The sequence below is a fragment of the Nilaparvata lugens genome, chromosome 9, assembly GCF_014356525.2.
Source record: "Nilaparvata lugens isolate BPH chromosome 9, ASM1435652v1, whole genome shotgun sequence".
In the NCBI taxonomy this organism is placed as follows: domain Eukaryota; kingdom Metazoa; phylum Arthropoda; class Insecta; order Hemiptera; family Delphacidae; genus Nilaparvata; species Nilaparvata lugens.
In genome coordinates, this window is record NC_052512.1 from 27,048,485 (window position 1) to 27,109,432 (window position 60,948).

At 36.0% G+C, this 60,948-nt stretch overlaps 2 protein-coding genes across 4 annotated transcripts; both read left to right on the forward strand.

The window, feature by feature from the left end:
- The first annotated feature begins 23,738 nt into the window (after positions 1-23,738).
- LOC111053547 lies at positions 23,739-52,652 on the forward strand. 3 transcript variants are annotated; one of them, XM_039435718.1, is made up of 5 exons: positions 23,739-23,875; positions 38,750-38,794; positions 46,244-46,336; positions 49,477-49,617; positions 52,467-52,652. In XM_039435718.1, exons 1-5 carry the CDS (start codon positions 23,843-23,845, stop codon positions 52,539-52,541), a joined length of 387 nt encoding a protein of 128 aa, XP_039291652.1. In that variant the 5' UTR covers positions 23,739-23,842; the 3' UTR covers positions 52,542-52,652. The 3 variants fall into 3 exon arrangements, with proteins under 3 accessions (XP_039291652.1, XP_022196145.2, XP_022196146.2); XM_022340453.2 differs by lacking the exon at positions 38,750-38,794 and adding an exon at positions 43,268-43,312 and having other exon boundaries at positions 23,750-23,875; XM_022340454.2 differs by lacking the exon at positions 38,750-38,794 and having other exon boundaries at positions 23,772-23,875.
- Positions 52,653-54,429: 1,777 nt separating this feature from the next.
- Positions 54,430-58,026, forward strand: LOC120353091. The gene is made up of 2 exons (XM_039435719.1): positions 54,430-55,463; positions 56,706-58,026. Exons 1-2 carry the CDS (start codon positions 55,194-55,196, stop codon positions 57,015-57,017), a joined length of 582 nt encoding a protein of 193 aa, XP_039291653.1. The 5' UTR covers positions 54,430-55,193; the 3' UTR covers positions 57,018-58,026.
- Positions 58,027-60,948: the final 2,922 nt, after the last annotated feature.

The window sequence follows — 60,948 nt, forward strand, 5'->3', positions numbered from 1 at the left end:
GACTATCATGCTCAAAAGATTATGGGCCGATTTCCGAGCTCGGGATTTCTATACTTGAAACACCTGGAGTCAGAAAATTGGCTTTCCAAAACGGAGCGTGGTCGCAGTAAAATAGTTGCAGTGAAATAAATCTTTACTTTTCCTTTTTTTAATTGGAAACATTTTTTCTTGACGAAATGAAACATTCCTAAATAATTCAAAATTGCTAAAGCTTAACACTATTTAATCTACATTTTTACTTTCCTTGCCCTATTACCATAGGTAAGTAAAGTATTGCTTCCCAAAAAAAATCTGGTGTGGTACACTCACACAAATTTCCTTGCTCATTGAACTGTAAGCCTCATTCTTAGACGAGAATAATTTAGGGCAATAACATAATGACGACTGGCGGAAAAATATTTGCAACTACAATCAGACTACTGTGTATGTGTATAATTATATATATAATTGTTTTCAGAGTACTTTTTCCTTTGTGTAAATTTTATTGTGAAATTCGATTATTTTTTTCAAAAGTCGTCGAAACAGCTGCTCTACAGATGAAATATCTCGACTATGAGTGTGTTCTTTTTATAAACTGCTCTACCTACCTACCTCATGCACCAGAAGGAGGTTACAAAGTCCATTTCTCAAGGATGGGGTGGACCCCCCATTAGTTTCCCAGGAAAAAGACTCATGCCAGTTGATAGAGCTGATGAATAATTTAGAGGGTATGAATGTGAAAAAAATCGGTCAAGTAATTTTTGAGAAAATCGTGAAAAACATGGTTCTTTGGTAATTATCTGCCATTTTTCACAAGAATATTACGGAGCTCCTGCAATTTTCCCAGAGATGAGACTCATGTCAGTTGATAGGGCTCATGAATAGCTATCTATGGTATAAATTTGAAGAAAATCGTTGAAGCTGTTTTCGAGAAAACCGTGAAAAACATGGTTTTTCAGTCATCATCCGCCATTTTTCTCAAGAATATTACGGAGCTCCTGGAATTTTCCCAGAAATGAGACTCATGTCAGTTGATAGGGCTTATGAATAGCTATCCATGGTATAAATTTAAAGAAAATCGTTAGAGCCGTTTTTGAGAAAAACGTGAAAAACATGGTTTTTTAGTAATTATCCGCCATTTTTCCGCCATCTTGAATTGAATTTTATTGAATTTCTTATTGTCGGATCCTTATGGTATAAGGACCCTAAGTTTAGAATTTCAAGTCAATCGGTTAATTAGGAATGGAGTTATCGTGTTCACAGACATACACACATACACACACACATACACACACACACACACACACACACACACACACATACACACACACAGACCAACACCCAAAAATCATGTTTTTGGACTCAGGGGACCTTGAAGCGTATAGAAAACTTGAAATTAGGGTACCTTAATTTTTTTTGGAAAGCAATACTTTCCTTACCTATGGTAATAGGGCAAGGAAAGTAAAAATTAAGGTACCCTAATTTCAAGTTTTCTATACGTTTCAAGGTCCCCTGAGTCCAAAAACATGATTTTTGGGTGTTGGTCTGTGTGTGTGTGTGTGTGTGTGTGTGTGTGTATGTGTCTATGTCTGTGAACACGATAACTCCTTTCTTATTAACCGATTGACTTGAAATTTTAAACTTAAGGTCCTTATACCATAAGGATCCGACAATAAGAAATTCAATAAAATTCGTTATTATGTTATTTCCCTAAATTATTCTCGTCTAAGAATGAGGCTTACAGGCTTGCAAGGAAAGTTGTGTGAGTGAGTACCACACCAGATTTTTTTGTTCAGTTTTCTAGTTTTTCGGAATTTAATTCAACGTGACAAGTCTGAGAAGTTCCCTCATCAGTACGAAAATCTTGTGGGAATATCAATCTCTGAGATTACCTCAGACTTTGATATTAATCTTTATAACGTCTCAGCGCAGCGGAATGTCTTAGCAGAGGATAAGAAGGCTGCCACTAGAAAAGGATAAGGGATAGGACGAAGAGGAGGAGGATGATGATGAGGAGGAGAAGGAGAAGGATGAGAAGGAGGCAATAAATTTCCACTTTTTGTTTTTAATCTGCAATTGAGGGTTGGCAAAAGAAGACAAATTCGCCGCGTAATTGCTTAGGAGTTGTATAATTAAAGTGCATCCCCTGTGTGTTCCAAGATCCTCCCTGCTCTAAATTCCACCCATTACTTGGCCTTAGACATATAATACCGGACAGATGTTAGATCTTAAGACTGACGGGATTTCTTCGCAACAGAGCCCCTCAAAGAATTCAACATCAGGTACATTGAGAATCAGCTTAAGCTGTCAGCATTGGCTTGATGGAATGCATTGATGTTATCCAAATACGATGCTGATAGTTGGAATTCAATCCCAGTATAACTACTATCATAGAGAATAAATAGTTCAAGCATAAGGCTAGTTTCACACACATTCGGTTCGGTTCGGTTCGTTTAGTTTTCGGCAAATTCCGATAAGTGTGAAACGGTAATTCGGTTTGAATTCGGTACCGAATAGAAGCCGCATAGAACCGAGAGCCCACTTGACTCTAATAAATTCCATCATATTCAAATTCGTTTCTAGCGAAGGGCTATTTTCACACACATTCGGTTCGATCGTTTCGTTTTCGGCCGATTCCGATAAGTGAGAAACGCTGATTCGGTTTGAATTCGGATCCGAATAGCAATCGCATAGCACCGAACAGCACCTCGACACGAATAGGTTTCATCATATTCGAATTCGTTGCTAGGAAACCGGAAATAAGAAGAAAGTCTTTTACACACGATCGCTTTTTTGCTTTCATTTTAACCTGATATCGTGATTATTTGTTTGAAAATCTTCAATGTCAAAATCATATGGTCAATTCATCCCTGTTAGTTCACTGGTATTCCAGGCAATGAATGCTCAGAAAAGGGTATAGAGAGAAAAGTTGAGAAGACAATTTTTGACCCCGCGGTTCTGTTAAGGGTAGTAGGGAGATAAACATATCAAAAGTCCCCACCCCTACCCACTGTGCTGAGTGGGTGGGTGTGGTTTAAAAGTACCATTTTTTGGATTCTCGCATAAAACTCAGAATTCCACTTGACAAAAAATCCAGAGAATTTATCAAGCTTCATTTTCGAGGAGTTAGTTATGTCGATTGAACGCATTGTTCTCAAGATATGAGCGTGGAAGCAAAACGCTGAAAAATGCAACTTTTCAACCACCCTCATCCCCTTAGCACATGAGTAAGGAATGGGGACTTTTGATATGTACTTCTCCTAACTAGTCTCAACAAAACTGCAAAGTCAAAAATTCTGTTTAAAACATCCCCTCCAAATTGCTTTATCAATAATTGGTCTATTGTTGCAAAAATGGAGATTTCACACTCAACACTGAAGCTGCTGCAAAAGGTGTAGGGAAGTTCGTAAAAGTATAAAATTATACATCAGATTGGAGAAAATTTGATGCTCTATAAGCTGATGAACAATATGGATTTTTCCCATCGATTTTTAAAAAGTTATAAGAGCAAAAATAGAAAAGAATAGGTGGCAAACGTGTTTTTTCAAAAATGTCTCGCCTTCAAGATCGGATATCTCGGAAACTAGAGGAGATAATAGAAAAGTTGTATAATAAATATTGTAGGAAATTATTTAAGCTTCAATTTGTTGAATGACAGTCAAGTCCTTAGGATACATTGTTTTTGAGTTTTATGCGAGAATCCAAAAATGGTACTTTTAAACCACACCCACCCCCTTAGCACAGCGGGTAGGGGTGGGGACTTTTGATATGTTTACCTCCATACTACCCCCAACAGAACTGCGGGGTCAAAAATTGCTCGATGCCCCGATATTAATTATAATATAATTAATTATTCTCAGTTGTTAGCCAATTTAATCGAAGATGATTGTTCCTTGATTCATAGCGATGGAATAGTTATTTGTGCAACTAGTGCGCAAAGTGACAGTTTGCTGCACCGAAAGAAACGTTTACGCCCGAGCCGTAGGTGAGGGCGGAATGGTTTCTTGAGTGCAGCAGAGGAACTTTGCGCACGTATTTCACATTAAGTTTTTCCTACAGTTACCATTGAATATGAAAAGTGGGTAATTATGGGTAAAATTGCCTGAAATGCATCAAATGTTTTTCTGTGTAATTTTATTATTGATAAAAACCTTAATCCTAAAATCCTAAAGTCCTCGTTGTCCTTGGTTATAATATATAATGAATAATAATTAGCACGTTGTGCTTGGTTGCACCTCTGCTCACTATAGCAGCCACAGCAGTCACTGTTACCAACTTCATTTTGATTTTGCTGCACTGTTGCTCCATATAACCTACTAAGTATTTTGCGTTGCCATGTTGCAAATCTGGAGTGCAGAAAAAATTTTCCCGCACTAGAGCGGAAAAGTGATTCTTTGCGTTCTGTAATCAGTGCAGCAATGGCCACTTTTCAACGTAACTGTAGGAAAACACTATTTTGATGTTTTATCAACGACATGCGGTTATTTATTTTTTGTGAACGTACAATTTTTTTCACTGGAGTACTTTGAGGCGCAAGCGTCCATTTTTAACAGTTTCAATGGATCAAAAAACCATCATCTTAAATTCTGTTAAACATTTGAAAATGCATGTTAGACAGACTGTTGAAAATGGACACATCCCGCCGAAGAGAACAAAATTTTTCATACATGTAAAACGCCTATCTAGCGAACATGACTGCATGTCGTTGTTTTACATCAAAATAATGTGTCAATCATTCAGTTACAACATGTCAGACAATATCGGGTGTAGGCCTACCGAGCATCGCTCCAAACCAAAGGCTTAGCAACAAAAATTTGGAAGTAACTCAATTTAATTGGATGCTAGGAGTTGAATCAAACTGCTATTGATCCAGTTGAATTCGAGATTGATTATTGTCGCCTTATATTTGATTAAGTTGACTCACTTGTTAGCTTCATGTGCTTGATTTGCTTTCGATGATTCATCATTGATCACTACCAAACAACTTGAAAAAAAACATCATGGATTATGTATGTTGGAAAAGAACTTCTATCAAATTGTCTGTTATTTAAAAATTCTATTCCAGTGAGCAATATTATTGACACTTGTACAGCCTAACGTAGTCTTTTTTGGAGGGAAGTGAGTGTGTTCATAGCAGAAATAATTTGCAATTGAAATCAATTGAATGTAATTAAAATCAATGAATGCATTTATTGTTTCTAGAAATATATTATTTATCATCAACATTTTTGTCTGCTGTGAAATTATAACAAGCGGCTGCTTTTGTTATACCAAATATCGGGGAACCGCGGTTCGCTCTGGTGTACGAAATCATAGAAAATTTATCACGATAGAGGAGATTATAATATATTTATAGAAATAGACTTGAAAATGGCATCAATGTCCGAAACATGTTGTGATTGCATAATTCATAAAGGGTACTGAGATTTTATTTTTCTTTCTATTTCTATAAAGAGTAGCCCTATACAAAAAAGAGATGAATATAATTTTAGTTTATACAGAAAGGTTCTATCTAATCACAGTGGATTGAGATTGAGACTCCCACTGGAATGCAAAAATCTTTTTCATAAAGGCCCGGTTGCAAAAAAGTTGAATTTTGATCCTGATTAATTCCAGGAGAACCAATCAGAGAAGCCGTCTTTTTGAAATATTCTTATCTGATTTGGTTCACGTGAAATTAATCAGGATAAAAATTCAACCGGCTTTTGTGCAACCGGGCATTTGTGAGAGAGATTTTTGCATTCCACTGGGAATCTCAATCTCAATTCACTGTGGTTAGATAGAACCTTTCTGTATAAACTATAAATATATTATAATCTTCTCTTTCTTGATGAATTTCCTAGTTCCAAAATTAACAAGAGAGGCAACTGTTGATTCTATTGAATCATTCACAGGGAGAGATAGCAGAATAATTGATCTCGCCAGCTGATCAATTTGACATTATATTCCCGAAAACTCGACTATTACGCTGGAGACACACGAGGCGTTTTTTGCAGAAATTTTCATAAATGCAAGGAAATTTTTGTGAGTGGGCCACACCACTACCTCCGTAAACAAAGCCAGAGTGCATTCTGGTGACGTCAGCACAGGTAGAGCTCCTACATCAATAAAAACACTAGCTGATATCAATAGCTGATAGATCAGCTGAATTCAACAAATTTTTATTTGAGCCCTACCTGTGCTGACGTTACCATCAACCACCTGTCACGCACTATGGCTTTGTTAAGGTAGTGGCCACACAAGATTTTTAGTAATTCGGCTCAGGTGGTCTGAGCCCGCACCAACATATTATCTCAAAAAGTTAATGATTTGAAAAGTTCAAATGGAATTCTAAGTAAGGCGAATTCAATAGAAATGTATCATTATAAATTGATCTATAATTAATAAATTATTATTAAGCGAAATCATCTTCTGGTAAATTATACAACACTGAATAAAAAACAAGCCTGATATATCATATGTAAGGAGAAACATATGTAGGTATCTCAAAAGAAACAGTTCAAAATCAAGCACCAAGACAGTCAAGAGTTCACGACTATATTTGAAAATGTGAATAATATTCCTACTACAAGTAATCTATATAGTCTCTATACATCTGTAACCTATGGAGGTATTTTTAAACCCTACACCCCACCTGAAATCATTTTTGTAACCCGTGATATTTTTGTCTCTCTACTTGGTTAATCTTCCGAAATATAAAATATATAAGAATACATGTGGTTTGATAGACATTCTTGCAGTCTATACCACCGCTGCGCACCAATGTAAACGGAAGGGGGTGTTTCTTCTCTTCTTGAATATTTGCTAAAGTTTACTGCTATCAAATCATCTACCGGTATTTGAATCCTTGATTGGTTGGGAGCTTTTAGTGGATTCGTTCATTCAAATGCACAGATTATCATCATTATCTAATTGTCACCTATTTTAGCAACTATAGTAACTACGAGCCAGGAACTTCAATGAAAAATACTTATAAAATTCAACTCCAGGTTTATTGAACTCATTAACGAATCAATAGAAATCATGTCAAATTTTCCAACAGAGCTACTCCGTAACTGATTCAGAAAAAGAAGGTATATTCAATTAATTCAATCTATACATTTTTGGAACCTGCTAACTTGCTGCATTTAAATTTGGGCCTCGGTCATTCTATGAAACTAAATTTTGAGCTTAATAAGAAAAACAACAAAAGTTCGGCACTCACCATTTTAACAATATTCAAACTTAGACTCTTCAGAAACACTCACATACGCTTTAATAAAACTCACTATACTTGAACTCACACGCACAACTCATTTCCTGATTCTACAATCAGCTTTAAAATTTGGTTTTCTATTCATCTAGATAAAAATAACTGATAACTGAAACATAACAATTTGTCCCTCTGAATGGGAAGTGGGCCCAATCAGAGGACCGAGGCTCGCAACCGTTACATGTTTTCCCAGTTACGTCTCAATTCCGACTCAGGCCTTTTCACTGAAAATTATTTCCCCTCCACGAGCTTTGAGCATAACTTCCAGTGGAAAAGCCAAAGCTGCAAAAAGGTCAATGGTCGTACAATTCCCAAATACAGTAGCTTTTTCGACAAGAAATTGAAACTGCATTTGAAAAATGCACGAAAATTGCTTTAATTTCGACAACTAAGCAACAGTTAGCAAATTCAAACAAGACAGAGTCAATTCTCACACTAAAAACGCAGGGTTCAACATACAGTTAGAATCAAAGTTCATTTCAGTTCAAAAACCTGAAAAACAATATAAGATACACAAAAACAACTACAATACTACCCTCTCAATATCACACTATTACACATCTTTTTTCAACTAGGTAATTGTGTTTATCCGGTTTATAGTGCTCAACTTACAAATTAAATTCAGTTTTGAACAATTTTGAACCACATTATACTATTGTTTAAACTGGGGAAAGAAATAAACAAAAACTTGTTTTAGACATTTTTCCGACGCTTCTCAAAGTTTTGTAACAACATTAATATTTCTAATGTTTTCATTTTCTAAACGAATGAGATTACCATTTTACAACACGAAATGAGTTATTATTCAACATTCTCTAAATGACAGCCATTGGTGGAAATTATAGCAAAGTTAGAAAGCTTTATAGGTGATTTTTTTATTTTTTTTAAATACCGGGTGTATTAATGTTTGAATCTTGTTAAATTCAACTTGCACCATCTCATATATGCTTGAGTAAATTTCAGAAAAACAATAATTCCAGAAGCCTCACCGTATCCATCTCTCTTCTTCATTTTAACCTCCCTTCTCATTTTAATTTTTGTCCAGTTCTTCTTTTTCTCCTGTGACTTTCTTCTTCAGTCTATATCATAGATTAAATTTTCATCTGATTTGTCTATCTTGTTATTAAACAAAACCTTCTATTAAAATAATTATTCCTCATCATGATACGTACTTTGTATTTCTGATTTAGTCACTAAGATAGACTTAGGCTTATGATATTTTATAGTAGGCCCACTAAAAGACTTCTACTAAATCAGCAATCTATTAAAAATCTGATGTGGCGCACTCACACAACTTTCCTTGCCGTTATGAAAATTGATCACCTGACGCTAGTGTTCTCGCGCATCTCAAGTCCACTATATGAGACAGCTGGTGATAAGACAATAACGCTGGAGACACACGAGATCTGCTATCTCATCGTAGTGAATGATTTAACAGAACCAACACTTGCCAACAGTTTGCAATTTAATAATCACATTTTCTTGAATTTCAAGATTATTTTCAATTTTAGGTGAAAATGTTACTGGACATTAATTGCAGAGATTTTCATGCTCTATCTTTTCCACTTGGAATTTGTTGTTTAAATTGTATATGGAGGCTGATAATTGAGAATCCAAAATCAAACTTTGCATAGATGGGGTAGAGCTCCTGAAATTTTTACAGATATAGGACTTGTTGCAGTTGATAGAGCTTATCAATGACTATTCCAGGTATAGCCCAGTCAATAGGGTTTTTTCGATCCGAAAATTAAATAAAAGCTGTATCTTTCACCATCGATAGGACCCTCCCAGAGGGTCATTCTCTCAAAAGTCCCAAAAAATTCCCTTGGAGCTTTCCCCCCTAGCCCCCCTCAAAGTTGAAAAATGCAGGTAATCACGGAAAATCAATTATCTCTGTACCCATTGATCGGAAACAGTTCTATTATATGCCATTCGATTCCTTACATTATGGACTACAATATTAATCATATTCATTCTTTCAATAAAATTAACAGTTTTCTTGATAAAATAATATATATATGTAAAAATTTAGGGGGTTTGCGATTTGATTTTTTGTTTTCTTCGATTAACTTCAAAGCAAGTAGTTTTAAAGAGAAATGAGCCGAATAATTGATGTAGCCACTCTCATTGCAAATCCATTGATGTATATTGTTATGTATTTGCGATTCGATTTGACGCCGTGGAAGGGGAAACAGTCGACGCGGAACGGCGCAGCTGACTCTCTTAGCCATAGTAAACAGCAAACTGGAAATCAATTATCTCTGTAATCATTAATTGGAGAAAAATCCATCATATGTCATTCGATTCGTTCAATTAAGGACTACAATATTAGTCGGATTAATTTCCTCAATAAATCGAACAGTTTCCTTGATAAAATAATATAATGTGAAAATTTAGGGGGTTTTCGATTTGATTTTTGTTTTCTCTGATTAACTTCGGATAGCAAGTAATTTTGAAGAACAATGTGACGAATAATTATTGTAGCCACATTCATTGCGAATTCATTGATGTATATTGTTATGTATTTGCGATTCAAGTTGACGCTGTGGAAGGGGAAACAGATGACACGGCTGTGTCCCTTCACCATAGTAAACAGAATAATACTGCTGTCTACATTGCATCTCATTCACACTATGGCCAGTTTCACACGGCAGAGACCTCGCTCCTGGAAGATCATATTACTGAAGATCATATTTCATATTTTGCAGCTCTCCTGTACTTTCATATGGGGATCTTACAAATAAGCCTACAGATCTAACAACTATGCTGACGTTTGCTCAAAGTATGACTCATCACATTTTCTCAAAGTCTAACTTCCTTAAAAATATAGATAGAAGATTTCTGATTTCGGATTTGGATTTAGCGACCCCAAATTTTTTTACGTGAGTCCCATTTTCAAAAATACCCAAAAACAAGGGAGTTATAGCTGTTTTTAATATAGCTTTCCATTATCATATGATTATATAGTAAACGTACTAAGATAATAATACTCCTGCCTCACAAAGGGACAGGCAAAGGTTTCAAGAAGTTTTTGAACACCTGAGAAGTTTAAACAAAAACATTTTCAATTTTTAAAAGTTCTAGTTTTCCAAAAAAATATTGAACTATGAAAAGATGAATCCAAATATGAAATCATAAATCATCTCCACTCATCACCCAATAAAATAGGAGGAAAAGGAATGTTGTACAGTAAAATTCACTAAATTTCAGTTGTCATTCAACAATCCAATTTATCAGGTTCAAATCGTTGAATATCACTTAAAATTACCAGCAATTATTGACTATTTCTTTTTAACTTCCATCCAACTTTTGGTGACTTCATTCCGGTCCTTGTAGATGTCAAGACTTTTATCCGAAAGAGCAGGTCGGTTGCAAACTGCAGTAATCAACAGCTCCACATCAAACTCAGACATCACGTAATGACAGGTGTCAAAGTCAAGTCAAGTAAACAGCTGACAAGTCAACAAGTGTCAACTGGAGAAGTGAGTGAGCAAGCACAGTGCTGTCATAATGCGAAAAGCATAACCATTGTACCAACTATTCTAAACTATCGTACTGTATTTTGTGAAGCCATGCTTTGTTACTCAGAAAGCATTTTTTTGTTGTTCAATGTTTTGTCGTCCTCATGAATTCTGTTGAAGCAAACATAATGTTATTTAAGAAGTTGTGCTGAACCTGTATGAATAATTCATAGAATTCTTAGAATTCATAGAATTCTTAAAATTCATTGGAACGTTAGAAAATCAATTTTACAGAAATCAATGTACATGTAACTGGATTTAGAAGATCAATACGATAATGTGCTCTATCACAATTTAATCACAGAAATGTTTAAGTGAAAACGTTGGGCACAAACCTCCTGCCATGAGGAGACAAATAAATTTATGAAAAGCTTGATAGCTTGAATAGTGATCTGATATTTGTTACACGTTTTTAGTCTAAGACATAATATGTCTTAGACTAATTTTTAATGTTTCTTCAATCGGCAGGAAAACATTGGTTTTTCAAAGTTATCTTACTCCCTTATTTTGGGGTATTTTCAGAAATCAAGATAAATATCCCACCGAATTCCCTACACGAATACAGTGTAAGTTGTATTATAATAGCTACAGTACTTACGTACTGTATAGTACAGTACCTGTTCGTTTTTACCGTATAATTATATGATAATAGAAAGCTTTATTAAAAACAGCCATAACTTCCTTGTTCTCGGATATTTTCGAAAACGGGACTAAAGCTCTAAAGAATTTGGGGTCACTGAATCCAAATCCGAAATCAGAAATCTTCTATCTATACTTTCAAGGAAGTTAGACTTTGAGAAAAAGTGATGAGTCATACTTTGAGCAAACGGCGGCGTAGTTGTTAGATCTTGCCTCTGCTTGCCTCGAGGGGAAAAGACGTGACAAAACGAGGTTCCTGGATAGGAGTCACCATGTGAAAGACACGATTTGACTCAATGTACTTCGACAAAAAAACGTGAACACTGTTCAGTGTTCAAGTTGCACATCTCCTATCGTGTGAAAGTAGCCATAGGCTATCATGAAACTTTGTTGAAAAACATCAATATCTGAAACTAGAGTTATCAAATTGTTTTACCTCTGACTCGTATGGAGAAGGCACACTTCAAATTAATATAATAATTTCTGTGAGCAAACAACAAAATCCTGATTTTTATCATGAGCATGGTTGAATCAAGAAAATTGTAATATTTTTTAGAGTATTGAAAAGTGAAAATCTATATACAGCGCATGTCAAAACAATAGACAAAATTGATTGTTTCGAGCGCCATAGTGTGAATAAGATGCAACTTAGAAAGCAGTAGGCCTACTACTGTATTTTACTGTTTACTATGGTGAAGAGAGTCAGCCACGCAGTACCGCGTCAACTTTTTCCCCTTCCACAGCGTCAAATCGAATCGCAAATAAATAACAATATACATCAATGGATTCGCAATGAATGTGGCTACATTTATTATTTGTCTAATTTTCTTTAGATTATTTGCTACGAAGTTAATCGGAGAAAACAAAAATCAAATCGAAAACCCCATAAATTTTTACATATATATTATTTTATCAAGGAAACTGTTCGATTTATTGAGGAAATTAATCTGACTATTATTTTAGTCCATAATGTAATGAATCGAATGACATATGATAGATTTTTTTCGATTAATGGTCACGGAGATAATCGATTTCCAGTTTGCAGTTTTCTATGGCTAAGAGAGTCAGCCGCGCCATTCCATGTCGACTGTTTCCCCTTCCACAGCATCAAATCCAATCGCAAATACATAACAATATACATCAATGGATTTACAATGACAGTGGCTACATCAATTAATTGGCTCATATCCCTTTAAACTACTTGTTTCGAAGTTAATCGAAGAAAACAAAAATATCAAATCACAAACCCCCTAAATTTTTACATATATATTATTTTATCAAGAAAACTGTTGATTTTATTGGAAAAATGAATATAACTAATATTGTAGTCCACAATGTAGCAAATCGAGTGGCATACTATTGAACTATTTCTGATCAATGGGTACAGAGATAATTGATTTCCCGTGATTACCTGTATTTTCCATGTTTTAGGGGGCTGGGGTGGAAAGCTCCTAGGGGATTTCTTGGGACTTTTGGGAGAATGACCCTCTGGGAGGGTTCCATCGATGGTGGAGAATACAGCTCTTATTTAATTTTTGGATCGAAACTGCTTTTTTGGACCTTTATTGACTGGGCTAGTATGAATTCGATCGAAATTGTTGGAGCCCTTTTTGAGAAAATTGCAAAAACCCCTGTTTTTGACATCATTTTCGCCATTTTACCCGCCATCTTAGATTGCATCTGATCGAAATTGTTCATATCGGATCCTTATAGTGTAAGGACCTTACCTTCCAAATTTCAAGTCATTCCGTTAACTGAGAGATGAGATATCGTGTACACAGACGCACATACACTCATAAACACACACACACACACACACACACACACACACACACACACACCACACACACACACACACACATACTGGAACAAGGTAACAAACGGGGAGGTGAGAAATGAACATACATTGCGGGGAGGCTGATTTACACACATTTACACACATGTTGGAGACTTAATTCTTGTTTTAGAAAGTATATTAATATGTGTTCAATACAGTTGTAACTTTTTTTTTCTGTTAACTTGAAAAAAAAATTATGCATTAAACCTACAAAAAGGGGAGAAATGTGTGTACACTTTCACTGAACAAACCGAGGAGAAATGTGTGTACACTTCCACTGCACAAAGCGGGGAGAAATGGTGTGTACACTTCAAACCCACATTCCGAGGAGGAATTGTGTGTTTAGTTTAACTTACAAAGCGGGGACAAAACCGGTTCTTAACACAAGTTCTGGCTGCAACACTTATTTCGATATTTACTATTCTATTTGATCATAGAATACAATATCGTATGGGTCTTCGAAAGCCAGTTACATGCACGTTGATTTTTGTACGATTGTTTTTTGCCATCCTTATGAATTCGAATAAGTGCAACTTGTCAAACATCATCTGTTTGATCTAATAGAATTTTATAAGGACGGTAAAAAATCGATGTGTATGTAACTGGCTTTTACTAAACAGGCTTCACGAATTACAATACAATAATAGGATAGTTGATATAATACATGGTTTTAATTCAGATTCATTCATTGATAGAAATAAAAGGAGATTCCGGTGTCGATAGCATCGAAGTCGCCAGGCTGGTCTGGATCATTTATGAATTTCTCAGTATGCAGTATCCACTCAGCAGCTCTTATACAAACACAAACATTAGTTTCGTTTTACTTGGAATAGTAAGACATTATTTCATTATGTCCATTATTACAATAGATCAATTCAGATCCAGTTAGCTGTTAGAGTAATATAATGTAATTACATTCTATACTCACTGTTCAGATCAGCACAATGTTTATAGCCTACTGTATGCAGTGAGTATAGAATGTTACATTCTATACTCACTGACTGCATATTTATACTGTGTAATAGATTTTATTGATTGTTGAAAAGATTTTAAGTCAATGATTCAACAGGAAATCCATGGTAATATTCAACGATTTCAACCTAATGAATTAGATTGTTGTATGACAAAATTGAAATCCCGACAACATTAATAATTCAGTGAAGTTAACTGTACAAGGTTACTTTTTCTCGTATTTTATTGAGTGATAATGGGAGATGATTTCTGATTCCATATTTGGATTCAACCTTTTGAAGTTTGAAACTTTCAAAGCTGGAATTTTTTTTTTAAACTAGAACTTTTAGGGCCGGTTTCCGAGCTCAGGATTTAGCTAAGTCCCAGACTCTAAACAGCAATAGTCAGAAAATTGGCTTTCCAAAAGGTCAGCTTTTATAATAGAAGTCTTAGTTTTTATTTTCTCATTTCTATAATTGGAAACGTTTTTCCTTGACGGAATTAGACATTCCTGAATAATTCAAAATAGCTGAAACTTTACACTATTTTCTCTTTATTTTATTTTGTGTTCAATTTTCTAGTTTTTCGAGATTTAATTCAAACGTGACTATGACAATGACTGCGACTACGCCCCGTCTTGGAAAACCAAATTTCTGACTCCAGCTGTTTAAAGTCTTGGACTCAGCTGAATCCCGAGCTCGGAAACCGGCCCCTAATGTTTTAAAATGTTCATGTTTGAACTTTTCAAGAGTGTTTAAAAGCTTCTAAAACCTTTACCTGTGAGGCAGAAGTATTATTATCTTAGTAGGTACATTTTTACTAAACATAACTTTATGATAATGTAAAAGCTATATTAAACTATATTAACTGCTGTAACTCCCTTGTTTTTGGGTATTTTCGAAAATGGGACTTACGCTTTAAAAAATTTGGGGTCGCTGAATCCAAATCCGAATACTTTGAGAAAAGTAATGAGTCATACTCTGAGCAAACGCGTCTGAAATTTGAGATCCCCTTGTGAAAGCCTTCGAGCTGCGAAATATGAAATGATCTGAAATATGATCTTCAGGAGACGGGATTCTGCCGTGTGAAACTAGCCTAAGAAAAACACGACGGCCTTGTTCACTCCCCCCACCATGACTTCTCAGTAGCTTGACCCTAACATTTACATGATCCTAGAAAGTAGTCTACACCATGTTCACAGAATAATTCAGAATAATGTATCCTATTTGAAAGAGTGGATGCATGCAAAAAAATCAACTTTCAAAGATCCATGTTCATCAAGCCTTCTGTTAACTGCAAGAGATATTCTGTATCTTTGTGAGTATCTTTGGGAGGCTCCTTTTCCTTTTATATTATGCAACATTTTGAAAAACTTCGTATATATGTCGACGCGCAATTTAAAAAGGAACATACCTGTTAAATTTCATGGAAATATATTGCCGTATATCGCTGTGAATGCGCAACATATAAACATAAAGAGAAATGCACAGCCGTCGACATGAATCTTAGACCTCACTTCGCTCGGTCAATTATATACAGTGATGTCGGAGTAATGAGGGATTCCTTCTCTTTTCATATTATCCTTAAAATGCAAAATTTGAAAAAAACCTTGTGTATTAATACATCGACGCGCAGTTGAAAAAGGAATATCTCTGCCAAATCTCATAGAATTCTATCAACGCGTTACATACATACATACAGACAGACAGACAGACAAAAGAAAATCCGAGTTAAAACATAGACCTCACTACAATAACTAAATTATTATGATGTAAAACTTTTGTGGGCTATTATTAATTATGCTAGGCTATTTTTGAGACTTGAATGCCAAGCTGAAGATTTTATTACTTTAGATTACATCAAACACTCAATGGAATTATCGAATGTGCATCCATTCACTAAGAGATTGGAAGTGAGCGAAAAATCTAACAAAATAAAAAATAGCAAAGGATAACATAATATTAAACGAACATGACTAATTACAATAAAATATTGTGATGCGAAACTGTTGTAAATATTATTCACATAAAAATTAAAAATAATGTAGCCTATTTATAAGAATGGATGACTGCAAAAAATACATGAAAATATATATTATAGATAGTTACTGATTAATATCATGTTGATAAAGTATGAATATAAAGTGAAACATCATTCATTTTAATTTTGACTTCGTATTTCTATATAGACTCCTCAACATCGCAATAAATTTAGTCGACACTCCCAATTCACTCAGTTTAAAAAATAAAGCCTCTCTGTTCACACTATCGTAGCCCAAAAGAAACAGTACAACTTCTTTGTAGGTCTATTCAACGTTTTCATTACTATATTGAATAGAACAAAAATATTATCAATAGCCGAATAACCTCTCCGAAAGCCACACTGATTCTCTTTAATAATCTTTTCTCTTTCCTCCCACAACTGCAACCTTCTCAGTAAAATAAATGAAAATACTTTAGCGACAGCATTTATAAAAGATATGGCTCTATAATTATTCACTTCATTAGTATCACCTTTTTTATGCAATGGAAATATAATTGAACGTGGAAACCCTGTTGGTATCTGTCCACCTCTGACGATGGCATTGGAAAAAGTCAAAATAATCTCTTTGTAATTTTTTGACGCATTCTTGTAAAACTCAGCAGGAACTCTATTATCACCTGGAGCCTTATTGTTGCGCATTGTCTTGAAGGCACTTTCCAATTCATTCAAATCTATGTCTTTGTCAAGAGTTTGATCTCCAACATTCCTCGCCGCATAATATGTGACTACCCCGCAAACTGATCCAAACACTCGTCTGAAGTGTTCAACCCAATCCTCAGCACTCACAGTTCCCGAAATCTTGAACTCTCTACACTTGAATTTCTTTATCAGAGCCCACAAATCACTGGAATCCTTGACTCTTCTGAATTGTTCTTTTATATCGCTGTAATACGCTTGCCTTTTACTCTTTCATATAATTTTCTCTCACCTGCTCCGAATTTGATTTTCTAAACACATTCAATAGGCTGAACACTCGCTTTCTCATAACCGCACACTCTTTGTCGAACCACTTTTCTCTCCATCCTTCTCTCTTTCTATCAGGTTGGGGCACATAATTTGCAGCTCTATATACAAGATTATTTAATACTTCATAAGTCTCTTCACTACTCTCGGGAAGACCATTTATTTCTTTACAAGCATTGGTGAGTTTAGATATATATTCATTCTTCCTCGCTTCCTTCCATTTCAACTTCGGTAAGAGTGGTAAAATTGTGCTCTCTCTTTCTAGAGTATCAACCGTGATTAGCGTAGCTTCAATTGGGAAATGGTCAGATAAAAATTCTGGCACAATAGAAAATTTTCCAACTATTTGCGCTAATTCGACAGCCATGCAACATAGATCTATTACGGAAGCCCCTCTGCCTATAAAAGTAAAGTCTCCCCACCTATCTCCACTTATCCTTCTATTCATAATGATGAAATTAAAAACCTCACAGAACTCCAATATTTTCTTACCTTTCATATTAATCACCTCATCCTTTGACTCTTGCTTATTACTCAGTGCATTTCCCAATTCTATTACATCTGTTAATTCCGACATGTCCTGTCCATTTCCTATTCTACCGTTAAAATCTCCAATTAAAATCATATTATTTCTATTATGCTCTTGCACTATCATAAACTTCCATAATGTATTGAATTCTCTCTCCCATTCCATGTCTCCTCCACCACTCAGGTAAATTGGAACTATATAATATTCATCCCGTTGTCCTGCATTCATGTGAATAACTTTCCTCTCAAGCGCATCGGTTACCTTACAAAAACTCTCTATTCTTTTACTAATTTCTCTTAACTTTCCTCCCTTTGCTCTACCTCAGTTTGATTCTCCAACTGCGAATTCCCAGTATAAATTGTAATCTGGAAAACAGTTTTCAAAATACAATTGCTTTCCTCTTTCAACAAACGTCTCCAATAGTACAAAAACATCATAATTACAAATAAAATTATATACTTGAACAATCTTACCACTTAATCCAGCCACATTGTACGCTACTATACTCAACTGTCCCTTCTCACACGGACTGACGGCGTTATCTCAGCGGTTGCGGTCTTCGTCCTCGCCGCCTCACTCCTCCTCATCACACATGCTCCCGCTCACGGCTCGCATCACACTCTCATCGAACATGCTCCCGATCTTCTGCAGCCCATCCTCTCCCTCCGAGACCAGTCCATTCTCCTCATCCAGCGTGAAAACCCGACTATTCACGATTAAACGATCCACTTCAACCGATACTCTCCTCTCACTCCCGGAACTTGTTTCTTCAACTCGCCAAGCACCCGGAAAAGCTTTGATCGTCGTTTTCTTGTGTCGAAAGCAAAGTCTCTATGAATCACAAACTGTGTACCCTTCAGCTTCCTACTGTTTCTCGTGATGAAATGGATGTCCTGATCGTCCGGAAAATGCGCAATGATTGGCCCGTTATCTATTTTCTTGCCCAATGCATGTGCTCGATTAACCCAGGTACCTGCTCGTGCCCCCAAATGACTCACACAAAAGTCTTTGACAGTTCTCACGTAATCCACTGTTGCACATTCATATTTCAGCCCGCGAAAAATTATATTGTTCCTTCTCGATCTATTTTCAAAATTTTCCATCTTCCTGATTATGAGATTATTCTGAATTTTTTGAGCAACAATTTGATTTCTTAACTGTTAATTCTCGACAGAGAGTTTATTCACTTTTTCAATTAGACCATTTAAATCCACCTTTGTAGCTAGCAGCGCGAGTTTTTCATCCATAGCCTTACTAAACCGCTTTTCAAAACGGTCAAATAGTGATTCAATAAAGTCTGAGTTCACATTACCGGAAGCTTTAACACTTGGGTCTGGAGCACGCTTTTTCTGTTCCATCTCTTCGAGCTCAGGCGAACTTTTAGCACGAGGACTCTTCTTAGCACTATCGTCCGGTGAAAAGTATTGTTAGATACTGTTCTTATTCATTCAGCTTCGAATATTTCGATTCACTTGAGAACAATTTCACAAATAAAAAACAAATTGATAATTCAATTTATTACGAAAGAACTTTTAGCTCTAGGTCTCTTTTTAGCACTACCGTCTGGTGGATACTGTTTTTATTAATTTAAACTTTGAATATTTCGATTCACTTGAAAACAATTTCACAAATAAATAACAAATGATAATTCAATTTATTACGAAAGAACGTTTTAGGTTAAACATGCACTAAATGAACCGATTAAGCACGACCCGTCCGGAAACTTGAGATAAGAGAGCAAAACAATTCTGCGACCGCTCCGTTCAACAGCTCACTATCAACTCCTAATTTGAGAACATACGATTTGAAATCGAAAAGTTGTCAGTTGTAATTGGGGAATGATTTTAAAAAACCAATACTTTTATTTTCCATAACTGTACTCATAAAAAATAATATGATAATATATTTTATATTCAAATGAAACGTTTAGTTTTTAAATAAAAAATATTTTTGAGCCCCAAAATCCATTGGAGAGTTACCGAATTGCTTGATCAAGAGATTCAATTGATTGATGATAAAGTTCAATTGCGCCGTGAACATAGAGAATTTGATCTTCATCAAGTTCAAATGTTTGGAGACAAAAGTCGTGTTGCCAATACATACATAGAAATGATTCTCATTAATCATTCGTGAACAGTACAGGGGAAATAATATTTCACAATTGAAAATAATAATTTCACACATACAAAGCCTATGGAATACTGTGTACGTAGTACAGTATCCTTTCCTGCTCAAATCAAACCTGTACTGTAGGCTACAGAAGAGTCAGGACATGTCAATTGGAAAATTTTCTCATTTTCAAATGTCTGCTCATGATATGATATCTTCTCATTTACATTTGACGATTTCTCAAATACAATTCACTACTCTCAATTACATGTGTGATGACTTCCTAAATACAATTGACTATTCTCATTCAGGCTACATCTGACATTCTCTCAATATTACAAGTGACTATTCTCAAATACAATTGATACTTTCTCAAATTAACTTTTTACTTTCTCAAATAAAATTGGAAAAGGTGTTGTGACTACTATTTTTTTTTTTTTTGAGCAGGGTATGATTACTAAATCTTTTCTCCGGAACAACGTCTTTTCACAAAAAGTGAGCATGCCGTACACAAGTAAAATATTCAATCCAAGGTTTACAAGAGAGTTTTTGCAAGGATTGACAGACACAGAAGAAAATGTCAATATGGAGAGAAACTAAGAGACAAATTTCATTTTATCATAGGCTATCCTGATCTTGAGATACAATGTTAGGTTAGCAAAGTTTGAGGCATCCGCTTCTCTAAAACAGTAAGTGAATTCTCAGTGAAGCCTGTTCAAGAATATAAACTTACTGACGTGCTATTCTTGAATCTTGACAAGCCTCCCATTCGCATCATTCTAGCAATAACCCAAATTCAATGCGGAAAATTCTCGGGAAATTGTGTTACCAAGTCACCATTGATTGTGATGAACCTAATTTGGCGTTGAATTGTAGAGGATTTTATTCTCTTGGAAACAGTTCTGGATTTTTTCACTATGAAAGGTTTTTGAGTTATATGGAGAAAAAAACAGGTATTTTTAACACTGTAAGGTTAGCAGAGGGTATTTTTTTGTGAAGAATCATTTTCAGACTATTTGTACCAAATAACTAAAAAATCAGTACCACAATACATTCTGGCAGCATGTTTCCTCGCTCCCTTCTCATGTCTCAAGTGAATGAACAGAAAAATAAACTATGAATTCGCTAAGCTGTGACTCAATGAGTCTGAACGAAAAAGAGATGAGTTGCTGATTCATAAATTCACGGCAAGCCCCATAGCAAACCAGTTACTTCGAACAGTGAAGGAGACAATGGAGATATGCAGGGATATGCAAGTACCCCGCATTGTATGCTCAATCCGTAAATGAGTTTTGTGTAAGTGTGTATTAGCGATCGTAGCACAACGTGGTGGCAATTTTGGAAACTGGAGTGTATCCCAATTAGGTGGAGTACTAACAAAATGGGGAGATTTTTTTTTATTACGTTTTTACATGATTTTAAGCATGTTGAAGTGATTTTTACTAAAATTGAGCAGTGACACTACGGGGTCTCCCCTTAGTGTACACACCTCCCCTTAATGTGCTGTGTATACTTGATTGTCTCCCCGTATTATACCTTGTTCCAACACACACACACACCACACACACACACACACAACACACACACACACACACACACACACACACACAACACACACACACACACACACACACACACACCACACACACACACACACACACACACACAACACACACACACAACACACACACACCACACACACACACACACAACACACCACACACACACACACATTCATTATTTTATTCTTTTCAGAGAGATAAGCCTTTTTGGTATTCTGTTTCTTATTCCTTCTTACATCTGTTTCTTACTCGTATCATTTTCTGCTAAACCCGGATATAATATATTGACTTTTCCTTCATCCCCGTCATTGAGTTTTGATTCTATTTGTCGTCTCATGATACATAGAATATCTGTTTATTTTGTTCTCTCTCGTATTATTCTTATTGACTGTCTCTTCACTGCCGTTTCTCACTCATACATTACTTTTCGCAAAATCACTCAATTCTGACCCTTTCTTTTTCATCTTCCTGATTTTTTTTCCATTTCATCTATACTCCTAAAGATTAACATTTTTGTTCCTTGCGAACTTTTTTTTCTGCAGTAAGTTCCACCCATCCATTATTCTTCCTAGAGTGAATACAACTTCCAAGAATGAACAGTATTGTGTGTTCAAACACCGCCGATTTATGTCGTTGGATCACAATACTGTTATCGGTGTTCTTTATTGTAATTCAAAATGCATTCCACATTGATTCTTCACTAAATTCAATTTACTACCAAGTACCAAGTTATGTTTCATTATCTGTTAAGTGCTATATAATATATATATATATATATATATATATATATATATATATATATATAAGGCCGTCAATGGGCCTTACGACTGCCGGGACCGACAGTTCAACGTGCCCAACCGATAACAAGAGAGTGACCTGGTCGAAAACGTTTGGGTGTGAGCGTTTGAACCCGCAATCTTTAGGCTGCTACGCAAGCACTAGACTAGGAATCACTCTAAAGGTGCGTACAGATATACGCGCCGCGAACATGAGCAATTCGTTCTTGATCAGCTGATGCCAAACTTTTTATATCTGTATCTTACCGTTTCTGTAAAATTACAGATATAGTCAGCTGATTAAAAGGGAATTGCTCATGTTCGCGGCGCGTATATCTATACGCATCTTTGGGGCCGGTTTTCGAGCTCGGGATTCAGCTAAGTTCTAGACTTTAAACAGCTGGAGTCAGAAAACTGGCTTTTCTGAAACGGGGTGTAGTCTCGTTAATCTGATTAGATATTAGAGTAAATTTCGAAAAACTAGCTAATTAAACACTAAATAAAGAGAAAATAGTATAAAGTACCAGCTATTTCGAATTATTTAGGAATGTTTAATTTCGTCAAGAAAAACGTTTCCAATTATAGAAATTAGAAAAGAAAGATAATCATAGAAGCTACGACTACACCCCGTTTCGAAAACAAATTTTCTGACTCCAGTTGTATCTCAGTAGGTATCAAACCTTCATCGTTGTAGAAATCAATCTGAAAGTCTGTGGTTGAGGCGATAAGCGATCGGAAGGTGGGGGTAGAACGATGTGACTTTGTCGATTCCAATACCCTGCAAAAATAGTTATTTGTGCAACTAGTGCGCAAAGTGACAGTTTGCTGCACCGAAAGAAACGTTTACGCCCGAGCCGTAGGCGAGGGCGGAATGGTTTCTTGAGTGCAGCAGAGGAACTTTGCGCACGTATTTCACATTAAGTTTTTCCTACAGTTACCATTGAATATGAAAAGTGGGTAATTATGGGTAAAATTGCCTGAAATCCATCAAATGTTTTTCTGTGTAATTTTATTATTGATAAAAACCTTAATCCTAAAATCCTAAAGTCCTCGTTGTCCTCCATTATAATATATAATGAATAGCGCGTTAAAATAATATATAATGATTAGCGCGTTAATGATATATAATGCGCGTTATAATATATAATGATTAGCGCGTTGTGCTTGGTTGCACCTCTGCTCACTATAGCAGCCACAGCAGTCACTGTTACCAACTTCATTTTGATTTTGCTGCACTGTTGCTCCATATAACCTACTAAGTATTTTGCGTTGCCATGTTGCAAATCTGGAGTGCAGAAAAATTTTTCCCGCACTAGAGCGGAAAAGTGATTCTTTGCATTCTGTAATCAGTGCAGCAATGGCCACTTTTCAACGTAACTGTAGGAAAAAAAGATTTCCCTGAGTTTGTTTCTCAAACCCAAGTTTATTGTTGTCGTCATAGACTGTGCTCATGTATTCCTGTTCGAGCAATCAATCACAGTATCTAGGACTAAATTGTTGTGATTGTTAGACTTGAATCGAAGCTTGTTAACTATAACGATTATTTGGTTTTCTGTGGAACCAATCAAGTTCCATTGTAGAGATTTGCAATAAAACGGTTTCTTTTATCTGCTACTACCATTGATTGTCTGTATCTGTTCTGTTGAGTGTCTCACAACGTCTTACATCCGTCGCTGCTGCAATGCATCTCTTCACCCTGTGCCTCCTAGCAATTGTGAGTATCGATCATTTGCAATATTCATTTCGGTCTGGATCATATAAGCTCATCAGATACTTTTTCCCAATAACATTGAAATCTTCTATAACTTTATGATAATTGAATAGGATGATGTGTATGAAAATAAGTAATAGTCCAGTCACTATATATTGGTGCTTGCAATAGGGTAGATTGTAGTTCTGATTTTTCAAAATCTTGTTTAGATTCATCAGAGAAATCCGTAACCAATTTTCTCATGCAGAATTTCCTTGTGCTAAATACACAATGCCCCAAAAGCCTCGTATTTTCGGTTCATTTTCCAGTTCTCAACTATTTCAACTTTAGAAGTTCAATATAAAAATCCGCCAAGTCAGAAATTTCGAAAATAATTAAATTATTCTGAGCTTTCTATCTTTGATGAGTAATGAGTTACAATTTCACAAAAATGAAAAATCAATTATGATGAATTTCTCGACTCAATCAGAAATATCTTCTGTTTGTCATCATTTGAATGTATACTCCAAAATCTCTCTGGGCGTGATTCTGTGCTCTACAATCAGAAACCAGGTAGAGCGCTCCATCTTCTTCTTCTATACTTATAAAACTCTTATCTCACTGACTCACTGACTCACTGATCACGATTTCTGAGAAACTACTGGATGGATTGCAACAAAACTTGGAATATAGCTTCCTTAAACGTCCTAGGTGCTCACTAAGAAATCTTTTGGCGATATTTCAACTCTAAGGCTTTAAAGTTCATCTTTTAGCATGTATATTCTTCTTTTCCCAATCTCTCAATTATAATAGAAATGTCCATATCATAATATGTTATTATAGATCTATAATCTAGAGAGAGTACCTGTTTGAAACAGTTGTTAACTGGCAATTAAATTAATAATTTTGACAGGTTGACATTAAGTTGAGATGACTTCATTAGGTTGGCACCAAGTTGAAGAACTAATCGAAATGCATTTATCGAGAACAAATTTATTGGCCATTGCTGCTTTAATCAGAGCTATTCTTGGGAGTATAGATAGCTTTTATTTTTCATAAAACAAACTTTTATGACGGGGGTTGCTTCTATCAAAATTGATCCTATTCTATCGAGAATAATTTAATTTTGTTTGTAGGCCTATATCCGATCGCGATAGCTGATTAAACAATTTCGATGAAATATTAATAATTCAGTATGATATATGGAGGGTATTTTCAAAACTTCAGAAGTGTCCGTTGTGGAATCTGTTTGCAAAAAAATGAGGAAATTCGGCCAAAATTCAACTTTAGCGAAAGAAAGGGGTTATTTATTGAAACGGCCAAATAGCTGTTGTTCCTTTTCCTAATGTAGAAATTAATATCTTCCATAGAAGTGAGGCGCTTTTCCCATGCATCAATATTATTCTCAAACATTGATTGTTTTACCAAAGAAGGTAGCTTTCGTTATAAATATTGGAGAATATGCATAACAGTTCGTTGACTGTCAGTATTCCTCATTAATAGCATCAATGCTCCCCATTCAGACAATGCTGACACATTGATGTGAATCTTACAATAATTTAGTTACTTTATATCAAATGAAGATAATAATGTTGATGATTGCTACTGTTTCAATTTCAATCATGTTTAATATTTTTGCTTCTGATTCCAGCTGTTATTATTATGTGAAATAAGCTCTCATTGAATTAAATCATAATCATTGAAGTCAATTATACTTAGTAAGCAATTTCTGTTTGAATATGTGTATTTGTGGATATGTATGTATGTCGGACGGATCTCGAAAACGGCTCTAACAATTTTGATTGAATCAGGAATATAGTGGGTTTGCGAAAAAAAGCATTATTTCGAAGCAGGTCTCAACTCTGGGAAAATTCGCTGAATCTCCTTGAGAAAGGATTATTGGTCCCTCAAGTAGCAGCTGATCAGAAAAAAGTTTTCCATAGTCTGTTGAAAACGTAAGAGAGTGTGATCAAATGAAAAAGATTATAAAAGCTGTAGTTAAGTTACCAAATTTGGCGACCTTATTTTAAAGGTGAAGGGTAAAGGTTTATAACATCTGGTATAATAGGTTCAGAAAGTGACAGGATGATAGCAAAAGAAATTTGTAATCGATCTCTCCAAACATATGGTAGTTCATTGTGAGGTGATAGAAATGCGACTAATTTCTTCAGCTTCTGTTGTATTGGCTGCTCTGTTGCTCTATGTTTGTACGCAGCCGTGGCCTTGAGAGAGCCAGTTGCACTGTTAATTCCTATTCTGGACTAAATACCACAAGAACCAATGAGAGAAGCCATCTATCAAAAAAAGCCCTGCTCTGATCAATTCTCATGAAATTTAATCCTGATTGAAATTGAACATGGTTTTGTGCTACTGGACCTGATATTTTCATGTTTCAAATTTAGCTGAAAACTAGGTCGAAAAAACATGATATTCCATCAGCTGCTCCCATTTCTCTTCATGATGTCATTACATGACACAAGACAAACCTATTGATATTGATAGGTCACAAGTAAATACTAAAGTTGTCAATTTGGATAGGCATTAAGTTAAATGTTAGTTTACATCCAAATTTTTATCCCTAAGCTTTTGGTTTCAAGCTAAGATCAGAAAGAAATCTAGTCCAGTCACTATAAAAATACATTAGTGCAAGCAATTTATATTGTAGTTCTGATTTCTTGATATTATATTATTTGGGTACATAAGAGAAGTCCAGGACCAATTTCTTCATGCAAAATTTCCTTGTGCTAGATACAGGGTGGCCTAGAAACCTCGTATTTTCGGCTCATTTTCCAGTTTTCAGCTATTTCTGTCAAATCTCAATTTGTTTGTCCGATTATGAGATTTGACAGAAATAGCTGAAAACTGGAAAATGAGCCGAAAATACGAGGTTTCTAGCCACCCTGTATCTAGCACAAGGAAATTTTGCATGAAGAAATTGGTCCTGGACTTCTCTTATGTACCCAAATAATATAATATCAAGAAATCAGAACTACAATATAAATTGCTTGCACTAATGTATTTTTATAGTGACTGGACTAGATTTCTTTCTGATCTTAGCTTGAAACCAAAAGCTTAGGGATAAAATTTGGATGTAAACCAACATTTAACTTAATGCCTATCCAAATTGACAACTTTAGTATTTACTTGTGACCTATCAATATCAATAGGTTTGTCTTGTGTCATGTAATGACATCATGAAGAGAAATGGAGCAGCTGATGGAATATCATGTTTTTTCGACCTAGTTTTCAGCTAAATTTGAAACATGAAAATATCAGGTCCAGTAGCACAAAACCATGTTCAATTTCAATCAGGATTAAATTTCATGAGAATTGATCAGAGCAGGGCTTTTTTTGATAGATGGGTTCTCTCATTGGTTCTTGTGGTATTTAGTCCAGAATAGGAATTAACAGTGCAACTGGCTCTCTCAAGGCCACGGCTGCGTACAAACATAGAGCAACAGAGCAGCCAATACAACAGAAGCTGAAGAAATTAGTCGCATTTCTATCACCTCACAATGAACTACCATATGTTTGGAGAGATCGATTACAAATTTCTTTTGCTATCATCCTGTCACTTTCTGAACCTATTATACCAGATGTTATAAACCTTTACCCTTCACCTTTAAAATAAGGTCGCCAAATTTGGTAACTTAACTACAGCTTTTATAATCTTTTTCATTTGATCACACTCTCTTACGTTTTCAACAGACTATGGAAAACTTTTTTCTGATCAGCTGCTACTTGAGGGACCAATAATCCTTTCTCAAGGAGATTCAGCGAATTTTCCCAGAGTTGAGACCTGCTTCGAAATAATGCTTTTTTCGCAAACCCACTATATTCCTGATTCAATCAAAATTGTTAGAGCCGTTTTCGAGATCCGTCCGACATACATACATATCCACAAATACACATATTCAAACAGAAATTGCTTACCAAGTATAATTGACTGATTCATTATACTTGGTAAGCAATTTCTGTTTGAATATGTGTATTTGTGGATATGTATGTATGTCGGACGGATCTCGAAAACGGCTCTAACAATTTTGATTGAATCAGGAATATAGTGGGTTTGCGAAAAAAAGCATTATTTCGAAGCAGGTCTCAACTCTGGGAAATTTGCTGAATCTCCTTGAGAAAGGATTATTAGTCCCTCAAGTAGCAGCTGATCAGAAAAAGTTTTCCATAGTCTGTTGAAAACGTAAGAGAGTGTGATAAAATGAAAAAGATTATAATAGCTGTAGTTAAGTTACCAAATTTGGCGACCTTATTTTAAAGGTGAAGGGTAAAGGTTTATAACATCTGGTATAATAGGTTCAGAAAGTGACAGGATGATAGCAAAAGAAATTTGTAATCGATCTCTCCAAACATATGGTAGTTCATTGTGAGGTGATAGAAATGCGACTAATTTCTTCAGCTTCTGTTGTATTGGCTGCTCTGTTGCTCTATGTTTGTACGCAGCCGTGGCCTTGAGAGAGCCAGTTGCACTGTTAATTCCTATTCTGGACTAAATACCACAAGAACCAATGAGAGAAGCCATCTATCAAAAAAGCCCTGCTCTGATCAATTCTCATGAAATTTAATCCTGATTGAAATTGAACATGGTTTTGTGCTACTGGACCTGATATTTTCATGTTTCAAATTTAGCTGAAAACTAGGTCGAAAAAACATGATATTCCATCAGCTGCTCCCATTTCTCTTCATGATGTCATTACATGACACAAGACAACCTATTGATATTGATAGGTCACAAGTAAATACTAAAGTTGTCAATTTGGATAGGCATTAAGTTAAATGTTGGTTTACATCCAAATTTTTATCCCTAAGCTTTTGGTTTCAAGCTAAGATCAGAAAGAAATCTAGTCCAGTCACTATAAAAATACATTAGTGCAAGCAATTTATATTGTAGTTCTGATTTCTTGATATTATATTATTTGGGTACATAAGAGAAGTCCAGGACCATCTAAACCAAATCACCCGATATCTTCATGGTGGAGAATAATCCATGAGCAACAGGACCTGCTGCAGCAGTAGCCCGAGTGGAAGCTGGAGTACCACCAGCTAGCAAACAGAATTGTTTTGCCTGTGGGAAACCTGGACACTATGCAAGGGAATGTAGGTCCAACAATCCAAATTGTGATGGATGAAGAAGCACACAACCCAAGGACCAGTGGAGCATGGTGGAGGTGGAAATAATGGGGCTGACCAAAAGCTTGCTGGTAGACACAGGAGCCGAGATTTGTATTTTGAGAGAAGCAATTCCAGAGGTTCCCATCAAGGCCACAGGTATTTGAGCCAGAGGAGTTACAGGCACAGCTCTGGGCATCCTGGGCACTCAAGAAGTCACTTGCAAGGTGGCAAATTTGCAAGTAACCCATCAATTTGTAATAGCTACAGTGACATAGCAGAGATGGATTAATTGGCTGGGATGTCCTGAAGAAATTGGGGGCAGTGATTGATGCCAAGAGCCAGATCATTACCTTCACGGGGGTTGCCAACTCAGTTATTGGCACAAATAATATCAAGGGAGCTGCCACTCAAGCTCTGGTTCAGAGACCTAACCCAGTGAGGACAAATATGCAGTCTCCTCAAGTGTCAACAATACAGAGACTAAGGGAGGATACCCAAGACAACATGAATTGGATCTCTGCAAGCAAAAACCACACCATTCCAGCTTATTCAGAAATGGCAGCCCAGGCACAGACAAACTTGGCAGATGGTCAATTATTTGTAACAGAGCCCCTGAATCAACCACAACTTGGAATCCGCATTGTTGCAGCCTCAATGTATCAAGGGCTGGCACACTGTTGTGAGAGTGATGAACTTGACAGCTGCTCCCATTCAGATAGATAAACAGCAACATTTGGGGAGAGTAGATTTCCTAGAAATGGAGGATGATCAATGGAACCATTCCAAGTACATGCCATCAGCTCCCTAGAACATAGTGGCAAACTGCAAGAGACCCTTGTTGAAAAAACCAAACACCTACCAAGAGGAGAAGCAGAACAGATTCGGGTAGTGCTGAAAAAGTATCAGCACCTACCAAATATCAACACCTATTTGGAGAGCCAGGTAGAGATGGTTGTCAGGTGAATGTTCAACACCGCATCCCTACAGCTGACTCAGCACCTATAGCCAAACGACCATATTGAGTGCCCTACCATCTCCGTCCTGTCATAGAAGAGCATCTGCCAGACATGCTTGACAAAGGGATCATCTCTCCATCAACCAGCCCGTGGTCGGGACCAGTGGTGCTTGTGGAGAAGAAAACAACAGATGGCAGTACAAAGTGGCGATTTTGCACTGACTTCCAAGCGCTGAATGAGATAACAAAGCAGATGCTTACCCTCTTCCATTAATCGATGAGACCTTGGAGAATTTGGGGAGGTGCAAGTACTTCTCCAATATTGACTTACACAGCGGCTATCATCAAATTCCGATTTCACCAGGAGATCATGAGAAGACTAGGTTCACCACCCTTGGTGGACATTTCCAATATGAGAGGATGGCCTTTGGCCTAACTGGAGCGCCTGCAACATTTCAAAGAATGATGGACCAGTTGCTAGCAAAGATCAAGGGATCAGAATGTCTAGTCTACTTGGATGATGTGGTGATCTTCAGTGACACAATCACCCACATGCTGAAAGACTGGAGAATGTCTTTGCAATTCTACAAAAAGCCAACCTGAAGGTGAACATTGAAAAGTGTCATTTTGCTCAACCAGAAGTAAACTACTTGGACATGTGGTGACCTCTGATGGCGTCAAACCTGACCCAGGGAAAATTGAGGCGGTGAAGAATTTCCAACCCCAAAGAACGTCTGAGAGGTGCAGGGATTCCTGGGCCTTGCAGGCTACTACCACCGGTTTGTCACCATCTTTGCCAAGTTAGCTAAACCACTTACTTCTCTCACCAAGTCAGATGTGAAATATCATTGGGATACCGAGCAGAAAAGGCGTTTCAGCAGCTCAAGGATATAATGTGCTCAGACATGGTATTGGTATACCCAGATTTCAGCCAACCATTCTTACTAGCCACGATGCATCTGGCGCTTAGCTATTGGATCTGTTCTTTCCCAAGTGACAGATAAGGGAGAACAACCGGTAGCCTATGCTAGCCGGCAACTGAATGCAGCTGAAAGGAATTATTCAGTGACAGAACGTGAACTACTGGCAGTGGTGTGGGCTACTCAGCGTTCCGCTGCTATTTGTTGGGTCGGACATTCACCTTGATAACCAATCACGCAGCACTCTGCTGGATGCTTAGCTTGAAGGATCCATCATCAAGACTCACCCGATGGACCTTACGACTGGCTGAATATGATTATACTGTGCTACACAAACCTGGAAAGCACCACTCAATGCAGATGCTTAAGAAGGAGGATCATGACTACTGTTGTGATACAAGGACTGGATGATGAGTTAGTACAAACCCAGCAGCAGAACAATGACTGGTGCACAGAGTTGGTAGAGACTCAAAAGGGGACTACTGAGGATGGTATTATTTGGTGGACAAATGGTGATCCTGATAAATCTTCCTGGAGATTGACCATACCAAGATCCCTCAGGAAGCAAGAGTTGGAGATCAACCATGATGCCCCATGGGCAGGTCATCCTGGGGTGGAATGCACATTGGTGCGAGTCAGGCAGCAATGCTATTGGCAAGGAATGGCCAATGAGGTAAAGGCTTACGTGAATAGTTGCCACTCTTGTGCCTTGCGAAAAATCCCAAACTCACTGGCAGCACCATTGGTCAAAGCCTACGAGCCAACCAGACCTATGGAAATGGTCAGCCTAGACATTGTTGGCTCATTACCCACTAGTAGTTCCGGGAATAGATACTTTCTCAGCTTCATCAACCATTTCACCAGATATGCTGAGGGTACTCCTTTGCCAAAGCAGACTGCAGAAACTGTGGCTAGGGCATTCGTGAGAGTCATTATCACCCGACATTGAGTACCAGATCGATTGTTGACTGACCAGAGCAGAATCTTCTTATCCGAACTATTGACATCCACATGTAAGCTTCTAGGAATCGATAACTGTGCACCACTGCATATCATCCCAAGCAATGGGCACCTAGAAAGACTTCATCGAACGTTGAATGATAGTATTGCACACTTTGTGCAGGAAGATGGGACCGACTGGGACCAGTGGATCCCATATGCCCTCATAGCTTATCGAAGTGTGGCTCATGCATCAACAGGTTATTCACCACATTACATGCAACATGGTAGAGAAATGATCTTACCAGGGGAATTCCTCATCCCAAATGATCTAAAGGGGCTCCCTGTGGAAGAGCATGTAAAACAGTTGAAGCACCAGTTACAAGAAGCATTTAGTGAAGCCTTCAGAAACTCCAGCAAATCTGCTGAGCGGAGACTACAGACAACTAACAAAGACAGAAAACTTAGAAATTTTCGGGAGGGAGAAATGGTCTACTCACATGACCCAGCACCAAGACCAGAGATGCAAAGAAATGGCATCATCCTTGGGGAGGTCTCTACCAAATGAAGAAGAAAATCTCAGATGTGAACTACATGTTGAACTTGCCAGATGGTCAGCAAGTGATAGTTCACATCAATTGGATGAAGCCCTGCCTGGAGGGGAAAGCTACAGGAAGAGAGGTGGAGCAAGAAGACCAAATTCAACCAGAGGAAGAATTGACAACTTCCCCAGTACATCAACCAGAAGACTCTAATGAGGAAGATTATCCACTGCTAGTAGATTCGGATGGAGAGACAGACAATGAGGAAGATGGAGACAGACATTGAGGGAGAAAATAATGTTGACCCAGAAGGAGAAGAAATCTTTGATCTACCCAGCCCAGATGTACCAGTAGATGACCCAAATGATGTCACCTATGAACCAGAAGAAGTAGAAGAAGGAAGGGTGACCCAACAATCACCCTACCCATTGAGGAACAGAGTGCCCTCCCTAACTTAACTGCCTAAGGAACCAGCAAGCCACTTCTGAACTGAGTAGGGGGTGCTTGTTGGGGATGTGGGCAAGGAAGTGTTGGGAATATTGTAGAAGAAACCCAGACTGTAATAGCTTCATTGGACAAGAAACTGAAGATAGAAAGTAAAAAGTGAGTAAGTAACAGAAGAATAACTGAGAACCTAGGAGTAATGACAGTTTTATTTTTACTGGACAACCAACCCTATCTGATCATGAGTCCAAGGACTTAGGGGTGTGGTTTGTGCAACAGGGGAGTGTTGGAAACTGGAAACTGGAAACTGTTGGCAAATAATAGTATCAATTAATGCAACCGAGATTTGTCAAGGAATAGAGGGGCTGAGAGCCCAGGTGGAGGCTGCTCAGGCTACATGGATGAAGGCAAGTGTCAGAGTACCAGAGTTAGAAGTGTATAAGGAGTTTTTGAATCGCCTGATTAATTCAGGGTTTCAACTGGAGGAGGCTGGGCAAGCCTTGAAGGACTCATTACCATCAGGACAACCTTGTCAAGGCCTGATGAACCTGGGAGGAAAAGTAATGAGAATGCTGTTTGGAACAGCTGAGCAGGAGGATGTGGAGCACCTCGAGAGAACCATAGAGCATCTGAAGGGACAAACTGCAGAGATTGTCCACCTTCAGCATGAACACGTAACCGTGACCGGACAGCTGAGCCAACAAACACAGGCGAATACCGAACTGATCCAACAACTTGCGGCAAGATTCAGTGAAGAAGCAGAAGCAATTGGTGCATGGGCAAACCAGGTGAATTAGAAAATCTCAACAGATGACACACTTTTATGGATTCAGTAAACATCATGACTAAGTTAAAGGACTTAGAGCTGGCGGTCATGACTGGGTTATTAGAATTAAGAAATTTGTTGTTAGCCATAGAAAATGTATCTAGAAATAAGTTTAGTGTAGGCTTAATCACTATATGAGTTAGGGAAACTTCTTGTCAAAGTCCAAACTAGTCTGCCAAGAGGGTTAGGGCTGTTAGAGGGGCCGGACCAGTCTTATCACTACTACCGGCTAGCTCAGACTTGGGCAATCTCAGTGGATGGCATCATCAAGATCCTGGTAGACATACCATGATGGAAGCAGGAAGGCGATTTGAGTTGTTTCAGGCCCATTCCATCCCAGTTGCAGATCAGACCAACCGCCTGGCAACCCATGTGCATCTTCACCAGCATCACCTCCTCATCAGTGAGGATCGGCAACGATATGCAGAACCAACCCAAGAGCTGCTTGCCCAATGTTTACCTGGCGAAGTAATCTTCTGCCCAGCTCAGTTGCCTGTGTTCAAGAGTCACCAGTTATCCTGTCTGAGCACGCTGTTTCTGGAGGATTCAGCCACAGCCCTACAACTTTGCCCTAGAACTGCATTGCTGGGCCAACCCCCTGATACCTGGATCTGGATGGACCCAGAAATGTGTGGATCTACACGTGGCCACCTCTGAGTGATTGGTGTCCCACTGCAGGCAAGGAGACAAGACCACCGTCACTCAATTGACATCACTGGCCTTGGTGAGGTCAAAGCAACAGCTGGCTGTACCCTCTCCACCAACCCCTATGACCTGCTACCAACTACCAGAGCTGGAGGGGATTTGGAGCTGCCCAAGCGAGTATTGACCATGGCAGCACCCCTGCCCATGGTGCTCCAACTTCCAAGGAACACCCAGGAGCCACCAGAGCTGCAGAAGCTGACGAGCAACATAAAGCAGGAGGGACCCTATTGGAGGGGAACCTCAGGCCTACCCGAGACCACCCTGGACAGCATACACCAGAGATTGGCAGATTTCGACCTTGAGGCAGAGGCTGAGTACACCACCATCATCTTGCTGGCATCTGGTGGAGGCCTCTTGGAGGTACTGCTGTACTGGAGGGGATCTCTACAGCTGCCATGGAGAAGCCACAAGGTCGTGACTACTCCAACCCAGGACCATCATCAGCAGCAGAAGACCACCAGCAGCAGAGTGCATTGAGATGAATCCTGTGCCAGTGACGGAGCAAGGCTCCAGTGCTTGTGAAAGTGATGAAGCAAAGCTCCCCAAGTGAAACCCACCCTCTTGTTTGAAGGGGAGGGTAATGTAATAGAGTGGAAATCATATTGAATAAAAAGTGACGGTGTTCTTAACAATGGCTGATGCCTCAGCATTTTAGCGCCTGGCCTCAGCACCGGCGCAAGAGAGTGTCTCTGTCTAACTCAAGTAGAATTAGTACTCTCTTCCTCTCTCTTGACAGTGGCATGATTTTATTCTCTCAGGAAAACTTTCCCCAGGCAAGAGAAATAATAGCTCATTGCTAATAGAAAATTAAAAAATGGTGCAGTAGCCGGGTGACAGTGTTAGCGAGCGTATCCAGCCCAAAAACTCGAACCTTTACCTGTTACCGAATTCAGTTCAAAATTGTTTTTTTTCAACTACAGGCAGACTAGGGTGGGTTCCCTTTTGTTTTGTTTATCGAGTAACAAGAATTGAATAATTATTCTGATAGCTTCTAATGGAAAGAGAAAGAGAGTAATGACCTGTGGATATTGTTATTAGATATAGATTAAGTTATAGAATTTTGATATTCAATGAAGTCAGTAGGGTAATTTTTTTGATTCTGGGACAATCATTGACAACTTATAGCTCTGTTCTTTAATTCAATTAACCAATTCTTATTGAATGACAATACTGTGTTAGCTATAGATTTTTGATATTCATTGAGGTTAGTAGAATAGTCTTGTAGATTCTGAGACAAGTATTGACAACTAATAGAATTGTTCTTTTATTCTAAAACCAAATCTTATGAATGGAAATATTTTGCTCATTATAGATTTCTGATATTCATCAAGATTAGTGGTATAATTTTGGAGTTTCAGAACCCGTAGTAATTATATTCTGTTGAGATAGTTTTATTCTTGCAGTTAGTTAATAAGAGAGTTAATTGGCAAGGCACCTTTGTGCCCCGAAGGAGAAGGGTGTAGAATATAAGCATTTGTCGGACATCTTTGTTTTTCTGCCGCACCACCCCAACCCCCTAGTTCGGTTACACTTCCGATTCCAGTTCGATTCAAAAGTTACAGAAGATTTAAAAAATGACGATTTCAGTTTTTACATTATCTTTGTGATTTTACTGTTGATCGAGAGTTTCTAAACAAGTCTGATACATCATACAAACTCACAATCGATCCCAAATTGTAAAAAAATTCATCCTCTACGAGCTCAGTTGCCTAAAATCTATCTTGAATCACTTCTCCCTATCGTAGAACTGCCAAAATCGTTAATATGAGGAATATATCCACAATTTCCGGATTTTTTTCAACAGTCAAATCTCACTTCACGAACATATTTTTCCATGAATCGTTTACAGCAGATGAAAGAGAAAATTCTATTGTACATTTCAAGATCAAGTTATGATTTTTATAATGAGGGGTTACCGACATACATAGCTTTAAGTATAGAAATTGACCATTTTTTGTGTATTGGAATATGGGCTTAAGTACACTCAACAATAAATTTTCAATTTTTTGACCGAATTTAACTCATGATGCATGATTTTGGACCGCCTTGACGAGCCGAGAAGAATGAAGTGTGGTACGATGAAATCTGAGAATTTTGTCAAAAGTTATAAATGTTTGAAATTTTGATCCTTGAGGTGTTCTTAAGTGCGCCTCTCCACTAGGAAACACTAGAATGAAGTACATCTAAGAGGTGATTCTCATAGAACATAGACTCATGGACTCATGTCATTTTGCGTAATATCAATGTGGGGACAATGTAGTTGATTATGATGGTTCAAGCTAAAGATAAGGTGTTTTTCACAATTCAAGGAGCAATGTTCTCAGGTTTACCTGGAAATCCATATGAGATCGAGCACTCTACCTGATTTCAGATTGTAGAGCACAAAAATACGCCCAGAGAGATTTTGAATTATACATCTATATGGTAACAATCGGAAGATATTGTTGATCAAAATTGATTTTTTTCTTCAAATTTCACTCATTTTTGAAAAATCATGACTCAGTACTCATTTGAGATAGAGAGCTCCAAATGATCTCATTCTATCCAGAAATCAATAATCTAAAAAAAATGAGAGAGCAAATGTTTCTTTGCGATCACGAAATTTGACAGAAATAGCTGAAAACTGGAAAATGAGCCGAAAATACGATGTTTTTTAGCCACTCTGTATCTAGCACAAGGAAATTTTGCATGAAGAAATTGGTTCTGGACTTCTCTTTTGTACCCAAATAATATATTGAGAAATCAGAACTACAATATAAATTGCAATCACACCTCCTTTTTATGTCTATATTGACTGGACCAATCATATGATGGTAGTCAATAATCAAAGTGAATGAACTCTATTCAGATTCATGCGAATTCACTTTAAAATGATCCCACTTCAATATTTATGATAGTAAAGTTCAGGACATGAGAAATCATCCACAATAAATGTTATATCAACTTTTATGAATGAACTCTTATGAATGAATGGACTTCCATGGAAGAAAGAATCAGTGGATTGGCAGCTTTTACACTTTTGGATGAGTGAAATCAAAAGTAAGTGACAGGCTATGCCAAAAATTACAGAATAAGCAAGAGATTCATGAATACCAGAGTCATCAAATTCCGAATCAACTTAATTTGGAATTTAATCTTCAATTGCATCAAGCAAAAACAAAAATAACATGATCACTGCTAATTTGATAACTGTCAACGGGAAATAGTAACTGCCATTGAATAAAGTCGAGGTTGACTCGTGAACCCAGCCCATATTCTTCAAAATTCGCTGAATTGGACTACTATTCTACAGTGCACTTCCTACACATGAGTGATTGATCGAATAGTTTTCATGCCAAGATGTGACCTAATCTCAAAAATCTAGTTTGGCGCACTCACACAACTTTCCTTGCCGTTATGTAAATTTATCACCTGACACTTGTGTTCACGCGCATCTCAAGATCCTATTTACTATTGAAAGATCCAAGCCAGCTGGTGACTGGACAATAACGCTGGAGACACACGAAGTCTACCATCCCTTCATATCATTCAATAGAATCAATAGATGCCAACAGTTTGCAATTGAAATAATAACATTTTCTCGAATTTCGAGCTCATTACTTTCCTTGCCCTATTACCATAGGTAAGGAAAGTATTGCTTTCCGAAAAAAATGAAGGTACCCCAGTTTCTTAATTTCTATATGTTTCAAGGTCCCCAAAATGTCCGAGAGTCCGAAAAAGTGGTTTTGGGTATTGGTCTGTGTGTGTGTGTGTGTGTGTGTGTGTGTGTGTCACAATATCAGAGTATGTCCAGCCTTAAGCAAGAGTTGTCTATCAAACTTTCCATAAATGTACGTTTCTCTAGTCATCAGACTAAAGAAGATTCTTGACTTTATGTAAGTACTGTAAATTTTCAAAATAATTGAATCAAAGTGCCACTTTGCTGCATCGAAAGAAACATTTACGCACAGGCCATAGATGAGTGCGGAATGGTTTCTTGAGTGCATCAAAGGAACTTAGCGCAAGTATTAAAATTCAAATTTCACACAAGTTTCAACGAGTCTTGTCACCACCTCAGCTCCCCACAGAGAGGTTCATTCTCTCTAAAAGCGATGTAGAATTGATGAACAAATCAATAGTCACCATTCAATTGATTGAATTACTAAAGAATGAACTTTATTGATAACCAATGAGAATTATTCATTTTTTTATATTGTGGAATGATTATCTCTGAATTGCCCCAACAGGCTTATGCCCAAAAACTGTTCCTTTCTAAATTAGTGTACTATAATCTGTCATATTAAAAAAGATTTTCAAAGGCAGCCAAAACAAAACAATTACTGAAAAAAATACTTCAGTAGTGATTGGATGAATAGTTGAATAAAACACAAAATCAACACTAAATTGATTGTGGTAGTTTTACAGAGTCTAGTACTGGATTGTAATCACAATTTTTTACAGTTTTTTCCACAGATGCTGGTCGGAATGGAAGAAGCTAAAACATGGGTGAGTGAATAGAGAGATAGAGAGACTAAATTTTGTCATCAGACCTTCCGTCATCAGCAATGTCAAGAAACATGAGAAAATAATAATTTATAGTTGCAAGTAAACCTGTTCAAATTTTCAAGTTAGAATCTCTTTCAATTAGTAGGAAGGGTAGGCTACACAGAAAATCAAAAAGGTACTTTTCGAATTCGGCAATGGAGAGATTCCCTCTGGGGGTCTGGACTCATATCGGGCTACTTATTCCAGCTTAGCCACATCAGAGCCACTGGTTCCTGATATTTTTTGTTTCACTTCATTGTAATTGTCTTTGCTAAGCACTTGTAAAATCTTTTGAGAGTGTCCACTGTCCAATAGCTTTGCTTCAAGTCCTTGTTCAGCTGCATCCATTATCAAATTTCTGGATATTGATACACGCTTTCCTGTTAATCACTTTAGGAAGTGGTACATAAGTACTACATGCATCCACTTGTTGATGCATAATCTAAGCCCATTAACAGCAAGGAGATGTCATGCACTTTTTTCAGTTCCACTTCACTCAACTCAGTATCCAATTTATTAAATCCTAACATTAAAATTTCATCCATATTGCTATCTGCAAAAATGGGATAATTATTTGTTTCAAATGTTACATTTGATAGAATGGCAAATCATAGTATAGAGAGGAAGCTCGATTCAGTAAAATCTGGCAGTAACAGACATCCCAAGCTCTGTTATTTCCTTGAGAAAAAATCTGTCACTAAGATTATTCAGTCCCCCATTGAAATAGAGCGTGACCAAAGAAGGAGTCAGCCTTGCGAAGGTTGACTGGCACTAAGAAATAGAGTGTGACTTCTTCTCCTTTTTCTTCTTCTTCTTCTTCATATTCTTCTTCTTCTTCTTCTTCTTCTTCTTCTTCTTCTCTTCTTCTTCTTCTTCTTCTTCTTCTTCTTCTCTTCTTCTTCTTCTTCTTTCTTCTTCTTCTTCTTCTTCTTCTTCTTCTTCTTCTTCTCTTCTTCTTCTTCTTCTTCTTCTTCTCTTCTTCTTCTTCTTCTCTTCTTCTTCTTCTTCTTCTTCTTCTTCTTCTTCTTCTTCTTCTTCTTCCGTGCTATGAATTTAGAAAGTTAATTTGGAATTTAGAATTTAGAAGCACACACAATATTACTTAATAAAAGGGATTCTTGATAAACATACCTAGTGCTAGAGAACGGGTATCCAGAAATGACAAGAGAGACAACGAAATAGAGAGAAGATATCAACTATATTGTCACCTCATACAGTTAAATTCAACAATTAATAAAACAAAAGGAGTTACATCATGAAAACCGATAATAAAATTACTAGATTTAGAAAGTTATCTCTGATATAGATAATTCGGTAATAACCTACTTTGTCTGCTTTACATTGGAAACGTTTTAGATTGAATCATTTGAAGCTTAAAGGACTCTAATTTCAGAAAGAAGAATTGAAAGTTATCACGAATATTCTTCAGAAGTTAATCATAAATAACTATACATTATGTTAAGAAAAAATCAACATAAAATTCATGAAACTCTCAGAACATCCAGAACACACTTGGAAACTTTTAAAACACTATCAAAATGCTATCAAATGTTAATCATACCCATTCTTCATCGTTATAATTACTATGAAAGCAGCAAAGACAAATATACCTAAAAAATCACATCACGGAATTCTACCTTGGAAAAACTATTAAAAAAATATATGTCATCAAGACAAATTTAGGAAAGGTCAGGGTCCTTGAAACTTCATTGGATCCTTTACAACTTCAAGATGAAAATTATTTTAAAACATTAATTTATCAATAAGGGACCTTTAAACATTTCATATACTAATTCAACCTTTAGTTGTTTAGTAGATTATCAAATCTAAATTTAAAGAAAACTAAAATTCCCAGCTGGATCCTTACAGAGAGAATATGGCCTCACATTTCAATGTAAAGATACAAACGAAAATTTATTACTCAAACCAAATTAATAAAATTAGTAATCTATCTATCCCCAATAATATCTCAAAATTACGATTCAACAAAAAGTCTAATTCCGCACGTTTCATACCCCTTCATTTTGAAAGTCTATAATTACTAAAACTCATTCTGTCACATCCGGAGTTCCTGGGACGTTCGTTTAATTTGGAAAAAAGTTGTTACCTCAAAGCTGTTTCTTCAACTCAAATTTAGGCTCGGTGATTGAGCTCTACTATCAGGAGAGCTTCTAGGACTGCTATCGATTTAGAGGCATCTCAGCGGCTGAAAGACACATGTTCATGAACCCGTAAATTGATGGATTCGTACGTTGATCCCATACTTTGACCGCTGTTAGAATAAAAAAATAAACTAGTATAATACAAATTAACTTAATTTCAGTTATATAATAAAATCAACCTACTTTAGGTTATATAAAACTCAAATCAATACTTATTACTTTAAAACATAAATAGACATTACCTACTTCAATCTCTTGATTTAATAGAAAAGAATTTATTTGTAATCAGGGTTATGCCCTATACACAAAGCGATGAGTACATAGTATTCCATAATAGGCCTACATAATTCATAAGTTGATTGAATTACTTCATAATAAGGTATTTCGAGTATTGTTGTTAGTTTAGTCAGTTCTCTTACATAAATTACATATATAGTGTAATTTAAAAGAATAAATTACATGATAGGTGTTTCCTTGAGAATCAAGAAAGCTTCTCATTAGAATCAACAATCAAATGAAATCTATAACACAAAATACTGTCATTATTCAAGCTAATAGCTTCCTCTTCAAAAATAATTTAAATCAAAAAATATCTTAATTCCTACTAATATGTATTCTATATTTCTACAAAACATATATCGTTCATTTTCTTCCAACATTTATCAGTTTGAATTACCATTACTATCTTCCATTCGAATCAAAAGGACTATTCTCAATTATTACACTTTAATTAAGGTACATTACAATAAATACTTTGATGGAAGCTTTCATCGATAATAATTTCCTCAATTATATTATAAATCTATGACGTACCTTTAGTAGCGGTTATAGGAGGAAAATCTCCATTGTGAGGTAACAATTTGATACTCTCTCTCTTCTTAATTGAAGCAACTCCTGAGGCAAAGAAAACTAAAAATGCTGCTGGAACAAAAGGTTTCAGATCCAAATACAAAAAGGCCTAAAGCTGGCATGAGAGCCATGATTAACACAAAGTTCTGATCAGACTACATTTTGTACTGCTTATGACAGAGGACAGACGCTGAGTGAATGCACTTCGCTTTTCTTGTCTTGCCATGGACAGCTGTGTGATCGTCCATACTAGATAGACCTAACCAACGTTAACTGTGATTGGGAGTTACTATTTTCTAGAAAAATTTCCACCAATAGAAAGGAACGTTACAACTACAATTTTAGATACATTCTTCCACCAAGTGACAGCTATTTTCCCTTGACAGCTATAAATTCCTTGCTAAGGCAAGGAATTTATAAGGTCCTGAACTCGACTGATACTCCAAGAAAATCATTGATTTTCTTAGTATCATTACTCCTACACACACACTTACAGATTCGACACAACACAACGCAGAAAAGCAGAGGTCATGAACTAAGCTGTTGCTCCAGGAAAATTGTTGTTTTTCTGAGTACTACAACTTCTACGCACACACTGACAGAGTCGACACAACACACCGCAGAAAAGCAAAAGAGCAAAATCCATTTTCATAACAGGCTAACTTCTCAGGCTAATTCGCATAATTCTCATCACTCACAATTGTAACAATAAATATTGTTACAGTGTGTGTGTGTCACAATTTCAGAGTATGTCCGGCCTTAAGCAAGAGTTGTCTATCAAACTTTCTATAAATGTACGTTTCTCTAGTCATCAGACTAAAGAAGATTCTTGACTTTATGTAAGTATTGTAAATTTTCAAAATAATTGAATCAAAGTGCCACTTTGCTGTATCGAAAGAAACATTCATGCACAGGCCATAGATGAGTGCGGAATGGTTTCTTGAGCACATCAAAGGAACTTTGCGCAAGTATTACAATTCAAATTTTCACGCAAGTTTCAACGAGTCTTGTCACCACCTCAGCTCCCCACAGAGAGGTTCATTCTCTCTAAAAGCGATGGAGGAAGATGAGTTGTAGAATTGATGAACAAATCAATAGTCACCATTTAATTGATTGAATTACTAAAGTATGAACTTTATTGATAACCAATGAGAAATTATTCATTTTTTGATATTGTGAAATGATTATCTCTGAATTGCCCCAACAGGCTTATGCTCAAAACTGTTCCTTTTTAAATTTATGTACTATAATCTGTCATATTAAAAAATATTTTCAAATACAGCCAAAACAAAACAATATTACTGAAAAAATAAACTTCAGTAGTGATTGGATGAATAGTTGAATAAAAAACAAAATCAACACTAAATTGATTGTGGGTAGTTTTCCAGAGTTTAGTACTGGATTGTAATCACAATTTTTACAGTTTTTTCCACAGATGTTGGTCGGAATGGAAGAAGCTAAAACATGGGTGAGTAAATAGAGAGATAGAGAGACTAAATTCTGTCATCAGACCTTCCGTCATCAGCAATGTCAAGAAACATGAGAAAATAATAATTTATAGTTGCAAGTTATTTAGCTGTTATTTTTACAATTACACACCTTCAAGAGCGAATATCGTTTTCTACCTTCCTTGCATTATGCATTATTACCATAGATTAGAAAAGTATTGCTTTCCGAAAAAAGTTAAGGTACCCCAATTTCTAAATTTCTATACTTTTCAAAGTCCCCTGAGTCCGAAAAAGTAGTTTTTGGTTATTGGTCTGTGTGTGTGTGTGTGTGTGTGTGTGTGTGTGTGTGTGTGTGTGTGTGTGTGTGTGTGTGTGTGTGTGTGTGTGTGTGTGTGTGTGTGTGTGTGTGGTGTGTGTGTGTGTGTGTGTGTGTGTGTGTGTGTGTGTGTGTGTGTGTGTGTGTGTGTGTCTGTGTCTGTGTACAGGATAGCTCATCTCCCAATAAACTGAATGACTTGAAATTTGAAACTTAAGGTTTTTACACTATAAGGATCTGACACGAACATTTTCGATCAAATGCAATTCAAGATGGCGGCTAAAATGGCGAGGATGTTGTCAAAAACAGGGTTTTTCGCGATTTTCTCGAAAACGGCTCCAACGATTTTGATCAAATTTATACCTAAAATAGTAGACTAAAAAGTTATAAGAGCAGAAATAGAAAAAAATTGGTGGCAAATATGTTTTTTTTTTCAAAATGTCACACCTTCAAGAACGGATATCTTGAAAACTAGAGGAGATGAATAATAAGTTGATAAATTAATATTGTAGGAAATTATGTAAGCTTCAATTATTTGTTACATGACAGTCAAGTGTTAGAATACATAGTTTTTAAGTTTTATGCGAGAAACCAAAAATGACACTTTTAAACCACCCCCACTCCCTTAGAACAGTGGGTATGGGTGAGGACTTTTGATATGTTTACCTCCTTACTACCTACCCTTAACATAACTGCGGGGTCGAAAATATTGTCTTCCAAACATTTCCCTTTGTATCCTTTTTTGAGCATTCATTACCTGGATTACAGCTGAAATTATGATTGTGTCAGCATCTGTCTGTGTGATGGCTTCCAAGTAGGCTCAGATGATTTTATGAATGAATGAATGGAAAAGCTGTTGTGAAGGCATGGAATGAATTCTTCAGCTGACTAAATGATAAATCAAAACAATTTTTTTCTCATGCTCTTTCAATGTTTTCTGTTATATCCTGAAAAAGGACGAAGGAGTGAGTCAATTTCGTTGTCCAACGAACTTGGCCTGTAAAAAGGTTCAAAGAATAAGTGTTACAATTTTGAAGCTGATTGATCAATACATTTCCTACAGCTACCTTGAAAAGTGACGATTCCTGCACTGATAACAGAATGCAAAGATTCACTTTTCCGCTCTAGTGTGGGAAAAAGTTTTTCTGCACTCCAGATTTGCAACGTGGCAACACAAAATAGTTGGTGGGTTATATGGAGGATTAGTGCACAAAAACAAAAATTAAGTTGGTAACAATGATTGTGGTTAGATTTAGATTAGAATCATTTCAATGGCTACCCTCCTACATTTATGATAAAATCCCAATCTAGAAATCCAAAACAAGAATAATGTTCATCTAAATCATAATTAAATGATCATCATTTACGAATTCTCATCATTTAATAACAAATAATAGTTCTTTTCTATTGATAATAATTATCAATAATAATTATTATTATTTCAACTGCAAGAAATGAGAAAAGTAGCAAATATACATTATAAAATTCGAATTTTGAGGTTAAATGATTACCATTCGATATTCATATAAATAGAAATAATAAAAAACATAACAATACTACAATAAATATTCTCTGTTGTCTATGTTATTTTTATAAATATTTCTCAGTTTACATTGAGCATTTTTCTCGGTAATTTGAGCAAAAGTCCAAATTTCTGAATCGTGTTTCAGTAATTTTTAGCTGGATGAAACAAACTTAGGTACGATTCTACCCGCTAGGTCGCGCGCTTGTCGGTTCAGCCATCTTGTTGTGTTCAGCCATTTTGCAGCTCGGTTCAGCCAACAAGCTGTTGGCGTGTACGTTGAATGTGAATTTTTTGTTCCATCTGTATTTTTTCTGATTCTTGAATGAATAAAAATGAGAATTTTGGCTGAGAATTTTCAACTTCAATTGGATTATTAATTTTTAAATGAATTAAGGTTGTTATTAATAACAGCATCACACACACAAACATTTGATGGATTTCAGCCATCATTTTACCCATAATTATTCATTTTACATATTCAATGGTAACTGTAGGAAAAGTTTAATGTGAAATACATGAGCAAAGTTCCTCTGCTGCACTCAAGAAATCATTCCGCCCTCGCCTACGGCTCGTGCGTAAACGTTTCTTTCGGTGCAGCAAACTGTCACTTTGCGCACTAGTTGCACAAATAACTATTCTAGTATTGTGGAACATACAAAGAGACGGACAATGACTTTGACCTTCAGTAAGTCAAAAGTAAGAGCTCGCTCACGCTTGCTCAATTATTGTCAGTTAGAATTCTAGAGAGGAAAAATTTCTGATGTTCAAACATTCAAAATTCATTCTTGTTGAATTTTGTGTTCATTTTTATATTCAGTATCATATGTAATTCATAATATTTATATGTTATGTTTTCGGTACTCCCATATGCGGTCATGCTTGAAAGAGCTTGCATTATGTTTAATGATACTTTTTGTGATATTGTAATGAATAATAGATAAAATAAAAAAATTTTGTAGCTCACACCACGAGAGAGAGAAAAATACTTTTTCTCCCTTGGGGGAATTGTTGCCCTCGGCTTTGCATCAGCTATCGAACTTAACACCCCCCCCCCCAAGGGAGGAAAAAGCTGAATTCCACTCTTGTTATAATAATAACACTATTTTGCAGGACGATTTCGAAAAAATGATGGGGCAGAAAGGACAATTTGTACTGATGTCGGCTTCAACTCCAGTTCCCAATGACAATACAAAAGAGATTGCCGTGAGTTCTTCTTTAGTGAGATATACGTTGTAATGGCAGCATTTTTGATTAACATTGGTGTTGCTATCCTTGTCTATCATTTGACAGAGCAGACAGTGCTATCTTTGCCAGCTCTACAACGTTGTCAGATCGTTTTCTAATAATGTAGAAATGGAATCAATCAACAAAATATCTAATCTCAAATATGTTATTTTATTATTTCATCATTGGAATAGCTATTTTTGTATTTAGAGCGTGAAACGCGAACTCATTGCATGAGAAAAGCAGCTGCGGAGGGAATTCCGTTACCGTATCATTTACCTTCGTTGCCTGGCAACCCTTTAAAGAAAAGTTTGTTATCCTGTTTTTGTTCATTTAGTGATGATTAAGTATTGGGTAAAGTAACGTTCAGTTTGAAGAGTCGGATTTTGATTCAATCCAGAGTGTTCTTTACATTGGTGGCAGCAGTAAACAAAATGTCTGGAAAAAGGCAGATAAAATCCATAACAGATCCGATCGTGAATTCTGGCAGTGGAAGGATGCATGAAGAGAGGAGAGGAGCTCTGACAATGATGAGAGATCTATCGCTACAAAGCCTAATAAAATCATTTTCGGGAGAAGCAGGTGAGAAAAATGATTAAAAATTCACACAAAACATAGAACTAGTAGGAAAAGCTGGTAATTGGAACGATGAAAATATGAAACTTATTTGTAGAATGAAAACAACTGGAGCTGCTCTAACTTGCCTAGAGGCACACCCGGAGCTATTAGAGGAGGGTACAACATTTCAGGACTATGAACGAATTCTAATGCAAAGGTTTGAGGAAACCTGCAACCCCGAAAGGTGGTTACTCACTCTCAATAGCATTGAGTCTAAAGTAAGACCATTCATGGAAAGATTCAAGTCTCCAGCAATCATAACATTGCCAGTTATTTCTTTCTGGTGTATTTCAAAAAGGTCAAAATAGGAAGCATAAAAATGGGAAGGAGTAACAGGTGGAGCGAAATAGACTACATTGAACAAATAAGCGACACCCCCAACATACATTCTGACCCATATAATCTCACTGTCATAAGAAGACAAATTTGTACAAAGTTCAGACCTGAGTCTTCTCTTAACTGCTACAAAAATCCAACACTTCTCCGATCAGGTCTGTCTTCCTGACAGAGTAAATTTTGGTCAAATAGCTCTTCATCCCCCAAACCTTTATGCAATTACGTCCCAAAAAGCATGAAAATATCATAACTACAATTCACTAAACATAGATGAAAAGAATCCACGTTTGTTTGTAGTCCTCGCACATTTTGATAATACGCGGGAACTTCCTGATTCATAATGAGACGCAATCAATAGAAAAGAAATGTATGTGACTGATTACAATCACCGAACAAGAAAACTGATAAAAATAAAAAGATAAACTCCTGAACAAATATAATATAAAATCTGCTATCACTAAAATTGCAGATGAGGTGATCGGTGGAAAAAGAAATCTCGCCGGAAAAGAGTATTGAAAATTTGGGATGATGAGATTGGATTCGCCATCAAAGGAAAGCAGAAGGCATATAAAACATTAAGTGATGGAAAGAGGTTGAAATTCAATTTTACACCCGAATGAAACATTTTTGGAGATGAGAGGAATTGGAGGGAGGAGACACTCCCCCCCTTCTCACTCACTCCAATTAGCCTCATATCAATTGAAAATCACCACAGTTCACCTTAGAATCAAATTCTGTGAATTATGAAAATATTCATAAAATATGTGTTAGATATTTTCATAAAATTATGAAAATTGAAAAATTGGCAACCGCTTTCTTTGTTTCTAAAAAGCTTGAAAGTTTATCTTTTTACACTCAGTGACTGTGAAGAATGCTGAAAATATCCTGGACGCAAAAAGTTACTAATCAAGAGGTTCTCAGGAAAATGAATAAAGAACCGGAGCTCCTGAATACCATTAAAAGTAGAAAACTCCAATACCTCGGCCACATTATGAGGAATAGCTCAAGATACACACTTCTGCAAGAGATCCTTCAAGGAAAAATCAACGGAAAAAGGGGACCTGGCAGAAGGAGAATTTCATGGCTGGCAAATGTGAGGCTATGGTTTCACCAGTCATCTGCAGAGCTGTTCCGTAGTGCCGTCAACAAGATCAGGATAGCCATTATGATCGCCAACATCCGAAACGGAGCAGGCACGTGAAGAAGAAGAAGAAGACTGTGAAACATTCTTTAAAATTGTGGGATAGCTTACTTTAAGTCTTTTTGTACTTTCCATCTAAAATGAATTTTTCCAGTGTCACATTTGTCGTTTGTTTAAATAGTTTGTTAGTCCGTAACATATTATGAAGGTATATCTTTTTCATTGTTATCCGATAAAATCCTGGTTAATTTGTTAGGGCGGGAGGTCCTAAACCTCTGAGTATCATTTAAAATATTCATTTTGGGTAGAAAGAAAAATAAAAATCTCAGTAACCTTTTTGAATTATTTAATCACAACATGTTTCAACATTGATGCCATTTTCAAGTGAAAATGAATTTCAGATTTTCTATTTTTCTTTCTCTTTTTATTACAAGTAGCCCTATACAGAGAAGAGATAAACAAGATGGCATATCATCTTGGGTAGTACCCCTCACTTGGGCTTATGCCTAGGGGTGCGCATTTCATTTTGCACTTTTCTATTATTTTTTTTAGTTTTTAAATCCTTGATTCGGAAAGAGGTGAGAATCTAATTCAAGTCCTCGACTTATAAGCCCTTCAATCAGAAAGCGAAATCATAAACTCCAGAGTCTAACGTGATATCTAAACTCCAGGGTTTATTTGAGTCCTCGACCAAGTTAACGAATGATTTGAAAACCCAATTTTCTGACTCCAGAGTTTGAAGCCAGTTAAAGTCTAGACTTAGCTGAATCCCGAGTTCGGAAACCGGCCCTATACTTTCAGTGATATAACAAGAGAATTCCATTGATCTCTTTCACTAGGGTTACATGAATGCTTCAATGTATATTCCCCGCAAAAATATCCTAATGTTCAAAATAACTCTTATTCATATCTCTCACAAAACCTTAGAATAACCATTCGTCTGCGATCCACAACTGGATCCACAGATTTCGTATTGAAGTCATATGAATGTGCGCCTTGAAACTTTATTTTCCTATTTCGACAGGGTTATTGCGCAAAGCACCCACAATTCAAGTGTTACTATATGGTGGAAGCAGTAGTAGGTGAAGGTCAGCCTGCAAATTCTTTCAACAAGCATTTCAACAACCCATATGATATAATAGTATTTTACAAGGATGGTGTGCAGGTAAATATATTGGGATATTTGCTGTCCTTCATCTATATAAATAGAAATGAATGAGTGTTTGCTCCTTATGTATAGATTTAAAGATCCTAATTGTTTGATTGGAATTAAACTTTGGTAATATTATGTTGTGTGAAAATCAATGAAGGTTTTAACCAGAGAGATGAGTGTATCAACTTTGAGGGAGATCTTGAAAGGTTTCGAATTTTGTTCCAATTCCTTAGGGTATACATCTGGTGCTTGGAATTTTTGAACTTGTGTATCATAGGACTATTTATCAATATTCAACAGCAAACTGCTGTCAATAGTATATTCAATTGACCATCTTGTGAATAAACGTCTTCATGTGACACAAGTTTAATAATATTTTAAGAGGTTTGAACCATCAGATAGTGGATTTAAGTATAATTTTGAAATTGGCATCCGCAATGCCACTTTTAGGTAATGGAATGAAAATTTCCTCAATGCATATTAAGCTCTTTGAATGATATTTATTTATTTCATCAAAATTGCCTGAAATCCATCAAATGTTTTTCTGTGTAATTTATTATTGATAAAAACCTTAATCCTAAAATCCTAAAGTCCTCGTTGTCCTTGGTTATAATATCTAATACTAATAATTAGCGCGTTGTGCTTGGTTGCACCTCTGCTCACTATAGCAGCCCAGTCACTGTTACCAACTTCATTTTGATTTTGCTGCACTGATGCTCCATATAACCTACTAAGTATTTTGCGTTGCCATGTTGCAAATCTGGAGTGCAGAAAAGATTTTTCCCGCACTAGAGCGGAAAAGTGATTCTTTGCGTTCTGTAATCAGTGCAGCAATGGCCACTTTTCAACGTAACTGTAGGAAAAAGTATATATTTGTCATCATTGAAAAACAAAATGGGACAGAATTTTATAGACTTTACAATATTGAGCTCAGTAGCTCACGTTATATATAATATAAACCAGATCTATTCATCCAATTCTATACTAGATTTCATTCTGAACAATTCTGTGGAAAAAATTCCGGTATCATCAACATTTCCATATTTATTTTTGTATTGTAGAAATCTACAATTTTTTTCCACCATCTTGGTTTTTCATGATGACAACTATTTTTAAGATCGCCATTATGGATATTCTCTTTCTACACATGATAACAATTTCCAAATCTGTACCTTCAAGGATTATTGAGATAGACGGTTTTCTAATTGTCAGGTTTAGCATTGGCCGAATATTGAGGGAAAACGTGATTTCGGCTACAAACCATACTTTTCTATCTTTTTCCAATGACGCTCCAGAAGTGAAAAATGGACTTACAGCCCTCAACAATATGTCATTTTAAAGCTTCGGGAATATTCTACAACACAGTTCCAGTAATAGTAGTTCATATTTACTGTGAATAGATTTACAGAGTGGAAAGTGAAATTTCGTCCCCGAAGATTGTATGTTCCAAGTATTTAAACTAAATTATTCATGGAAAGAGTGATTAAAATGAGATTAATATCTAGAACATTATATTTTGGCTAGCTATGAACACTTTGGTGGTAGAATCGATCCAATATCTCTTACTATAACTGAATAGAAATCGATATAAAAGAATTTATCAGTTATGACCGCCATCTTGAATTTATCAATTATGAAAAAATATATTCGTTGATTTCTCACAAATATTCTTATTTGTCTGGTTATAACGAAGAGATTGAGACCATTCTCAAGCCTTCATCATGAAGTAGTCGTGAAAAAATTGATTTTATAGTTCAGTTTTAATGATAGTCTAGTTAATTGGCTCAGCGGCTAGAGTGACATCATAAAAAATCATAACTCCAGAACAAATGGTGATAAAAGCTTGAAACGAGCAGGATTAGATCATAAATTCTATTTCAAAGAAGTTTAGTTTGGTACTTAATATCCAAAAATTGTCATTGAAAGTAGTTATTCAGAAAACATTCTCGTGAAAAATTAAATGTTTTTGATAACGTTCAATTTGGAGATTAAAATCATGTTTTAGGTGGAAATGTGTAATAACAAACTTGGTAGAATAGTTTATTGTGATTCGATTCGCGTTTTCTAGAGGTGGATTCTCTCTATCATGGATGGTAACCATTCTATTACCGTTTCAATTAATGCTGGATCCGCCATTTTGAATCGGCCATTACGTGGCAAGTGGTTCGAATATCCTGAGGTAGGCCTACCCTAGAATCGGGGTATTTGGGTCTGTTCCCATCTTCATGAAGTACTCACGAAATCCCTCAAGTAACCGTACTGGAAGCTATAGCCTATTTCAAGTTTTGTTGCAATCCGTCCAGTAGTTTTCCAGAAATCGTGATCAGTGAGTGAGTGAGTGAGTGAGATAAGAATTTTAAGTATAGATAACATATGATTTTCTCTCATTGGTGTTTTTTCTCTTGGAGTGGAGCAAAATTCTGTTTTATTGTAGCCCACTCTCAAACATATTCATGAATCATATTCTGCCTCATTTGTTCAATTAGTACTTATTTTTACTCATATTCTTAATATTTCCTATTAGTTTATTTATTATTTTACATCATTTTCAATTTTTCATTAACTTTTTCTCTTGATAATTATGAAGAACTTTGTGATATTGAATCGGGAACAGTTTTGGGCAATAATGCCTGATGTTCCCATACCTGTATGCATGTTTGTAAATAAATAAACAGTCTATATTACATCAGATATAGGTATCAGCTATCCTCCATGGAATACAGTGTCAAAGCAGAGAATCGGCATCGCTGTTCTCCTATATTTCTCCTCTGCAGCTATAATGTAGTAATGTAGACCTCACTATAGTTTGTTATTCCAACCAATAATTCATGCTTTCTATAATATTGATATTTTTTTTACAGAAAAGCGTGATCTTTCCTGACAATCTTCCCAATTTACCTGCTGAGATGGAAAAAGGATTCGAAAAGGCGTCGTAATGTTACATTCAAAAAACTAATCACCTACAACTCTTATTCTCAATCCAATATATGTGTTTACTTTTTGCTTCTGATATTGATTTATTCGTAATAAAGAAATTGTATTCCTAATTTCTAATTTTATTATAATCAAAGATTATACTACGAATTCCCTGTCATTATGCTGTAACCTATTATAACTATTTTTACTTTCCTTGCCCCATTACCATAGGAGAAGAAGAAGAAGAAGAAGAAGAAAAGAAAAAGAAGAAGAAAAAGAAAAAGAAAAAGAAAAAGAAAAAGAAAAAGGAAAAGGAAAAGGAAAAAGGAAAAGGAAAAGGAAAGGAAAAGGAAAAGGAAAAGGAAAAGGAAAAGGAAAAGGAAAAGGAAAAGGAAAAGGAAAAGGAAAAGGAAAAGGAAAAGGAAAAGGAAAAGGAAAAGGAAAAGGAAAAGGGAAAGGGAAAGGGAAAGGGAAGGGAAAGGGAAAGGGAAAGGAAAAGGAAAAGGAAAAAGAAAAAGAAAAAGAAAAAGAAGAAGAAGAAGGAGGAGAAGAAAAAGAAGGAGGAGAAGGATTCTAATTAAGAATCTATATACAAAATTTCAAATTAATCAGTCCAGTAGTTAAGATGTGATAATGTGTCAAACATAATTTTCCAATCCCGTATGTATATAAGCCAGTTCTTTCCTTTATTATAGTATAGATTATTATGTTGCTTTGTCCTGAGATCTTTATAAATGTACTGTAACATCTAAAGGTGCGTCCACACATGTCGAACCGAACCTCGAACCGCGCAGCAAACTGTGCATTCCTCCGTACATCTTGCCTTTCAGTGAACATGAGCATATTGTTTCATAATGATAAAAATCAGCTGTTAATCATTCGCTATACCGTACTCCGAACCGTTCGCCGTGCCGCTTGCCTCTGTTCTAACTGTTCGCCTCACCACACTCCGAACGCTGAACTTTTCAGCCAATCAGAGCCCTCGATTACAATTCGCCGTGCAGCTCGCTCTACAATATTTTGGCTATCCATCACAAGTGGAAAACACGCGAACATGAATACAGAAGTATGGGCCATTTTTTATTTCGATTAAATTCATGTTTTGAACAGTTCATTGTTATGAATGATTAATTGATAGGAGCTTATAAATATTTTCTAATTCAAATGAAATGATTTCTGAAAAGAATAATGAATGGATGAATACCAATATTAAAATATTGTTGACCAAGAACTAATTCTGTAGGTACTGATTGTATAATCATTTGTATAAATATAATCATTTGTCTTCTTTATTGATAATCAATTTCATCAACTAATCATAAACTGTCTGAAAAAAGTTCTTCAATTTCCATGAATTTAATTAATAGAATTATATAAATCTAAAGTGTAGGTCATATCTAAATTCACAAAGAATTCGATTCTTGTTGGCAAGAAACATGTTATTCAACGCAGAAATCATTGTTATTTTACTAAAAGATAGGATAAGTTGAATAGTTTCCCTTTCAGGGGGGGTTTTGACAACCCACAAAACTCATTTTTCATTTGAGGAAATATCGAAAAGGGGCATAGGATCTTATATTTTGTTCAGCTTGCCAAAATACCCCTCATTTCAATATTAAAATTTTCGACTGACTGTACAGTGAGTCAATCATTCTATCATGGCTCGAATAATGTTGAAATTAAATAAAAATGGTAGAGAATAATTAATTCATGTGAATATCAACACCTTTATTTAAAGACATATTAACTGCATGCGTTTTCATATTGCCGATACAGCATTGATAAAACTATAGACGTTTATTTAGCTGTCTCAAAAAATTGTTCTAGCTGAAAAATTAATAATCCATGCCACGTGTCAGGAGGCCTATACATTGCATCAGGAGAACGAAGTTCAAAACTATGGTTTTCCTAAACATATGTTTTTGAGATAATTTCTTTGATGTAGCTTTCACATTCACCATATCGCTGCCCCAGTTCAACAGTGCTACAACTCAAAAATTATCATTTTTGAGATTTCTACATCATTTTACTCAGCTTCCCTTCCTCTTTCCAGAGCTACAATCAACTAAGTCTAAGAATATTGTACTTCTACATGGGAGAATCAACATTTCATATGCAATGCACAATTCATAGTAATAATTTGAAACATAAAATTGTCATTTTCTCAAAACTTGGATTTTTGAGCTGTAGTACCGGTAGTGTTGAACTAGGCCAGCGATATTATTATACAGTTTGTGAAAAAAAATTATTGATTACCAAAAAAATTCTATCATTATATTAATAGGCTAATAATAATCAATTATCAAAACAATACTATTATTATATTAAAATTAATAATAATATTATAATAACATATTTTTATTGTTACCGCCAACCAGTTGCGGTAAGTAACCGCTACGAGCGCTGCCTCTAGTTCCTACAGAGCTATTTTTGAACTGTCGTTCACCAAGGAACCGTTTTTTGAAGGAGTCGTTCTCGAGTCATCGTTCAGTTCACTCAGGACAGGACACTGTAAAAAGTCAATTTTTGGCGTTGCCAAGGATATTGCAACGAAAGGGGCAAACAAATTAGCTTATAGAAAAAGGGCTAATATTTTGTATAATTCATTCGCAAATGAAATATTAGCTGGTGGAGTACACAGAGTAGATTGTAGCTGCGACTGCTCGAATTTGATGAGAAAAATTTGCACAGTTCCATCAGTAATTGAGGAGGTGATGTGCTCCTCAGAGTATTGTGCGAACCAATTCACTGAGAGAAGACTGTCAGTTTTATCAGTGGTATTCGACAGAGCTGCGGATGAGTGCTTCAGGAGGCTGAGTGGATATTTGGAGGATGGAGATATCGAGGATCAGCATCTATGTTTGATGGAATTGGAGCTCCCCTCAGATAAGAACAACGTGTCACCAAACGCCTTCATATATGATGCAGATATATCCAAAAAGGTTAGTAATAAATGAAGATATTTATCTCGAATATATTAATAAAAGAATCTTACATATACATAGGGCTAAAGACTTGTTTAGAAAATTAACTTGAGATAACTGAAATTTGTAGAAGTGTCCACTTACCGTATTAGGATTATCCTATACATTCATAAAACAAGTAATATATTTAAATCTTTGTAAAATGAAAAAAAATCTTTCAATTGGTGAACAACACTTAAGTATTTAAAATGTATGAATGGTACTAAGAATGTATAAATGCAGCCACCAATCGGTAGAATTCATTTAAGTAGGAAAAAAATAAAAATTGAAGTACCCTTTTTTTAGAATTGTTCACTCAATTCAAAGAATTCGATTGTCTGCTTCTTCAATAACTTTAAAGAAATGGTACTCTGATTTTAATATTTCATTTCTATTCAAGAGTAGCCCTAACGTTCATTTGGGTATTTTGTGTGAGAGTACGAGAGGGCGTGACATAAATATGAGTGAGTGCATGCATGTTTTAGTAAACTATATAATTTATTATTTATTTTAGTGATCTCATACTGATTTTCCTACAGGCCTAATGAAACACATCTATTGCTTAATTTTTTGAATGTTTTTTGACAAAATAATATCCATATACAGGTATTTGTATTACATTGAATTCTGGAAAAGTGATAGTATGGACTTATTAGTTTATACTGTGTTACTCAGAACTTTGAAAGCAAACAATAATAATCATCATACAAGTACTTTAATGCTATCTGAAATTTAGATTATTCTTGAATTAGTGGCTAAAGTTGGCATTGAATTGCTAAACTGAAATGAGGCTGAGAAATTGTTTAATTTTGGAACACTAAATTTTTCACTTTTCAATTTCATGGTATTTTTTAGAATTAATATTTCAATTGTTCGATTTATTTGGATTGGAATTTAATTCATAATTTTATAACTATATCAGCTACCACATTCTATACATCAACTGCCTACAATTTATCCATTTGAAGTTACATTAATTGTTGACAGATAATGTACTTTCAAAATTCGTTTTACAGCTTTCTATTATTTAAGATGAGAGCTTATTGTGTTTCCTATATTTTTTAAATACTGATGGAAAGGAATATCAAATTAAATCCAGAGAAATTTGGTACTAGTTGATGTAGAAATTGTATTAAGTTAACAATGCATGGATGAATTTTATTATGATAATATGAGTAGAATGTGGATAATACCGTATAGATGATTATTTAAATTTTCAAGGGACCACTATGTTCTGGATTGACTAGTCGACGAGCACGAAGTGGACCTCATCTATTCATAGAGGTCATTGGAAGTGAGGAGAGCCTTCCGGGTGACGGAGGTGACGTTGGAGTGATGGGGGTGGTAAAATGCTGTCTAAAAGATGTGCGAACTGAGTTGGTCTACAAGGGAAACAACTACACCCTGCGAGGGATTGTCACTTTCACACCGCCGGCACGCACCACCGATTTTGGACACTTCCAGGGATATGCAAGAAGATGTGACTCAACATGGGAGGTACTTGAGAAACAAAATTTCAATAGCAGTTCCTAAATCAGAGATAAATATTCACCTCGTTTTATATACCATTTGAAATTAATGAAACTTCTTCAAACAATTGTCAAATATTATGATGTCACTATTATAAATGACAAACTTCATAAATAAACTAGCTCAGACAAATACAATATTATTTTTGTATACTAATGAAAAAATAAATTAGCATCCTAAAAATACTTATAAATCAAGAACTGCCATTGGAGATAATTATTGTGCATAATACTGTTGTAGGTAGAAGGACTTAGGATGAACATAGCGAGATATCAATAATTTATTATTGCAGTATATTTTCGATATACATGAATAAGATGTACCTGCAAAATATAATAATGTGGGGCTTTGCTATTTTTCAGAAATTTAGGAATAATATTATAAGATCTGTATAATTTGTACAAAAGAAAATTTTTTAATTATTGCTTTAAAATTTGTACATAACTTTGTAACATTGTAGGTATATAGTATAGACTTAGCTTAATAAGATTATAAATGATAGGTATTCATCAATGAGATATCCCCCATATGATATTTATTATTATAAACCTAGTGGAATAATAATGTATTATTGCAGTATTTTTTTGACATTCATGAATACCTGAGTACCTGCACAATTTCATAATAATTAGGACTTTGCTATTTTTCAGAAATTTAGGAATAATATTATAAAATCTGTACAATTTATACAAAAAACATTTTTAATTATTGCTTAAAAATGTGTACATAACTTTGTATCATTGTAGGTATATAGTGTAGAGTCATCCTAATAAGATAATAAATTATAGGTATTCATTAATGAGATATCCCCCATATGATATTTATTATTATAAACCTAGTAGAATAATAATGTATTATTGCAGAACTTTTTTGACATTCATGAATAAGATGTACCTGCACAATATCATAATAAGTAGAACTTTGCTTTTTTCAGAAATTTAGGGATAATATAAAATCTGTACAATTTGTACAAGAGAAAATTTTTTAATTATTGCTTTAAAATTTGTACATAACTTTGAGGTTAAGTAGAATCAGGTAGAAACAACGAGCTAAAATATAGTAAACTATAGAGTGGCTGAGTGGCCGCTATTCCTGTTACGAATTGAACATGGCAGCCATGACAGAGAGAGGCAAAAGCGGCGGAAAATTTGAATGGCCCTATTGATATAATGCAAACTTGCATAGAAGACAAGGTGCAAATCAGTTATATTGAATAAATACTACATTGAATATTTCCATTGAACATTTTAAATATATGTATTACAGTTGTTATGCATCCATAACATTGATTGTTTGAATTGCTTTACTTGAAGCCTTGGTGAAATTAATGTAGGTAGCCCAAGTTACAGTGTTAATACTGCTTAGCCGTACAAGTGCTCTACTAAGTTGAAATGCCATACCGTAACTGCAAAATTATGATTTTAGAAATTGAATTATTTTTTATGCTATTTTGAGTAGGGAATTCGAAAAAACTAGTTTATGAAGACGTTTCTTTGATACCAGCTTACGGTACTTATCTACATTATCTCTAAGTTCAAAACAAGAAGGCAAAGTATGATAGTCAAAAAATAACAAACTAAGGCGGAAGGCCGGTATTAGACGGTTATATTTATGTCTGTTACGTACATACTGGTTCTTTAAATTTAAATATTTCAAACCACAAGTTTCAAATGCTCTGAAGTGGACTGTATAAAACGAATCAAATCTTTGTGCTGAATAATATATCCATTCAGAAAAAAACCACATACATAGAACACATAGAAAATCAGAAAAGGTACTCACCAAATCCCAAATCCAACATGTCGCGATTCGAATTGCTTGCCTACTTCTATTTGAGGTAAGGTGGACAGTTGGAAAGGATAGATGAGAGGAAAAGATAGGTGAAATTATGCAAACCGAAAGTGCGACTATTAAAGTTGGTTCCTTGCTGGTTTCCCGTTCTAAGATGAAGTTTACTGTCTGGATATATAACACTATGACTTGACTATTGATAAAAACAAAACTAAAATGGAGTTCTGGCATTCACTTTTCACTAATACGAAACGTGAATAACTTTTCACGTAGAACGAAAATACAATATTTACGTACACGAATAAATAATGTATAGGCCGAATTTCCTATGATATTCAACGACATGAATATTTAGGCAGATTCAGGACGAATTTCCTGAATCTTAAAGCCTCGAGAGCGAGTACTTAGCTGAACGAAAGCTAAATCCACACTGACTCACAAACTTTCCAGTGCCTGGAACATTAAATTGATGAGTAATGGATATTATAAAATTATAGAAGCTCTCCTGCCATCTAGCAGTCAATGAGCGAATGAATACAATTCAAATGGCCTCAACACTGTCATATGCAGATCATATGAAATAAGTGTTGTAGGGAATCATATTTTCATCTTTTTCCATGTTACCGTCTAATACTATTACTATCTAATACCGGCCTAACATGATCATTTAATATTAGCTGATGTCTATAGTTCATTCCAGTCAAGTTTGCAATATCATCATCATCATAAATATAATAATTAGTCATAGAAATCAATTTAATTCACAAAAACACACCTATTCCTACAACAGTGGCAGACTGGCAATAGAGGCTCTTGTTGCCTCTCTCTGTCATGGCTGCCCTAACACATTGAGAGCGCTGAAAGCACACCAACAGCCGCTCTATGGTTTACTATATTTTAGCTCGTTGGGTAGAAAGCAATAATAGAACAGATGTTCTTTTTTGAATTCCTATCATATGATTTTGTTATTTCCATTGATTAAACCATATGTTAGAATATCTAATGTCAATCAATAAATTATGTCAGTTCCATATGGCGTTCCTTACAATGTTTATAAGCGTACTAAGTAGGATCCTTTTTCATCCTTTGAAACCCTTAGAGACAAAATATCTCAAAATCCGTTTTTAGTGCGCGTCTAGCATGTTTGAAGAATATTTGTGCAAATTTTTAAGTCTGTAGGACAATTAGTTTGAGCTGTAGTCTGATTTTACATCAAAATTCTCGAAAAATGCCCTCTCCTGAACCCCCTTGTGCTCCTGATCGAAATTTTTCTGCATAGATCTAATTTTTTTTTTGTAGCTGAACAAAAAAGTTCCTCATGACTTTGCAGTGCAATGAGCGGTTAAAAAGTACAAAATGTTGGGGGGGCCAGCTCCCTCAGGGGGGCAAATTTCTGAAAATCCTTTCTTAGTGGATGTTTTGAGGCTACAATAAACAATTGTGCAAAATTTCAAGTTTTTAGGCTCAGAAGTTTGGGCTGTGGTGTGATTTCAGTCTGTCGGGGCTTTGCCTTTTATAGATATATAGAGACTATACGGTGGATATTCATTAAATGAATTATTTATTATTCCCAGTTGATCGGAACCCACCTGAACCTGTTTTGGGCTGATGATCCTGCTATACCTTTCCCAATTACTCATATCATTTCAGTATGATTAAATGAAAGCTATGAATTTTTATAGCTCTATAAAACCATTATCAGACCCGTTGTCACATATGGATCAGAAGCATGGACACTCTCCGTCGTTAATCCCAATGCCCTCAAAATATTCGAAAGGAGAATTGTTCGGAAAATATATGGGCCCGTATATTACAATGGAGAATTAAAAATAAGATCCAATGAAGAAATTGACAGAATTTCGCAAGGAGCCAATATTTTACGTTTTGTCAAATCCAGGAGAATGAGCTGGCTTGGACATGTATACAGAATGAGCGACAATAGAATATAGAAACAGATGCTTGAAGGCAGGATGCTGGGCACAAGGAAGAGGGGTAGACCGAGGAGACGATGGCTGGAAGATGTTGAGAACGACCTGACGTCATTGTCAGTGAGAGGCTGGAGACGAAAAGCAGTGGTGCGAGATGGAGGCAAATTGTTGAGAAAGCCAAGGTCCACCCAGGACTTGGAGAAGAAGAAGATGTA

Coding starts and splice junctions, on each gene's coding strand:
- LOC111053547 (XM_039435718.1), top strand. CDS start 23,843: ATGCATCTCTTCACCCTGTGCCTCCTAGCAATT. Junction 46,337..49,476: donor ACAATACAAAAGAGATTGCC/GTGAGTTCTTCT, acceptor CTATTTCGACAG/GGTTATTGCGCAAAGCACCC. Junction 49,618..52,466: donor TTTACAAGGATGGTGTGCAG/GTAAATATATTG, acceptor TTTTTTTTACAG/AAAAGCGTGATCTTTCCTGA.
- LOC120353091 (XM_039435719.1), top strand. CDS start 55,194: ATGAGAAAAATTTGCACAGTTCCATCAGTAATTGAGGAGGTGATGTGC. Junction 55,464..56,705: donor ATGCAGATATATCCAAAAAG/GTTAGTAATAAA, acceptor TAAATTTTCAAG/GGACCACTATGTTCTGGATT.